This window comes from Nicotiana tomentosiformis, chromosome 12 (genome assembly GCF_000390325.3).
Source record: "Nicotiana tomentosiformis chromosome 12, ASM39032v3, whole genome shotgun sequence".
NCBI lineage: Eukaryota > Viridiplantae > Streptophyta > Magnoliopsida > Solanales > Solanaceae > Nicotiana > Nicotiana tomentosiformis.
In genome coordinates this window covers 124,280,517-124,352,605 of record NC_090823.1, presented here as the reverse complement: position 1 = coordinate 124,352,605, position 72,089 = coordinate 124,280,517, and the positions used below count along the sequence as shown (strand labels likewise).

General features: G+C 37.1%; 5 protein-coding genes across 11 annotated transcripts; 2 read left to right on the top strand and 3 right to left on the bottom strand.

The window, feature by feature from the left end:
• Positions 1–18,759: 18,759 nt before the first annotated feature.
• On the bottom strand, positions 18,760–23,417 carry LOC117279460 (uncharacterized). The gene is made up of 4 exons (XM_070191307.1): positions 23,073–23,417; positions 22,815–22,979; positions 22,031–22,320; positions 18,760–19,333 (listed from the first exon to the last, which is right to left on the bottom strand). Exons 1-4 carry the CDS (start codon positions 23,415–23,417, stop codon positions 18,760–18,762), a joined length of 1,374 nt encoding a protein of 457 aa, XP_070047408.1.
• Positions 23,418–27,194: 3,777 nt separating this feature from the next.
• LOC104107522 (protein BOBBER 2-like) lies at positions 27,195–28,122 on the top strand. Its single transcript, XM_009616350.4, has one exon. It carries the CDS (start codon positions 27,241–27,243, stop codon positions 27,931–27,933), a length of 693 nt encoding a protein of 230 aa, XP_009614645.1. The 5' UTR covers positions 27,195–27,240; the 3' UTR covers positions 27,934–28,122.
• A 1,145-nt stretch (positions 28,123–29,267) lies between these two features.
• LOC104107523 (tetraspanin-8-like) lies at positions 29,268–31,082 on the top strand. The gene is made up of 2 exons (XM_009616351.4): positions 29,268–29,507; positions 30,735–31,082. Exons 1-2 carry the CDS (start codon positions 29,268–29,270, stop codon positions 31,080–31,082), a joined length of 588 nt encoding a protein of 195 aa, XP_009614646.2.
• An 8,176-nt stretch (positions 31,083–39,258) lies between these two features.
• On the bottom strand, positions 39,259–42,694 carry LOC104107525 (uncharacterized). 6 transcript variants are annotated; one of them, XM_009616352.4, is made up of 8 exons: positions 42,542–42,694; positions 42,143–42,246; positions 41,599–41,712; positions 41,230–41,508; positions 40,824–40,937; positions 40,312–40,384; positions 40,129–40,195; positions 39,259–39,599 (listed from the first exon to the last, which is right to left on the bottom strand). In XM_009616352.4, the coding sequence occupies exons 2-7, from the start codon at positions 42,206–42,208 to the stop codon at positions 40,158–40,160; spliced, it is 684 nt and encodes a 227-aa protein (XP_009614647.1). In that variant the 5' UTR covers positions 42,209–42,246; positions 42,542–42,694; the 3' UTR covers positions 39,259–39,599; positions 40,129–40,157. The 6 variants fall into 6 exon arrangements, 4 of the variants coding, with proteins under 4 accessions (XP_009614647.1, XP_009614648.1, XP_033514904.1 ...); XM_009616353.4 differs by having other exon boundaries at positions 42,143–42,260; positions 42,542–42,599; XM_033659013.2 differs by lacking the exon at positions 42,542–42,694 and adding an exon at positions 42,494–42,512.
• A 15,056-nt stretch (positions 42,695–57,750) lies between these two features.
• Positions 57,751–66,240, bottom strand: LOC104104108 (probable acyl-activating enzyme 17, peroxisomal). Of its 2 annotated transcripts, XM_009612111.4 has the most exons (14): positions 65,978–66,240; positions 65,436–65,565; positions 65,069–65,316; positions 63,787–63,991; positions 62,696–62,736; positions 62,395–62,520; positions 61,652–61,725; positions 60,603–60,823; positions 59,956–60,050; positions 59,462–59,678; positions 58,671–58,796; positions 58,494–58,592; positions 58,131–58,343; positions 57,751–58,058 (listed from the first exon to the last, which is right to left on the bottom strand). In XM_009612111.4, exons 1-14 carry the CDS (start codon positions 66,238–66,240, stop codon positions 57,948–57,950), a joined length of 2,169 nt encoding a protein of 722 aa, XP_009610406.1. In that variant the 3' UTR covers positions 57,751–57,947. The 2 variants fall into 2 exon arrangements, with proteins under 2 accessions (XP_009610406.1, XP_018628923.1); XM_018773407.3 differs by lacking the exon at positions 58,494–58,592.
• Positions 66,241–72,089: the final 5,849 nt, after the last annotated feature.

Here is a 72,089-nt window from a genome sequence, read left to right as displayed (position 1 = left end):
CTATCCCACAGACACGCCACATCAATATAACTCCAGCCACCACTGCGAAATTTGTGTACCCAAATATCGGAGATGTCTCAAGGAAGAAAACCATATTGCAAGTTCAACAAGCACCACCACAACCACAATATTACAACCAACTCCTCAAATTTCGTAAAGAGGATAAACATAGGCGCATGTGCATAATTGTAGAGGAAGGAAATTAATAAATCAGATAAATTATTATAGAAATAGAATTCCCACACACGGCACGGACAACTCGCGTGCCAATAATATGAATCGCCTGACATGGTCATAGGACTCCAGTCCCAGCATATCATACATGAGCAATTAAACAAGTACACATGTATATGATAATGAAATAAGATTTTCAGGCTCCTCGACTGGTATAAATAACACGCCATAGCGTAAGTATGTGCAAAGTCTTCTATCACACTTCAAATCGGCAAGTTAATGCAGAAATAGTAACTACCCCGTTTATTCAGGGGAATTAGCCTCTTTGTAACCTCAAATGTAGCCCAGATAGTTCTCAACAAAGGTACGAACACGAGAAACATTATAACTTTACGCTTAACGGTCAACTCTAGGCATATAATAGCCTAGGCATTCTTTTGAGCATGAATACTTGCCCTGATGCCCGCACATTGGCTCAAACCTCACATATATGCACACTTATAGCGCGTATCTATCACAAATAATTAACGCAACTAGTGCCTCCACTGAGTTAAAATAAAATACTCACCTCAAACATGCCGCAACCCGAAACAATATACTTCCGAGAACTCCCAGTCTCCAAATTCATCAAATACATGAATCACCGTAACTGATCCCAACTCCAGCACTAGAATGACTAACACATCTTCTATTCACGATCTTCCCATAACGAATACTTTCATAATTCTTCCGTGACACATAACAATAATTTGAGTATCAGCAGTCTATCAACCAGGTGAGTACTGCAATACCAATGAGCATCCGTAAGTCAAAACATAAAGCATCTTCTGAAATGTGCACCCTTCTCAGGAATTACCGAACAGTTGTAACATTCATCTAATTATCTGAAATTGACCATTCTGTCCAAAATTCGTGATCTTCCTTTCAAGAATGAACTGCCACCTTGTACATGTAAATCTTAATACCGCTCCACACACCACATCTATCATGTCATCATGTGACAAGCACGAGAATCTCATTATCAACTTTGGGTAACCAGCAAATTACATACCCGGTCATTCAGTAACCTTTATCTTGCTTCCTTCCAGGAGGAATTCATAATACACAACACGTTCCCTACACCGGTAAAATATATCTAGTTCAACCCAGGGTAGAAACCATTAAGAACACTTTGAAATCTATTTGCACATAACCAAGCTATCATAACTGAATCCCTCTAACTCAGCCCAGCCACGCAGGTTACCAAACCCAAGAATATTGCCACCAAAATTGCTGTAAAGTCTCACAACATCATAATTACCCCATAAATACCACAACTGTAACACTCACTCTGAAAATACCTTATGTGAATTTAAAATTGTTCTTCTTTCCTTTCTTATACTGAAATATAGAATCCATAGTCATACAAAATTACCGCAAGTCCCGACACTTTCAAATGCAAATCTCATATTTTATCCATACACAAGTCCGGGAACATTCTCAATTGCTATACAAAATTCTCAAACCCACTAGAATTTTCTCGGGAGTCACCCACTTTGCTCAAATCTAAATTGCACCACCCAAACGGACCGAAAGGCACAAGCCCCATTAGCACAACAACACCCAAAGAAGTAACCATGCCTTAACACCACCAATCAAATCCATACTTCGTGCGCACTACGTTCTACAAAATAATAATTTAATCATTCCATGATTTCCGTATTTCTATAAAGTGCCATATAACCCGTATTCAGGAACTTCCTTACTCGAGTCATCCTCGATCTCCATCTCTGCAAGTCATAACTGATCCACAAGTATGTTTTCGACTAACTAAAATTTTAACACATAACCATGAAATCAAATTGTCAATAGTAGGCTCCCCCATTTAGCTTTAAGCTACAATTATATAAACTTAGAACCCGCAAGGATTTCTCCTTCTCAATTACCATGATCTCTCACCGTTAACCCGCCAAACTTCTCGAAGTCTTTTGTTAAGCTTTTCATGAATATTCTGAATCACCAGCTACAGTCACACACCTGACCTCTTACCGGGTAGCAAGTAATAATCCTCGCAGAAGATTCATCAACATCACACCACCGCTAACTGCTCACAGGAAATAACCCACCTGTGGAATTCCTTACCGACATCTTCCAAAGACGCTGCACTGGGTGCAACGTCCACGTAATCAGTAAATTCTCCCGAGTTCATGCTCGCCCACCATTTGTGTAAGTCTGCAGTTTCCCTTTTGACATCAATTGAAAGTTCAACAATACCTTCCGAACTCAAGTCATATTGCCCTGAAACGATAATCAAATCTTCACATCCCTCTTCATTTCAAACAAACTTCTTTCCGCCATATTCAATCTTTCTTTGTACAGTAACCATCACTCCAAATACAGTCCGTAGGCCAAATCACATTCTATCACGATTCCAAACCGTTCAACACTTTCTCAAGGCGCGTGACTAATATAGATACAAGTCAAAAGGAACCGGTCTATAATAGTTTAAGACCAAATACAGTAAACAAGGAGATAGGGAAGGAGAGACAAGGTCTGCGAAATATGGAAGCTACCTCTAAATCTCCGGATAATCAACTGTGCGAGAAAAATCAACACCCGCTATGTCCAAAAGCACCTGGATCTGCACACGAAGTGCATGGTATAGTATGAGTACAACCAACTCAGCAAGTAACAATAATAAATAAGGAATTGAAGATAGTAACAAGCTACACAGTTATAGTTCATTTTCAGTAATTCCAACAGAGAATAGACATGCTTTAAAATCCAGTAGTTTAAGTCAAATCAATTTATACAGTTCAAGTTCATGTAATCCGGATATAAAATCTTTCATAGAATTTCACAACAATGACAAATAGAAACTAAGTACAACAACAATTGAAAAGCAAGTACAGCCTCTTAGGGCAACAATCACTCCACTCATCACAACAACTCAACCACTCAGCTCTCAGCCCTCAGCACTTACACTCAATGGGTACCCGCGCTCACTGGGGGTGTACAAACTCCGGAGGGGCTCCTACAGCCCAAGCGCTATAATCTGTACGGACAAATCACGTGCTGCACACACAACTCACGTGCTATAGTATCAATATCTGGATCCACACGGACAACTCACGTGTTGCACGGACAACTCACGTGCTATAGTATAATATCTGGATCCGCACAGACAACTCACGTGTTGTACGAACAATTCACGTGCCATAATAATATCTCACAATCAGTCCATCGGCCTCACTCAGTTATAAATCTCTCCAGTCTCTCGGGCTCTCAGAAATCATGAAATCAGCCCAAACAACAATGATATGAGACATCAATAATGAACGATAGAGACTGAGAGAAAATAAACAAGTAAACTGTGACTGAGTACAAAACAACAATTAAGCAGATAGTTCAGCATGTACACGATCCCTGTGGGTTCCTATAGTGCCAACATATAATCTAAACATGGTTTCTAATATGACTTATAGTCAAATTTTCACAACACATAGAGAGCACACAGACCAAGTCACATTCCCCTCGGTGCACGCCCACACGCCTGTCACCTAGCATTTGTGTCACCTCCAAAATAATCACATGACACAAAATCTGGGGTTTCATACCCTCAGGACCAGATTTATAACTGTTACTTACCTCAAGCCGTGAAATTCTTTATTCTGCTAGTTCTTTGCCTCGTGAATTGGCCTCCAAACGCCTCGAATCTAGCCATAAATAATTCGATTCAGTCAATAAAATTTATTGGAATTAATTCCATAAGAAAATACTAATTTCCCATAAAAATCCGAAATTTAGCTCAAAATTCGTCCGTGGGGGCCACGTCTCGGAACCCAACAAAAGTTATAAAATTCAAAAGCCAATTCAACCACGAGTCTAACCATACCAATTTTACCAAAATCCGACCTCAACTCGACCTCCAAATCTTCAAATCTTATTTTGAAATCCCTAAGTTCAAACCCCCGATTTACACCTCAAAAACATATAATCTAGTCGGATTATTTGATGCTAATTCAATATTATGGAGTAAAAATGATCACAAGGGACTTACCTCAAGTTTTCCCATAAAAACGTTGCTCAAAAATCGCTTAACCCGAGCTTGAAATGCCCAAAAATGGCAAAAGCTTAGAACCCCTCTGTTTTTGTACTACCCAGGGGTTTTCGCACCCGCGGTGATTTATTCGCACCTGCGGTCTTCGCACTCGCGGCAAAACTCTCGCGCCTGCGATATCCGCACCCATGGTGATTTCTTCGCACCTGCGGTCTTCGCACCCGCGGAAAAACTCTGCACCCGCGGTGATTTCTTCGCGCATGCTGTCTTCGCACCCGCGGTGTCTAGCCAGCCCATGCATTTCCGCTTCTGCGACTAATCCCTCGCATCTGCGAGCTCTCACCTGCGGCCCTTTTTCGCGCATGTGCGATCACACCAGATGCCCAGCTGCTTCAGCCTCCTCCAAATCCAAATTCGATCCGTTAAGTATCTGAAACTCACCCGAGACCCCCCGAGACCTCAACCAAATATACCAACAAGTCCTAAAATATTATATGAACTTAATCGAGCCTTAAAATCACATCCAATAACATTAAAACCATGAATCATACCCCAATTCAAGCCTAATGAGCTTTGAAATTTTAAGTTTCTACAAACGACTCCGGAACCTATCAAATCACGTCCGATTGATCTCAAATTTTGCACACAAGTCACAATTGACATAACGGTGGTATTCTAATTTTCATAATCGGATTCCGACCCCGATATCAAAAGGGCAACCCCCGGTCAAACTTTCTGAAAATTCGACTTTCGCCATTTCAAGCCTAATTCCACTACGGACCTCCTAAACATTTTCCGTACACGCTCCCAAGTCCAAAATTACCATACAGAGCTATTAAAATTATCAAAATTCGAATCCGAGGTTGTTTACACATAAGTCCACATTCGGTCAACTTTTCCAACTTAAGTTTTCAATTATGAGACTAAGTGTCTCATTTCACTCCGAAATCCTTCCGGACCCGAACCAACTAACTCGATAAATCATAAATCAATTATAAGGTATAAATGGAGCAGTAAACTGGGAAACGGGGCTATAATACTCAAAACGACCGGCCGGGTCGTTACAATGAAATCGTTTTCTTAACCTAACCAGCCCATCTGCTGCACTTCTACACTAGAACCCTCACATATCTCTTATGATTTTATCCCTATACTTTCATTCATAGTATCCTCATTATCACTAATCTCTTCACTTAATACAATCATTGCTCCAGCTTCTTCAGTCAAACCAACAAGAGTGGGTGAAGGAGATCTAGCCACTCTTTCTTCTTCCTTTTCCCTCACATCTACTTCAACACCCTCACTCTCTTCAAAACCTATTTTCAAGATTCTCAGCAATTTTAGAAGCAACATCAGAAATTTCTAACCCAGAAGTTACCTGTTCAGTTTCACATGAAACTTATTTTTCCCCCTCAGTCACAGACGAGATCATCAGAATTTTGTGGTTCTTTTGCTTGACTTTCTTATAGCTTCTCATTCAATTTCTTGCTTGCTACTCTTTTTCGTGAAATTATTTTGATATGCCTTTTCTTGGGGGTTTGGGTGGTTGAAAGTGTGGGTGAAGGTTCTTTGGGAAGTGAGAAAGGGTTTTCAGAATTTTTGGGATTCTCATGGGTGTTGCCATTTGATCACTTCAGAAACTTGAGATAAATGGAGAGCGTTTTGACATTTTGGAGATTTTGATCTTTCAAAAATAAAATTGAGATGAGAGGGTAAGGTTAGATCAATTTAAAGATGAAAAGGTTGAGTGTGTAACAACAACTTTTTGGAGGTTAGAAGTCTTTTCATCTTGGGAGTTTCAGTTTGAAGAGGCGTCGGACTCTTCCCCATAAATTTTGGTAATTATGGCATGTAAGGCTCTTGGTGAAACTGGTTCGTTTGTAATTGATTGGTTCAAAAGTAGTTTGGGATAAAGTGGGATCTTTTCAGTTCATGATCCATAATGCAGTTATTTCAAATTATGCGGAGTATAGAATACATACCTTATAAGCTCGATGAACCAGGTTCTTCACTGAAAGTTCTCTCATGTAAGACTGATTTTTTTCAAGAAAATAAGGATAATATCATTAGACATCAGTGAGACATTTTAGCACATGGCACAAGAGTATACTCATAAAAGCATGAGACTGAGCAATATCTAATCTAATTATTCACAAAATTCACAAATTATCTAACCAATAATTGAGTTAGAATCGGTTATTTTTAGGTGATCTTAATCATCCCTAATTCTAACATGTTCCTTTCAAAGTGATCCATACTCAAAGCTTTTATGACGATGTCAGCAATTTCCTTATCAGTAGCACAAAATTCCACTGTGATCAATACCTCTCAAAAGTATCCCTTTGAAAACGATGCCCAACATCTATGTGCTTAGTTCTTTTGTGATGGATTGGGTTCTGGTCATACTAATTACACTGGTGTTATCATAAAATATGGGGATACAACCTTTGAATACCATAGACAGAGGTCAGTGGTGCCTTTTAGGTATCTCAAGATCCTTTGACAGCAGTCAAGTGCGACTCCTTTGGATTTGCGTGAAATCTAGCACAAAGTCCTACACTGAAAATACTGTCAGGTCTGCTAGCAGTAAGATATAACAAGGAGCCAACCATTCCCCTATACAACTTCTAATAAACAGATGAACCAGGTTCATCCACATCCAATTTTGTGGTTGTTGCTATAGGAGTGTCAATTTCTTTGGAATCTTCTATTTTAAACTTTTTAAAGAAACTCTTTCACATATTTCTGTTGATGGATCATAGTTACATTTGAATTTTATTTAATTTGTAAGCCAAAAAATAAATTAAGCTCACCCATCATACTCATTTCAAATTCACTCCCCATTAGTTTAGCAAATTCCTTACTTAACTTATCAGTAGTTGCTCCAAAGATTATATCATCATTATATATCTGAACTACCAAGAGATCTTTACCTTTTTCTTTTAAGAACAAAGTATTGTCAATTTTACCTCTCTTGTAGCCATGCTCAAGCAAGAATTTTAATAATGTTTCATACCATGCTCTTGGAGCCTTTTTGAGACCATAAAGTGCTTTGTCAAGTTTGTACACATGATCAAGACATTCTTTGCTTTCAAAGCCACGAGGTTGCTTGACCAACACTTCTTCCTTTAGATTGCCATCGAGGAAGGCACTCTTGACATTCATCTGATAGAGAGTGAATTCCATGTAAGCAGTAAAGGCTATAAGAAGTCTAATTGCTTCTAATCTTGTAATTGGGGCAAAAATCTCATCATAGTTTATGCCTTCCCCTTGGCTATATCTTTGAACCACCAATCTTGCCTTGTTCCTTATAATTGTTCGATCTTCGTCAAGTTTATTTCTGAACACTCATTTTGTGCCAATTATTGATCCGTCCTTGGGTCTTGGTACTAGATGCCAAACTTGGTTGAGTTCATCTTGCATTATATTCACCTAGCCTGCATCCTGCAAAGCCTCGGCAACATTTTTAGGTTTAATAAGAGATAAAAAAGCATCAAAGGCACAAAGATTCTTCAAAGAAGATCTGCTTTTGATTCCAGATGTTGGATCAGTAATTATATTCTCAATGGGATGAGAACTTTGATACTTGTAAGGTTTCACAACCAGCTGGCTTCCCCTAGATGTTCCTTCAATGTGTTTTTGTTGAGAAACATGTTCATGGACAGGTTCCCTAGAGGTTTGAGGATCAAATCCTCTTAGTTCAGTTCCTCCAGTCAAGTTTCCCTGGGTGGAAGGACTTATTCCTTCCTCTGGTGTAGCTTCAGTCTGGGTTGTGATTTCATTTGAGTTTCTTACCAACCCAATTGCTTCATTATCATGTTCCTGCCTCTCAGAAAGAATGTTAGTTTTATCAAAACCAAATGTACACTTTTTTCTATACACATAGTTCTTTTTTATATATATAAATATTATAAGCTTTACTATATGAAGAATGTCCCAAGAATACTCCCTCATCACTTCTGGGATCAAACTTACCTAGGGAGTCTTTACCATTATTGTGCACAAATCACTTGCATCCAAATGCCCTAAGATGGGATATATTTGGCTTTCTCCCTTTAAGTAACTCATAGAGAGACTTCTCAACAAGTGGTCTAGTCATGCACCTATTTATGATGTAACATGCAGTGTTCAAAGCTTCTGCCCAGAAACTATGGGGCAATTTACTAGAAAGAAGCATAGTCCTAGCCATTTCTTCCAATGTCCTATTCTTTCTTTCAACTACTCCATTTTGTTGTGGAGTCCTAGGAGCAGAAAAATTATGATTTATGCCATGCTCATCACAAAATTCAGCAAATTTAGCATTCTCAAATTTAGTACCATGATCAGACCTAATTGATGCAAGTTGATTACCTAGTTGTTTCTGAGTTTTTCTAACAAAAGAAGTAAACATGTCAAATGCTTCATCCGTAGATGTTAAAAATAATGTCCAAGTAAACCTAGAGTAATCATCAATAAGCACCATCACATATCTCTTATCATATCTGCTCAATGTTCTCATTGGTCCACAAAAATCCATATGGACCAGTTCCATCGTCCTGATGGTACTTACCACTTTTTTGCTTTTAAAAGAGGATCTTACATGCTTCCCCCTTGCACAAGCCTCACAAACTTTATCTTCCTTGAACTTAATGTTAGGCAGTCCTATCACCAAATCCTTGGAGACTAGTTTGTTTAGTTGACTTAGACTGCCATGTCCAAGTCTCTTGTGCCAAAGGAGGGGATCATTATCCAACACAGTTAAGCAAATGAGTTCATTTTCTAAAAGTGTGGACAGATCTACAACATATATGTTGTTCACTCTTTTTTCCTGCAAAATTATCTTGTCAGTGGTAAGATTAATCACAAAGCATTTGGTAGATGTGAATGATACCATGTTACCTGTATCATATAATTGTGATACACATATTAGACTGTACGTCAGTCCATCTATCAAGTCAGTCTTACCTACCTTTCCAACCCCAATGATCTCACCTTTTTTCCCATTTCCAAAGGAGATATTACCTCCTTTAAGGTCCTCAAGTAAAAGTAACTAGTTCTTGCTTCCTGTCATATGCTTTGAACAGCCACTATCCATGTACCATATTTGGCTGCTCCCCTTCACTTGGACCTGCAAAAAGAAATCAGGAGTTAGTCTTAGGAACTCAAACTAGTTTGGGTCCCTTTCTATAGGCAAAAGCATGAATCAAATTCCTTTTAGCCCAACTTGGCAGCCTAGTTTTCCCTAGAATAATTTTTTTGTTCTTTTGATCTGCCTTTTCTTTCGCAGTACAATCACTCTTGTAGTGACCAGTGTTTTCACAGTGTGTGCAAATTTTATTCTTAGGGAGTGTTAGGTACTTATTTTTAGGATTCCATTTAGGGGGCAGAGTTCCCAAAGCTAAGTCCCTTTCTGTTGCTACTATGGTGTTCTTGTAGCTATGAAAGTGCATTGGAGGACCTGTTCCATTTACATATTCTATCAAACTCATGTTTAACCTTTGTTAAGTCCTCTTTCAAAACTCTTACATTTTCTTCCTTTTTGTATAGCTCATCTTTAACCTTCCTTAAGTCATCCTCTAGGTTGAGTTGTGTATCACTTGCTATCTCTTTTCCTGTCCCTAACTTTAACTTTATATTATCAGATCTAAGTTCTAAGACAGCTGTATCAAGTGCATGAACCTGGTTCTTCAAAGCAGTATTTTCCTTTTCAGTTTTACAAACGTTCATTTCCAGATTTTTGCATTCTACTTTTAAAAAGTTACACTCTTTTGACAACTGTTTTTTTTCCGAACTTATATTCTTAGATTCATCAATTAAAGTTAGCAACAATTCTTATAGTCTATCTTTAAAAAGGAGTTTAATTTTATCCTTAAGGTCCAGAAAACTTATCTCAGTTTCTTCATCAGGTTCATCTTCAGATTCTCGAATTGCTATGAGAGCTTGTTCAACATTATCATCAGTGTCTTCGTCTAAACTATCTTTGCAAGTAGTAACCATTGCTTTGGATGACCTTTTGTTGTAGTTCTTCTTGTCATGAACCTATTCCTTCTTTATGTTCCTTCTTTCAGATTTCTCCTTTTTCCACTCGACTTCCTACATAGGACAGTTCTTGATCATGTGGTTCTTTTTACCATATTTGAAGCGCCCATCAGTCATCTGCAAGTGATCTCTTTTTCTCTCCTTCCACAAAGAATATCAGTGATCATTGAATAGTGGAGGCCTAGTGGTGGATTGCTCTTTACAGTTTTCAGGTAATGCACTCATCTTGATCTTTTCTTAAGGTGTTAGCCTCTTCAAGGATAACCCGCTCTAATACCAATTGATATTTTATATGTCAATGCCACACGAGGGGGTGATTTGTGTGGTGTCCAATTTTCGCGTGCATTGATTATAGTACGTGTTTCTTATACTAGAGTTGCGGAATAATAAATACAGAAAGTAAAGAACACAAGTATTTTTACGTGGAAAACACCCGGCTTAAAAGGTGAAAAAATCACGACCTATTACCCAGTAGGATTTTCTCCAAATACTTCACTACAACTCTGAGCCAACAATAAAGTTTACAAACTCTTGCAAACCTAAGGATTAACCCTAACATTTATAGCAACCAGCCACATGCTATTGCGGCTACTTCAAGTTAACTCTAACTTGAACAATACAACTCGAGTTTACAACCTCTTGCAAACCTAAGGATTAACTCTAAAACTTATAGCAACACGCCATAGGCTGTTGCGACTACTTCAAGTTAACTCTAACTTGAATGATACAACTCAGGTACCTAGTACAATTTGCTTCTAAGAAAGCTGAAAGGTACAACTCAAAACGCCTACTATACTTTAAATTAGAAATAAAGAAAGATACATAAAACTCTTTATAGAGCTGGTTGTTCAATCTGGTTTGTGCAGTTTCAGGATCACACTCTTAAATAAAGAAAGACACGTCTCTGGTTTGCTCTCAATTCGTGCTTAACTTCAGTATGTGTGCATCGCCTGTAAAAGAGAATACAACTTCTAACTCTTTCCTTATCTTGGATAGAGTTCTCTTCAAGTAAGGAGTCATGCTCCTTATCAAATATGCAACCTTTTCGTTTAGGGATTATCAGAAATAACCACTTATACTTATCCGTTTCACGTGCATGCCTTTTGCTTGATTCTGCCTGTCATCTGTGTACACTGTCCATGAACCTGGTTCATACATCTGTTACTTTGTCAATCATCAAAACCAAAACCGCTCAGGTCAACACCACTAAACAATATTGATTTTTGAAAATTACTCATTTTGAAACCATGGACAACTCGAACACACGTAACAAAAGATAAAAATTTGGTTTTAGTCGCTTGCCAATTCTTGGTTTTGGATTTGACTTTAGGTATCTACGTTTTTTATGTTTACCAAAGTCAAAGACGTGTTATATGTACCAACTTTTATTTTATTGTTGTTTATATAACTCTATAGTTTAATGGCCGTGTCTACTTGATTAAATATCTTATTTAATTGTAATTAGTCAATCACTTTTTTTTTTTAAAATGAAACTAAAAATGCCCAAACTAGCTTTGCACATTAACTTTGGTTGCACAGACTTTTTCAAATTTAAGGACGTGTGTGTATATATAGTTACTGTTGACATTAAATCAGTAAAGTTATTGTACGAGAATATCAGAAGAGCAAGTAAAAAGACGAGACATAGATATATCAAACGTAAAAGTAACCAAAACTTTTGTATAAATTGTTATAAATTTGTATTGCTGTAATAAACAATTAAATCATTAAATTTTTTAAAATATATAAACAAAACAGAAAGTTAGTAATATTTGTTACTGAATACACAGTGTGTCCTTAAGGAAATTATTCCCCTCAAGTACCCGAGGTACTGGAATATATCCTCCCAGGATAGAACGATTTAACTCACCGGAGTGTTGGTACCAAAAAACGCCGGTAAACAGCGAGCCACTTGAAAGCTGTAAAACACACTGGAATTTTTGTGCAAAAGAAGAAGAAGACGGGCCTGACCCCAAATTCGAATTCGAAGCCAAAGCCGAGGCCGAGCGAGCGACGACCACTACGGCGCGAGGCTTGCCTTTTTCTTAACTCTTTAAAAGCTAAAAGAAGAGCAATTATATATATACACACATCAAAAGTCTTTTCTTCCTCCAATATGGGATAATGTCCCTTTACCAAAGAGGAAAACTCAAATATTTTATTTTTTCTCCATTTCTCATTCACCCTCTATAAGCTACACAAGCTTAAAATCCCAACATAAATTTAGATACTATCACCACATCTCCACATAGTGTTTATCCTTTAAATGAGTAGATATCATCTTACCTGAAAAGTTGAACAACTAAACTTAATTAGATAGGTATGATGTGTAATGAACTAATTTTTGCGTTATTAGGAAATCTTCTGCGGTGAAACCTCTCTATAATAGCCGGATTTATTCCGATATTTTTTTAATGCTATAGTGAATGCTGTTATAGAGGATATACATATTAGAATATAACATAAAAGATCAGTTCTGAGAAAAACTTGACTTTTATAATGAATGACTGTTAAATAGGGATATTGTTATAGTGAAGTCTGAAACCAGAAATTTTGCAGCAATCCTTTTTTTTTTCCCTACAATCTTTACGACTTTCTTAATAAATTTCTAATAGCTATCCTTATAATAAAGTCTCAATTTTTAAAAAAAATAATAGTAATCCAAATGGAATTCATGTACAAATTCCGGAATTAAAAAAAGTAAAGATTATTTATTTAGCTTTTTGCACTCAGAATTCGTACGTGAATTCCACTCATCTTGTTTTACTAAATCAACAATGCAATACAGTAATAATTGTACTCGTTTAGGAATACATTATTATTTTCTATAGTTCCAAAATTGAAAGTGTCTAGTACGCATATATATGTTCAGAATATAACATAAACCACAAAAAGGAGACTTTTCAAAATTAATTAAATAAAATAGCAGAAGATTTCGAGTGCATAAGTAGATCCAATATAAAAATCAAAAAGCAACAAACAACTTTCCAAGAGTAAATTCAAAAATTAAAAAGCAACAACAAAAATATCAAGAGTAAATTTGCGAAAAAACATAAATACAGTGAAGAGTGAGTTGAGCTGATTTCAGTCACAACTCATCCTCCATTAATTGAAGCCCAAACGAGTAAGTTGAGTTTGAGAGAAGAAGATGAACATTAGAGAGAGAATAGTTAGTGAGTAACTTTCTAGTATATTAAAAATGTAATTACAAAATCTGATATACATAACATATTTACACGATCACCCTACTAACTTAATCCCCAATTAACCAATGCCAACTACTTTAACTAACTAGTGACAACTGGCTAACTGTTCACTGACATACTTGCCCACTAACTTGTCCAGCTGTCATACTCTCTCATATTCTCACCCCCAAGCTGGAGGGTGTAGAATGTTAAGCACTCCAAGCTTGCTCAACAAATATTCATGTTGTATTCTTCCAAGTTCTTTAGTCAATAGATTTGCCTGCTGCTCCTTTGTCCCTATGTGATGAGTCTTAATCTTGCCATCTTTGATCTTATCTCTCACAAAGTGACAATCAATCTCTATATGCTTGATCCTTTTGTAACGATCAGACCGGTCGTTTTGAGAATTTAAATTCCGTCTGGCGGCATAAGGCCCTGAGCAGCGTCATATTATGTGTATTGACTTGCATGCGTGGTTGAATTCGATTACCGGATGTTTCAGAGTGATTTGGGACACTTAGTCCCTAAAACGGAAGCTTAAGTCTTAGGATTTCGACCGTAGTCGGAACTATGTGAAGACGACTCCAGAATGGAGTTCCGTCGGTTTCATTAGCTCTGTTGGATGATTTTGAACTTAGGAGCGTGTCCGGACTGTAAATCCGAGGTCTGTAGCTGATTTAGATTTGAATTGGCGAAAGTCGAATTTTTGGAGATTTGGACCAGAAGTGGACTTTTTGATATCGAGGTCGGAATGCGATTTCGAGAGTTGGAACAGCTCTGTTATGTTATTTGGGACTTGCCTGCAAAATTTGACGTCATTCCGGGTTGATTTGATAGGTTTCGGCACGGGTTTTAGAAGTTGAAAGATTTAAAAATTTATAAATTCGATTCATGGTGCGATTCGTAGTTTCAACATTGTTTGATGTGATTTGAGACCTCGAGCGGGTCCGTGTTAGGTTATAGAACTTGTTGGTATGTTTGGACGGGGTCCCGAGGGCCTCGAGTATTTTTCGGACGAGTTGCGGATGATTTTCATGGTTTTGGGGAGGTCTGAGTTCTGGTGTAATCGCACTTGCGGACCTTGGGCGCAGGTGCAATGGTCGCAGGTGCGAAGATGAAGGCGCAAGTGTGAGAAGAGCTGGACTTGGCAGTCTTCGCAGGTACGGAGAATTTGTGCGCATCAGCGGACTCGCACGTGCTGAGATGGAAGCACAAATGCGAGAATTGAGAGTTGGCCTGGGGTAGCAGGTGCGAGGAAGTTCTGTATCTGCGATGCCCGCGGATGCGCAGAAGGCTTGCAGGTACGGAGGCTGTGGGATTTAGTGACTTCCGCAAGTGCGACTGGTTAGACCGCAGGTGTGGTAGGCGCAGGTGCGAGGATCGCTGGGCAGAAAGGGGTTGGAATCGAGGGTTAGTTCATTTTTCACTCCATTTTTTTATTTTTAGCTCGGGAGAAGGCGATTCTTTGAGGGATTTTCAGAGGAATCTTGTGGGTAACGATTTCTTACTCGAATTTGGTTTTATTGCATTAATCTATAGTTGTTTCTCCATTTAATTTCGGATTTTTGGGGTTGAAATGGGAAAAAATTGGAAGAACTTCTTCAATAAAGATTTTGGATTTTGAAGAGGGATTTGTGGTCGGATTTGAGTAATTCTTATATGGTTGGACTCGTGAGTGAATGGGTGTTCGTATTTTATGATTTTTATCCAATTCCGAGATGTGGGCCCGGATCGACTTTTTAGGGCGAATTTCAAAATTTTTGTTAAAATATTAATTTCATTGATTAGAGGAGTCTATTATTGTTGTATTCATGTTATGCAGTTGTGTTTGGCTATATTTGGGCCATTCAGAGCCGGATATTCGTGAAAAAGGCATTGTGGCCGATTGTTTGAGCTTGGTTTGAGGTAAGTATCTTGTCTAACCTTGTGTGGGGGACTTCCCCTTAGGATATGAGTCTTCTATGTTGATTGTAATCCGCGTACACGAGGTGACGAGTGCGTGCACAGACTTATTTGTGGGAAGTTGGCCTTTTAGGGTTCTTAGGTCCTTGTATTTATTGAATATGCAGTTGTTCTTGTTATGATTATATATCTTAATTACTAGATTCACATCTACCTGCTTAATTAGAATCAATTGCTTCATGATCCACTGTTATTGTTACTTGATTTATACGTGCCTTAACTGAAACTGTTAACTCTTCTATAGCCATGCTATCTTTTCATAACTGTTTATCTTTATTTGGAATTTATATTATTTTATCCTATAATTGTTCAGTCTTAATTGAGGTTATGATTATTTTTTCGCTGCTTATCCTTAATTGAATTGTTGAATATCTTTCGTAATTTCCTCAACCTTAAAAGAAGTTTAGATATCCTATATCTTAGTCGACTTGTTTTATTTGGCATTATTTGATTCGTGTTAGCTTCCCTGTTGTTGAAGTGTATATTGTGGGATCGTTGCTACACATTAGTTTTCCCTCTGTTGAGCTGTTCTCTTTTCGCCTAGCATTCTTTACTGTCGTTATTCCTTGTGAATTGATTCTACCGTTTCTTTGTGAATTAAAGTTCTTGAATTGATTTACTTGTCGTACTTTGTATTATTGTCATTGTTGCTGTTGTACTTGTTATTGTTGTGATGCACGGGGTTTCTGCCATGCGGTTGTTATTATGGGATTGCACGAGGTTTCTGCCGTGCTATTATTACCATTGATATTTGTACATGTGGCATGACAAGGCGGGATATATATATATATATATATATATATATTTATGTGTGTGTGTGTGTGTGTGTGTGTGTGTGTGTATGTATGTGTGGGGGGGGGAGGGGGTTACGCATGTGGCGAGACAAGGTGGGAATATTATTATGCACGTGTGACGAGACAAGGCGGGCATTTATGTTACTATTGCACACGTGGCGAGACAAGGTGGGTTGTGTGAGGGATTGATTTGTGATGATTTGTGGCCTGGGGGTATTCTTATTGTTGATATTTGTGATGTGGTATACATACCTGTGTGAGCTTTATCTTGTGAAAGCTGTGAGAAAATATTCTACGTGATGTCCGTTCTTTTTTTCTTATGCTTATTTGCTGATATGGACTATGGTAGGACACTTGCACAAGTATAAACGTAGTTAATCACTCTCATCGGATAAGAGGTGTTCTTGATATTGTTGAGCATAGATGCTCACCCTTGTTTACTTGCCTTCTATGTCAGAATGGCTCTATTGGCACGTGAGTCGTCAGTGCGGTTATGAGGTGTTATGAGGGCACAGGATGCCAAGTGTTGGGGTTCAGGTATTGAGACCCGTGAGTTGTAAATTGTCTGAGGTTCGGTACCTCGTGAAGTTGTTGGCTAAAACCTGATGTAAAAGCGGTTGTAGTTGCTGCGTTATTACTTGTCCTTGCTGTATTTGTGATTCTGGATTTAGGTCGAGTTCCATTCATTTTTCTATGTCATTTTCATGATATTTCGCTGACACTGGTTGTTTTCTTCCTTATTACCATTACTGTACTGTGAGCCATATTGCATAGTCTTTATGTAGACATCATATTTCTGCTGCTCATATACTTGTACCTGTTTAGTTTATTAGACCAGTGAGTGTCTTAACTGTTCCTCGTCACTACCCCACCGAGGTTAGTCTTGATACTTACTGGGCACCGCTGTGGTGTGCTCATGCTACTCTTCTGCACATTTTATTTTGTGCAGATCCAGGTAATTGTTCGTTAGCTAGCTGCGTGGACTGTTGCTGCGGAGACTTAAGGTAAACCTGCCGCTGCGTTCGCAGGCTTCGGAGTCACCTTCAACTTTTTGTTTTGCACTGTTTATTCTTATTTCTAGACAGTTATATTTAAAAGTTTTCTAGCAAACACTCTGTAGAACTTATGACTTGTACTACCGGTTTTGGAAATTTTAAGAGATTCTATTTAATAATGTTGTTTTAATTATTATTAGGCTTACCTAGTCCCTAAGACTAGGTGCCATCACGATACCCAAATGGAGGAAAAATTAGGTCGTGACACCTTTCATGAAATATAGGATTGGCTGCAATCTGTAGGGCTGCCTTACTGTTACAAAATACACTCACAAGTTGTTCAATTGAAATGCCAAGCTCTGTAAACAACCCAAGTAGCCAAACTACTTTAGCAGTAGCCGTTGCAAGACTTCTATATTCTGCTTCTGCTGAGCTTTTAGACACTATCTGATGCTTCTTAGATTTCCATGACACCAATGATTCCCCAAACTTCACAAGGAAATCAGTTACTGACCTTCTGGTATTAGGACATGCAGCCCAGTCTGCATCACAAAAGCAAGTCAGACTGTTTGCACTTTTACTGCTCAGTAGAATGCCCATTACTGGATTCAATTTGATATATCTTACAACTCTTATTGTTGCTTCCCTGTGAGATTGCTTGGGTGAATGCATAAATTGACTAAGTGTTTGCACATCAAATATTATATATGGCCTTGTGATAGTTAGATATATTAATCTTCCAATCAATCTTTGATAAATTGCAGCATCCTTTATCAATTCTTCTCCAGATACCCCAACATATGCATCAAATTCTGCTGAAGTGAACTTTTGATTCATATCTATTGGAGTGGCCACATGTTTAGTAGCTCCTAAGCCCATATCAAAAATCAATTGCAAGGCATACTTCCTTTGGTTTAGTAAGATCCCTTTGTTGGATCTCATAACTTCAATTCCCAAGAAATACTTCAGTTCTCCCAAATCCTTTACTTTGAATTTGTGATTTAAAACATCTTTAGTTTCCTGAATGAACTGCTCATTGTTTCCTGTGATGAGCAGATCATCCACATACACAAGAATAGCCACAAAATCTGCTCCTTTCTTCTTGGTAAACAGTGAATAGTCATATAGACTTTGCTTATACCCTGTTTCAAGAAGTGCCTTTCTAAGTTTGATGTTCCATTGTCTTGAAGCTTGCTTTAGTCCATATAAGTACTTCACTAGCTTGCATACCTTAGTCTCCCCCTGTCTTCTAAAACCTTGAGGCATTTCCATATATACTTCTTTGTATAAGTCTCCCTGCAAAAATGCATTATACACATCCATTTGATACATAGTCCACCCTTTTGATGTTGCTACTGCAATGACTGACCTCACAGTTACCATTTTGGCAACTGGTGAAAAGGTCTCATGGTAGTCTAACCGCTCTTTTTGGTTGTATACTTTTGCTACTAGCCTGGACTTGAATCTTTCAACATCTCCATTAGCTTTATACTTTATTTTATACACCCATTTTGATCCAATTGTGTTCTTTTCCTTGGGCAAGTCTACTATTTCCCATGTCCTGTTGTCCTCCAATGCCTTGATTTCCTTCTTCATTGCCTCAGCCCATCTCTTGTCTCTTGATGCTTCTGTGGTTCTGTGAATGCTGAGACATTTGCCACAAAGCTTTTGCAGGCCTGTGAAAGCTGATCATAACACAGATAGTCTGAAATAGGATATAGTGCCACATTATGTGCTTTGTTCTTGGTAACATAATCTTGTAACCATATAGGTTCTTTGGTGCTTCTGCCAGAACTTCTTCGTTCTTGACCTCTGATTTCTGAGGGTACATATTCAGGTACAACATCTATGCATTCAACATCTAGAGATTGGCCTGGTGCAGGATCATTTTCTGTATGCTCATCATGTGTAGCTTGTTGAGGTTCAGATGTTTGTTCAGATACTACAGCATCAACAACATTGCCTTCTTCAACATGAGAAATGGGGGCATTTTCACAAACTACATCAACCTCATCATCTTCATGAGCTTCATGGACTGCATCATAGTCATCAGCTGTATCAGCTTCACCTTCAGATGCATGATCTGCAGCAGGTGTCTGCAATGGTTCAAGTGTATGATCTGCAGCATGTCCCTGTAATGGTTCATGCTCAAATGATACACTCCCCCTAACATGAACATTAACAAGATGTAATGAGGAAGACTTAGCAAATGGGAACAGATGTTCTTTGAATACAACATCCCTGATGTCACGACCCGAAATTCCCACCTTCGGGACCGTGATGGCGCCTAACATTTCACTTGCTAGGCAAGCCAACGTTAGAATAATATTAGCCATTTTAAAATAATTTAAGTTAATTAATAACAAAAAAATAAATGCGGAAGTAAGGTCTGAAATGTAGTGAATAATCAATATTAATAGCAATGTCTAAATACCATCCCAGAACTGGAGTCACAAGTGCACGAGCTTCTAGAATAATACAAATAAAGGTCTGAATAAATTTCAAGCTGTTTGAAATATAATACACAGCTGAGACAATATAGAAAGGGACTTCAGAACTGCGAACGTTGTGCAGTTATACCTCAAGTCTCTGCTGGTAGCTGTAACCGGGCAAATCTACAGTACGCCGCTGGGACCAACTCCGAAATCTGCACAAGAAGTGCAAAGTGCAGTATCAGTACAACCGATCCCATATACCGGTAAGTATCGAGCCTAACCTCGACGAAGTAGTGACGAGGCTATGACAAGATACGTACATAAACAACATGTACAAATATATACAAATACGAAGTAATAATAATACAATAAATAATAATTTATAAATTGGGCGGAAACATGCGAAGGGGAAGGATATAATAATTTCAGCAGGAGAAGTGTCACTTAGCAGCCAATTAATGTATCAACAATAAAATGAGCAATTGATAATATAAAAATGGCATGGCACTACCCTTCGTGCTTTTACACTCACAATTGGCACGGCAACACCCTTCGTGCTTTTACACTCATAAATGGCACGGCAACACCCTTCGTGCTTTTACACTCTTCCTTACCATGAAAATATAATATAAATTCGGAAGAGTATTTAAGTGCGGGGATATACACTTATCAATCAATTCAATACCAAAATACCGACTTCACCTTCCAAAATATTCATCAATAATTAAATGAATAATAATTTCACGAATAATGATCAAATGAGCATGTGACAATTATTGCAGGAATTCAAGAATTAATATTTGATAAGGGATATGAGTGAAACAATTAATACAATAATTAATTTATGTTTTAAAATGATTTATGATTTTATAAGTAATTATGCAAATAATTAATTTGACGACGTATAGATACTCAAAACCTTGCCTATACGTCATACACATGCATTTCACATAACAAATAATTTAAGGGTTCTATTCCCTCAAGTCAAGGTTAACCACGACACTTACCTCGCTTGCAGCCAAATTCAAGAATCCAATAAACCTTTGCCTCGCGAATTCGTATTCGAAATCCTCAAATCTAGTCATAAACAATTCAATATACTCAATACAAATCGTAGGAATTAATTCCATATGAATTTGCTAATTTTCCGGATAAAAATCCGAAATTCATCTCAAAAATCAACAGCCGGGCCCACGTCTCGAATCTTAGAAATACTTATGAAATCCGAATACCCGTTCCGAGACGAGTCCAACCATACAAAAATTACCAAATTCTGACATCGGATTGGCTTTCAAATCTTCATTTTATATTTTTGGAAGATTTTATAAAAATCTGATTTTTCTTCCATAAATTCACGGATTCATGATGTAAATGAGTATGGAATCATGAAATATAATCAATATAGGATAAGGAACACTTACCCAAATTTTTTTCCCATGAAAATCGCCCAAACATTTGCCTTACCCGAGCTCAAAAAGACCAAAATGAGAAAAAATCTCGAAAGCCTTCGTTTTAACACTGCCCAGGCATTTTCGCACCTGCGGTGCCTGGGCTCGCACCTGCGAGCTCGCATCTGCGAAATGGCTTGCCCAGCGTGTGTCCGCATCTACGGAGCTTGAGCCATATTTGCGGCTGCACAGATGCGCATGAAGGAGCCGCAGAAGCGGTGCTTTCCGCATTTGCGATGGCTGAGCCACAGAAGCGACCTCGCACCTGCGTCCAAAATTGCGCAGGTGCGACACACCAGAACCAGACCTGCAATTTTTACAAAAATGGTCTGAAACTCATCTGAAACTCACCCGAGCCCCTCGGGACCTCGTCCATTTATACCAATCAGTCCCGTAACATAATACGGACTTACTCGGGGTCTCAAATAACATCGAAATTATAATTTACACCTCGATTCAAACTTTTGAGTTTCAAACTTTTCAATTTACAAAACTTGTGCCGAAATATGTTAAATGAATCCGAATGACTTCAAATTTGGCACACAAGTCATAAATGATATAATGGGGCTATTTCAATTTTCGGAATCGGATTCCGACCCTGATATCAAAAAGTCAAATTCGTGGTCAAACTTTTGGAAATCTTTAGCCTTTAAATTACTAGTTTCCGTTAAATAGTCATAACTTGAGCTAGGCACCTCCAAATTATATTTCGGGCATACGCCCAAGTCCCAAATTATGATCCGGACCTACTAAAACTGTCAAAATATTGATCTGGGTCCGTTTGCTCAAAATATTGACCAAAATCAACTCAGTTGAGTTTTAAGGCTCTATTTCATATTTTAATCCATTTTTTATATAAAATCTTTTCGAAAATTGTACGGACTGCGCACACAAGTCTGGAGTGATAAATAGTATTTTTTGAGGTCTTAGAATATAGAATTAATTATTAAATTTAAAGATGACATTTTGGGTCATCACACCTGCACACAAAAAAATGATTAAATGGAAGGTCCAAGAGCTTGTAGCCCTTTTGTGTGCCTGAATAGCCCAGGTGCATAGCAGGTTTGGCTCTTGCTGAGAACTTGTTGCCATGTATCATAGTGGTGGCATAGCACAAGCAACCAAAAACTCTTAAGTGCTCAAGAGAAGGCTTCTGATGATGTAGAAGTTCATATGGTGATTTGCCTTGCAGAATGATAGAACGCAGCCTGTTTATAATGTAAACAGCAGTAGTAATACATTCTCCCCAGTACTTAGTTGGTACATTTGCCTGCAATTTAGGGCCATTGTTGTATCTAATATATGTCTATGTTTTCTCTCAACTACCCCATTTTATTGGGGAGTATGCACAACTACTTTGATGTATAATACCATAGTGTTCAAGTAATTCAATGCACTGTTTACTAAAAAACTCTCCTACATTATCAGTTCTAACAGTCTTAATTGCTACACCAAATTGTGTTCTTAGCATAGAGAGAAACTTTTGTAACACAACAATTACATCACTTTTCAACTATAGTAAATGTACCCAAGTATACCTAGAATGATCATCCACAATTGTTAGAAAGTAATGTTTTCTATCATGTGTGGGAAACTTGTATGGTCCCCAAACATCCATGTGTAAAAGCATTAAAGGATTACTACTTCTTGTAACACTACTAGAAAAACTAGTCTACTTTGCTTATTTAAGGGACAGACAGAAAATTTTTTATTCACATCAAGATCTTTAAGTTGTAAGGAGTCTATATTTTTCATTGTACTAACAGAGGTGTGACCTAATCTTTTATGCCAAAGAATGCCATCTACTTCTAGTTTCTGGACTGCTGCAACTGATGCTTGCCTCAAACTTCTAGCAATGTGCTCATCCTTCACCACATACAGGCTTCCACTTTCCTTACCAATTCCCCTCACCCTGCCACGCCAAAGGTCCTAAAATACACAGAAGTCAGGATAGAGGTGAACATAGCAACTGGTTCTTTTGAACTTTGACACAAATAAAAAATTGAATTTGAAGTCAGGAACATATAAAATATTCTTAATCTCCATGTCCTTAAGAAATATTGCACTACCAATGTGAGATATATTTGTCTTCTCACCAGTAGGTAAATGAACTTGATCTCTACCAGTTTTCAACTCAGTCTTAGAGTGTAGTATATCTAGGGAAGCAGCTATGTGATGAGTCGCACCAGAATTAACTATCCATTCTTTAATAGGTTTATCAGTCATTAGTGCATTAGTAATACCTGCCATATTGACTTGTGGAACTGTGATATCTTTATTCAGCATATCCAGGATTTGTCTATATTGATTCTCAGTGAAGAAGTGCCCTCCTGTAGGACCATCATTATGTGCTCTTCCTCCAGCCATGTGTGCATGTTCCTCATGCCCAGCATTACCAGTTGCACAATTGGCCAAAACCTTCCTTTTAGCATTAAAATCTGCAGGGTAGCCTATCAACTTGTAGCAATTTTCTTTCAAGTGTCCATTCATCTTACAGTAGTCACATTTCATGAATGGCTTCTTCTCTTTGTAGCCTTGTCCTCGTCTAACTTGCATAGCAATAGGATCTTTTCTAGCTCCTAAGGCTGGATATGGACTTGATCTTTGGTTTCATCCTCAATTATCAACGCATAAGCTTGGTTCAAGGTTGGTTAAAAGGTTTTCATCAGAATCTGCCTCCTTGCCTGCTCATATGTCTCATTCAGGCCACTGAGAAATTGAAGCAGCCTTTGACGATGAAGGTGTTCAATGTAGTCCTTTGATTTAGCATAATCACAACCTGGCGTGGGAACTAAAGCATCATACTCCAACCGCATTTCCTTCAGTCTCATGAAATATGAATCAACATAATCAGTTCCTTGAGAAATCGTTGCGATTTCCCTATGCAATTGAAAAATTCGAACTCGATTGCCCTTATCAAATCTCTCCTTCAAGTCTTCCCAAACTAGGTGCACATCTGATGCATAAGCTATTCCACTGACGAGGTTTGTTGATACAGTGTTCAGGATCCATGAGAGCACAATCACATTGCATGTCTCTCATTCCTCATATAATTCCTTCTTAAAGGTCTCCTTCTTGCATGTACCAGTTACAAACCCTAGCTTTCGCTTAGCTTGAAGAGCAATTCGTATCGTCCTACGCCATAATCCATAGTTTTCAGACCCAGTGAGTTGAATTGGAATCAAAACTGAGCTTGGTGTATCAGAAGGGTGCAGAAACAGAGGATGAGTATGGTCAATTTTCTCATCTACCATTACTGAACTTGAGCGAGAATTTGTATCACACAAACACAAATTTACTCAGCTAAGAAACAACCAGTATCGATCGCTCTGATACCAAGTGAGTTGAGCTGATTTCAGTCACAGCTCATCCTCCATTAATGGAGGCCCAAACGAGTAAGTTGAGTTTGAGAGAAGAAGATGAACACCAAAGAGAGAATAGTTAGTGAGGAACTTTCTAGTATATTGAAAATGTAATTATAAAATCTGATATACATCACATATATATACATGATCACCCTACTAACTTAATCCCCAATTAACTAATGCCAACTACTTTAACTACTCTAACTAACTGGTGACAGCTAGCTAACTGCCCACTGTCATACTTGCCCACTAACTTGTCCAGCTGTCGTACTCCCTCATATTCTCACAGAAAGAAGCATCACAACTTTAATCAATCAGTAGTTAAACTTACCTGTTTTATTAAAATAACTTATTGGATCTATATCTACTCTTACAAGGAGTACAAAAGTAGGCAACGGTACCGGTCATCAAAACTATGACTCTGTCAAATTAGCGATGCATCAAGTATCTATCTATCTATACTATATTAAAAATACAAAGTCTATTAACGAAATACCCTTTTTTACCTTTTAAAAATAAGGTTCATATTGGACAAAATCGTAATTCAATTCTCCTAATATTTAGTAATTTAAACACAACTAAAATTTTGATTATAAAATCTTTCCTTATTTGTATAATTTAGGAAGTCCTAATATTTAGGACAAGGAGTAAACTAAGATCTTACCTTCGGAATGGAAATTACAATTAATTTTTAATAATTTTGTTATTATAGTAAAAGAAAAAAGAAAAAAATCGTTATTAATTTTTGATAATTTCGTTGTCCACATCTTATACGGAAACTTTGAGATTACATCAAAGTTTAGACGTGTGACATGCGTCCAAAGGTATGGCCATCGACTTGAAAGGGAACTTGTGCGTACTGCTTCTCTCAATGTATCATCATCTACATTCGAGCTCAATATTTTCGATCCGAAACATATATAAATATATACATATGTAAAAATCCATTAGAATTTGAATGATTATTAGGTCTATATTTATTTTTAAAAGTACAAATAAATTTAACGCTAAAGAATTTTAGAGGTCGAATTCATCAAATTTAAATCCTAGATACATCACTGAGTGTTACGACAGGTACACTTGAATTATTGTTCTACCTCCTTCCTTCTGCAGCTTTCTCAATCAAGAGGAAAGAGTATCAGTTACCTTGCCTCTGCTTATATTATTTATTCTGCTTTACCTGGAATAATTAATGCGAAACTAGTTGAAGGTAATTTAACATTAATTAAGGTTAATAAAATATACTAGCTGGAGAAAGGTGGTGAGTTTACCAGCACTACTAAGGACAGATGTGGAGCTAGGATTGTTCTGAGTTTTAGGATATGAATTTAATTATTGGTAATTGTGTTTTAAATTTAATATTTATACATATTTAATGATTTAGATTTTTTAATATAAATACATGGTTTGGCCTAAACTGCTATATTTTGCAAACATTCGAGAACTAAGCGACGCAAGTGCAATCTGAGTAAGCATAACAGGATGAATTTAGAAGTAGAGAAAGAAAGACATAGTGCACCAACGTACAAGTGAGTGGAATGTGAAATATTAAAAGACATAGTCCTTTCATCAAAAAGTAAAATAAATTTTCCATTAAATCAGTTAATTAGCTCTTAACTGGAAAAAAAAATAAGGATGATAAAATATCGAGATATTAGTAGGATTGTGCGTAAATATCGAATTACCATAATGAAACCTAAAATATTTGGTATTTGATATAATTCAGTATTTTAGTATTTGGTATGGATTTTGTTTAAGTTTTAAAAGATATTAGTATTAGGTATTTAAAAATAAAATATTAAAATATCGATATCGTACCAAAATATATACTAAATTAGACAATACACATAGTATTGATTATAATATAAATATAAAAATTCTAAAATTCTACTTTCCCTATTCTTAGGATTTTTTTAACCTTTCCCACCTTTTTTTAAAAATACTATACTTACATTTCCCCCCTTGTTTGGTTACCCACTTATCGACCTTTCCCCCTTTTAGGTTCAACAATTTTTTTTTTTCAATTTTTTTTCACTGTACTATAACATTTTTATTTTTTGAGTTTTTGAGTACCTTACTTAAGAATATTACAATCTATGATTCTATGCATTAGTTAGTACTAAAGCCAAACAAAGTGAAGTTAATTACCAGACTGACTAAAAAGAAATCGAAGGGAGAAAAATCGAGTCATAGCGAATTTAATTAGGTATGTTATTGATATGTTATTTTAAGAAATCAAATATCGAAAATACCGGACCGAAATATTTAAATAACCTACCGTACCAACCGACGAAGATCAACCTTTCCCCCTCTTAGGTTTAGCATTTTTTTGTTGCAATTTATTTTTTCACTGTATTATAACATTTTTTTTTTTTGAATTTGTGAGTACCTTACTTAAAAATATTACAGTCTATGACTTTATGCACTAGTTAGTACTAGAGCCAAACAAACTGAAATTAATTATGAGACCGACTAAAAAGAAACCGATAGGAGAAAAATCGAAACATACCGAATTTAATTAGGTATAGTATTGATATGTCATTTTAAGAAATCAAATACCAAACCGAATATGTAAATAACCTACCGTACCGACCCACGAACCCGTGGATACTAAAAACTAAAATAGCAAACTAACTTTAATAAACGAAAATTAAATTAGGAAAGCAATCATGAGTCGGTTTATGATTTTAGGGGGTTTCCCACTTCATTAAGGATTCTAATTCCCAATTAAGAGGCTTTTATCTCTCTATATATACGCCTAATTCTTCTCCTAAATTCTCACATCAAAACACATACTTCCTCCTCCTTCTCCTTCTCCTTCATCAATGGCAATTCTCTCAGATTACACAGAAGAAAATCAAGAACAGCCTATGAAGCCTATAGAGAAAAAACAAGAAAATTCTTCTCCTTCAACCCCAAAAGAAGAAGAAAATTCTTTTTCAACCCCAAAAGAAGAAGAAAACAAGAAGTTAAAGCCAAACAAGTCCAATGGCCTAGACATGGAGAATTATTCATGGGGTCAATCTCTTCAAGAAGTTACGATCAACGTCCCAATTCCTTTTGGCACAAAATCAAGATTCATAATTGTTGAAATCAAGAACACTACCCTCAAAGTTGGACTAAAAGGTCAACCATTAATAATAAATGGTGAATTTTTTAAAGCAGTGAAAGTTGATGAATGTTATTGGAGTTTAGAAGATCAGAAAGAAATTTCCATTCTTTTAACTAAGCAAAATAAATCTGATTGGTGGAAGTGTTTGTTAAAAGGTGGACTAGAAATTGACACACAAAAAGTTGAGCCAGAGCCAAGTAAATTGTCAGATTTGGACACTGAAACAAGGGCAGCAGTTGAAAAAATGATGTTTGATCAAAGACAAAAACAGATGGGACTTCCAACAAGTGAGGAGATTACAAATCAAGATATGCTTAAGAAATTTATGGAACAAAATCCTGATATGGCTAAGAACTTTGCTAATGCTAAGATGATGCCTAACTCTAAGATGATGGGAATGGGCTAATTGCATTGAAGTTTTATTTTGCTGATCTTTTTTTAATCTATAGTAGATTTAGTTTTTTTTTTTCATGCTAGAATGAGAGATTGGAATTATTGTTGGAATTTTTTTGATTTCGTGGGGCTTTATTGTTTGGTTAATGCATAATCAATTAATCTTAATTTTTTCTATTGGAAAAAAGTTTGTTTAGCGGAATATTTACGTCATTTTTGCCCTTTTAATGTAGAGTTTAACTTATATACACGGATAGTGTAAGGCCAAACAAAAAATATCAAGTAACTCACCATAAAAAGTAGAATCCATAATATTGAAAATGCGGTAAAATACCAACTACCACATGTAAAGGTAACCAGATGGTGTAAATTCTTTTTACACTGTCAGTGATATTAATTAAACTCTTAATGAATTCGTTCCTATACTATTCAGTTCTTGTTTATTTTATATCGTGTACAACTTCATAAAATAGAAAACCTTAGCTTTATACATAAATAGCACTTACATGTACAACTTAGGAGCAAGTCTTGATACAATATTGAAGTATAAAAGTAAAGTTCAAAAAACGATTTTTGTTATAAAAAAAAAAAATTAAGGATCAAACACGTACTTGAACACTATCTCGATCCTATTTTATGTGGTAGACAGGTAGCCCCAAAATTACTAACATGAACACTATCTCGAATTCTCGATCCTTCCAAAATGCATTAAATTAATCAAAATTTAGTATTAAAAATGAGTGAGAAAAAATAATAATTTTCTGTCCATACATATGTAGTACAACATGAGAGGTACGTAATTAAAATTTAAAGAGCATTATTATGCATGGAATTCAGTTAACAAATTTTCTTCTCTTACCTCCTCATAATTCCGTCCATTTCTCTCTTCCACCCCAAATCAACTACCCTTTCCCTAATCTCCCATATACTCCATATTCACCAAACAAACAGAAAAAAATAAAAAATAAAAAAAGAAGTTCTAATCAGATTTCTGGGGTTTTACTTCCATTTTAGCCTCTAGAGATCTGATCTATTATAACATATCATTCTCTTCTTCTTTTTTTATCATCAAAAAACCAAACAATAAAAATGGTTCGGTGCAGCAATTGTTTTATGACAATGCTTAATTTTTTCACGTTGGTAGCTTCATTAATTCTCATATTAATTGCCATATCAGTTAATATGAACTCAAATGCTACCGTTTGCCAAAAAACTCTTCAAAAACCTCTGTTGATATTAGGGTTATTCCTTTTGGTACTTTCTTTAATGGGAATTATAGGGGCATCTTGTCATGTCTCGTTTTTGTTGTGGATATATTTGTTTTTGTTGTTTTTGCTCCTCGTAGGGATGATTATTTACCAGCTTTTCTGCATCGTTATCGCGTTGAAACATTTAGATAGTAATCCAGAACCTAAAGGTGAATGGGAAGATCAATTTCAAGAATACTCCCATTGGTTTAAGAAGCAGTTGCCTGATGATCGAGACTGGGAAAAGATTAAGAGTTGTTTGATTGATGTCAAATACTGTAATTACCTTTCCAAGGACAGAACTGCTGAATTTTATAAAGAGAAGTTGTCCTCGACTCAGGTTCTTCACCTTTTCTCTTAATTTAACACTATTGTTTTAAGAAAGAAATCAAGACTTTTAAATTATATTTATATGTAGAAATATAACATTCTTTAATTTTTGGGACCGACTAAAAAGGAGAGTATGCCAAGTGATACGAGGTATCTCTGTAATATGTGTATATATTTGCATACCAAGTATAACATCACGGTTGGTTCTGAGAAGATAGTCAAAATAAAAAGGTCGAGATGAAGTCATGTAATCAATGTCTAATGATTTCATTCGCAATTTAAGTAAATTTTGCATTGAAATGTTATCCCGTTTGATTAAAACAGAAATGAGTCAAAATTAGCAATATTTGTCACCCTACTATTGTATTTTTATTTTCTTTTAGAAGGAAAAACTGTTAAATCTCAATATTACCATAAATGAGAGTGCATGCATGGGACACACCAATCAATATCACCGGAGGCGGAGCCGGGATTTGAAAGTTATGAATTCATGAGTGTAATTCTTTTAACTTATTGGGTTCTAAATAAATAATTCATACATGTTCAATGAACTTTTTAAAATAGATACATTGTTTGAATCAACGTTACTGAATCCGGCAGAACTCGTAATCAATACTCTGGCTCTGCCCCTGAATAACGCTATTGCAATGTGGTTTAATTTACTATCTTGCTTGTTGAATTAGAGACAAAGGTTTTAATCAGGAAATAGTTCAATCTTGTTAATCTCAATATTATCATAAAGAATTTATTACATACTAGGAAACTTCAATTTATGTTTCAATCTTGAGAGAAAATTGGGTTGGAATAAGCTGTTAAACCCTTTGTCTGCCAGTGGTTCGTGAAGAAGGAAGTCCTAGCTATTTGAGTTTTATATGAAGTTATATATATGCACTAGCACTACAAATATATATACAATTAGGTCACATGTAACGTAATTACATGCAAACTAATTTTGTGATAAGTCCGGTGCACTAAGTTCTCGCTATGCGTGGGATCTGGGGAAGGGTCGGACCACAAGAGTCTATTCTACGCAGTCTTACCCTGCATTTCTGCAAGAGGCTGTTTCCACGGCTTGAACTCGTGACCTCCTAGTCACATGGTATCAACTTTACCGGTTACGTCAAGGCCCCTTCAATTCTATGATAAGCATTAAATATAATCAGATAAATAATAATAGTACTAACTAACATACTTGAAACTTTATCATGAACATGGTAATTATTTCCTTTTGATACAGTCGGGTTGCTGCAAACCACCCACATACTGCAACTTTGAGTTCCAAAATGCAACAACATGGATCGTGCCTAAAACAGGTGCAAAAGTGCCAGACGACGCAGACTGTAAAGCTTGGAACAATGAACAGAAACAGATGTGTTACAACTGCAATTCATGCAAAAAAGCTGTTCTTGACAATATCAAGAAATATTACAAGCATTCCTCTCTCATAAGCTTTTGCATCTTCGTTATTATATCTATTGTTTACTCTATTGGTTGCTGTGCTCTTACTAATAACAGTTACAGACATAGGGCTCATGTCTACCATGGCTACAGACCCTACGGTCCTGGCCCTTATGGTTACCCGTGATAAGAACTAGCCACAATTCTTTTTGATTAATACCAGGCTTTTGTCTGTAGCAGAGTTTTAGCTGCATTATTGTCTAGTACTATATATCGACTCACCGTTTTGAATAACTTTCTTATTGTAATATATGTGTATGACTTTACTAGATTGAAACATATACACACTTTTTTGAGTCATGATCAGCTGCTGGGCTAGCTGCTTGATTCTCTTGCTATGTCAAGAATTTGATATTTTTGTATAGTTTGTAATATTAATGGGAGTATCATTCCAATAAACATCATATAAAATGGATAGGAAAAGGATGAATGAGCATCTAGAGAGTTATTTTTCCAATTTCATTTTCAATGTGGGACTCTAGAGATGAAGTCTCTCAAGAAAATTAAACGTCAAAAGTTACATTTACAATAATCACACTTCCAATGTGAGAGTACTACATTTGAAGTATCATTATTTCCATATACTTCCTCCATCCCAATTTATGTGAATCTATTTGAATGGGTATGAAGTTTAAGGAAAAAAAAAGACTTTTGAACTTGTGGCAAATTGCATAAAGGTAAATTATTTTCAAATATGGAAAATGATCATCTTTTTGGCATGGACTAAAAAGGAAATAGGTTCACGTAGATTTAAACGGGAAAGAATTGACTTTGACTTGGATTGGGACTTGCAAAATAAATAATAGGTTGATCATACACATTGTCATACCTAACAATTAAATCTCTCTGTAAACATGGTTCAGTACTAATCACATTTTTAATTTTTAATTTTTTTTGGTTTATCATGTCATCTAAAACTTGTCATTACCATGAAGTTTATATCTCATAAATTCCCGTTCATCAAATATGAAAAGGGGTACGTTAACCTTGGACCTTGGTTTAACGTTATAGTCAAAATCCTAAAATCTACTAATTGAATTTTTATTAAGTGCTTACAAAGTTAATTTCAAAAGCAATTTCTCTTATCTTTCGCATCATTGTATCCAGACTCCAATTTTCTCACCCAATGATCGAACATTACAATAACTTCGAGCTGTCCATGTTTGATGCAATGAAGAAACATGCGTAAAATAGGCAATTCTATTTTTATAACTCTTTTGTTTTTTCAATTCACTTAACACATTTTCCTTTGTGTCTGTCCCGATTAATAATTTCATTTTCCTACATAGAAAAAATATTGTTAGTATTTTGTATTCAAAACTAGAAAATCTGAAGATGTTAGTTTAAGAAAACAAAAAAATAGAAAATTTCGAGCCCACAAGTTTCTTGTGTGTCCTTAAGAAATTTAATCCCCTCACAGTTGCTCAAGGTTTCGGATTAATTCCTTCCAGGTAGAACGGAACAACTATTCTGTGATAGCGGCAGTTCAAATCACAAAACTTCGGCGAACTCAAATAGTGGAGTAAATCACACAAAATGCTTACGTTTTTCTTTGAAAATTAATGTAGAATGCAGAAGAGAACGAGGGGAGAAATTTTCAGATTCGGTGGTGAAAAATAAGGCTGAGACTCTCTATTTATAGCAAATAAAGTTGAGTCACAACAGATGCAAATGTGTTTGTTCGTCTGATAAGGTGTCTATTCAGCAAAAAATTTGAATTTTTGTTAACCGGAATATTTGGTCGCGAATTTGATCGTTGGAAAATAATGCCGCGAATTTTCAAGTTAATTTTTTTCCACTCAAAAATATTAGAAAAAAAATATTAAATGACAGAAAAGGAAAATAAATTTGGACCAAACAATTATCAATTAATTGACCAAATCCAAATCAAAATCAAAATCTGAAGCCAAAGCCGGTTTCCAAGTTAATTTTTCATCCTTCCCGAATGGAACATACAACTCTCTGTTGTACTGCGCTCTCCAAGTGTGCTTGCTCCCCCCTTCTTCCTTACCCTGGCAAGTCTTTGTGAAATAACTCTGATGAGAAGGAAAAAGAAGGCGTTAAGAGACCCTCCTAGCCCAACCCTAGACACTCTAAGATCATTTTTCAAACATGCTCCCATTTCGAGTCAAGAAAAAAATGGCTCGAATGGTACGATCCCTCTGTCACCCCAGAATAAAAGGGGTGATCTCGTAGTTCTTGGTCTGTGAAGATGCATTGTTAGGTGCTCCATTTTATTTTTCCATTGAGGTCGAACCTAAACCTGTGCTCGAGAGATAGTTGTCCATACACTGATAAGGGATGTATGGATTCTCGAGAAGAGAGGAGCCATTATTTTACCTTATTTTTCAGCAGGTCGCCTACTATGCACTCTCTATATCTTTGGATAAAGAACAATCCATCCCACCAAAGAGGGTAATTTTCGCGCAAAAATATTAGAAAAGAAAATATTAAATGACGGAAAAGGAAAATAAATTTGGTCCAAAATATTATCAATCAATTGATCGAATCCGCATACGAATCCAAAGCCGAAGCCGAGCCGAGCGACGACGACGACGATGGCGCGAGGTTGGCTTTCTTCTCGACTCTTTAAGGGCTAGAAGAAGTGCTTCATCCTCTTCCTATCCAACGAGGGACAAAGTTCTTTTGTAAAAGAGACTAATTCAAAATTTTATTTCCCTCCATTTCTTTTTCCACTATTTTCTATTCATATCTCTTTTGTTTTAATTAATAAAACCCAACAATCCACCACATGAATGGGGAATGGCTATCCGAAAAAATATGCATGAAAATATTGTGTAATTCGCAAGAAAGGATTAATCGCATCTAGATAAGTAGGCTTCCCTTTGAACTTTCTATAGTGAACATATGTCGAATATACTCGATCAATCGGTAGATTAGATATCTGTGAATCGTTGAACTTTGGTGTATACCTACTCAACCATAAGTCACACAATCAACCCTTAACCGTCTTTGGTTCTCATTGTTGTGTTCGTTTCATCCATGAATACCGCCTGGTTTCATAAGTACCTAGAGAACTGGCCTTGCAAAATTCTCCTTGAAGTGCCTATCACTTCACACTTACATAGGTGATTCCTAAACGTGTTATCCCGTAGATACACTCTTTGATATACCCCGTATCAAATTTAGAAACTATTAAAAAGCCTTAACGCTTTATCCTTGTTATTGAACATTGTCTTCATCGTGAGAATGGACCAAAATTTTATTTGACAATGTTGAACTGTCACTAATAACTTTGTTTGATCTCCTTGAACCTAGATCTTGGGATTTCTAGTCTTCTAGGTAGAGTTACCTCCACAGTGACTTGTCCTCGGCCATAGTCTCATTCCCTTTGATGACTTCTCAACCGCCTCTCTAGTTAGGCCTTTTGTGAGCGGATCCGATATATTATCTTTTGACTTTACATAATAAATAGTAACAATTCCACTATAGAGTAGTTGTCTAACGGTATTGTGTCTTCGTCGTATGTGACGAGATTTTCCGTTATACATAACGCTCCCAGCCCTTCCTATTGCCTCTTGATTGTCGCAATGTATGCATATAGGTGCCAAAGGTTTGGGCCAAAATGGAATATCTTCCAAAAAATTTTGGAGCCATTCAACTTCTTCATCGGCCTTGTCTAAAGCTATAAACTCAGACTTCATTGTAGAGCGGGAGATACATGTCTGTGTGAATGAATTCTAAGACGCTGCTCCTCCACCAATGGTAAAAACGTATCCACTTGTGGATTTTTATTCTATTGATCGGTGATCCAATTTGCATCACTATATCCCTCAATAATTGCGGGATAATTATTGTAATGCAATGCGTAGTCTTGGGTATATTTCAAATAACTCAAAACTCATTTCGTTGCTATCTAATGAGCTTAGTCGGGATTACTGGTATATCGACTAAGCTTACTTATAGCACAAGCTATATCAGGTCGTGTACTCGGGCATATTCCAATTGAGACTTGCCTTGACCTTTATTCTTTACAAAAGCATGGTTTAAATCAATTGGCGTTCTTGCAACTTTAAAGTCAAAATATTTGACCTTTTCAAGTACCATTTTAATATAATGAGATTGAGACGAGGCTACACCTTGAGGAGTCTTAAGGATCTTAATTCTCAAAAGTAAATCGGCAACTCTAAGTCCTTCATATCAAACTTACTAGTAAGCATGCGCTTAGTAGCATTTATGTTAGCAATGTCGTTACTCATTATCAACATATCATCCACATAATTGACAATTTGATTTGGAGTATTCTTAATGTAAACACATTTGTCACACTCATTGATCTTGAAACCATTTGACAACATTTTTTGGTCAAATTTCGCATGCCATTATTTTCGTACTTGTTTTAGTCCGTAAAGTAGCTTAACAAGTCGACACACCTTCTTTTCTTTTGCGGGAACTACAAACCCTTCAGGTTGTTCCATATAAATTTCTTCTTCCAAATCTTTATTTAAGAAGGTTGTCTTCATATCCATCTGATGGATTTAAAGGCCATACACGGCAGCTAACGTTATTAACACCTGGATAGATATAATCGTCGTTACCGGCGAGTATGTGTCAAAGTAGTCAAGGCTTTCTTGTTATCTAAACCCTTTAACAATTAATCTTGCCTTATATTTGTCAATAATACCATCAGCTTTCATTTTCCTTTTGAAAATTCACTTAGAACCCAAAGGTTTATTTCCTGGAGGAAGATCAACCAATTTCCAAGTATGATTACTTAATATGGATTTTATCTCACTATTGACTGCCTTTTTCTAATATTGTGCTTCCGAGGAAGACATTGCTTCTTTGAACGTTTGAGACTCATTTTCCAATAAGAATGTCGGAAAATCTGGTCCAAAGGAAGTAGTTGTCCTATGATGTTTACTACGTTTGGGATTTTCTTCAGTAAAGGTACTTTCATTTGCTTCTTCTCGAGGTCGCTTAAATTTTTCACTAGACGACTCACATTCCTTTTTATACGAATAAATATTTTCAAAGAATTCAGCATTATCTGATTCGATTACCGTATTAATATGAATGTCGGGATTTTTTGATTTATGAACCAGAAAGCGATATGCCTTGTTATTTGTTGCATATCCTATGAAAACGCAATCAATTATTTTTTGTCTAATCTTTACCCTTTTGGGTTTAGGGACTTGCACTTTAGCCAAACACCCCCATACTTCAAAATATTTTAAGTTGGGTTTCCTTCCTTTCCATTTTTCGTATGGAATGGATTGAGTTTTGCTATGGGGAACTCGATTGAGTATTCGGTTAGCTGTAAGAATAGCTTCCCCCCACAAGTTATGAAGTAAACCAGAACTTATTAATAAGGCATTCATCATCTCCTTTAACGTTCTATTCTTTCTTTCTGCAATTCAATTTGATTGCGGTGAGTAAGGGGCCGTCGTTTGGTGAATAATGTCATATTCCAAACATATTTCTTCAAAAGTAGATTCATATTCGCCACCCATATCACTTCTTATCATTTTGATCTTTTTGTTTAGTTGCGTTTCAACTTCACTTTTATATTGCTTGAATGCATCAATTGCTTCATCTTTACTATTAAGTAAGTAAATATAGCAATATCTAGTATTATCGTCAATAAAAGTTATAAAATACTTTTTCCCACCACGAGATGGTATTGACTTCATATCGCAAATATCTGTGTGAATTAAGACTAAAGTATTTGAATTCCTTTCAACTAAGGATGTTTAACATACTTTGACTCCGCACATATTTGATATTTCGAGTTATTGCATTCAAACTTAGGCAATACTTCCAAATTAATTATTTTTCGCAAAGTTTTGAAGTTGACGTGACCTAAACGTTCATACCATAAATTATTTGACTCAAGCAAGTAAAAAGAAGCTGAAATTTTATACATATCAATGGCAATTACATTGAGTTTGAAAAGGCCCTCAGTAAGGTAACCTTTTTTCTACATACATTTTATTCTTACTAACTACAACCTTGTCAGAAACAAAAACTCACTTAAAGTCGTTCTTGACTAGAAGTGATGTCAAGACTAAATTCTTCCGCATTTCAGGAACATGAAGGACATTGTTTGGAGTCACAATCTTGCGACAAGTTGTCTTCAAAGTTATCTTGCTTGTTCCTTCAATTTTTGCAGTAGCGAAATTTGCCATAAAAATTGTCTCGTCGGGTCAAGAGGGAGCATACGAAGTAAATAATTCCTTATTAGCACAAACATGACGAGTTGCCCCAGAATCAATCCACCATTCTCTAGGATTTCCGACTAGGTTGCATTCAGAAAGCATGGTACACAAATCGTCTATTTCATCATTCTTCCCAATCATGTTTGCTTGGCTTTTCTTTTTGTCCTTCTTTGGTGCACGGCAGTCAGCAACCGTGTGTCCAATCTTTCCACAATTGTGGCAATTACCTTTGAACTTCTTTTTACTTGGGTAATTCTTTGGTCCGGAAGGTTCTTTCTCTTTTTGCTCGTTAAATCTTCCTCTACAATATTTGCTCCCATTATTGTTGAGTTTTCATGAGACTTATTTTCTGCAGCCTTGTTTCCCTCTTCAACCCTTAGGCGAACAATAAGGTCTTCCAACGTCATCTCCTTGCGCTTATATTTCAAGTAGTTTTTAAAGTCCTTTCGCATTTGAGGCAACTTTTCAATAAATGTCGTAACTTGAAACGCTCATTTATGACCATATCTACAATCAGAAATTTAGAATCAATAATATAATCAATATCTTTAATAAAAATATTGATTCGATTTATACCTTCGGCAAGGAGGTAATGAACGATGACTTGCACTTCTTGAACTTGAGTTATGATAGACTTATTGTCAACCATTTTAAAATTCAAGAACTTTGCGGCAACAAACTTCTTAAGTCCATCATCTTCCGTCGTGTACTTCTTTTCAAGAGCGTTCCACAACTCTTTCAAAGTTTTCATGATACTGTAAACGTTGTACAAGTCATGCTCCAAACAACTCAAGATATAATTTTTGCACAAGAAGTCAGAATGCTTCCATGCCTCCGTGACCACAAACCGCTCACTATCCGGAGTTTCTTCTCCCAAAATTAGAACGTCCTTACTGATAAAGCGCTGCAAACTGAGTGTGGTCAGGTAGAAAAATATTTTCTACTGCCAGCGCTTGAAGCCCACGCCAAAAAAAATTTCGGGCTTTTCTGCCGGTGCCATCACCGGTGTAGGCGTCGTGCGACTTGAAGACGCGGTAGCCATAGCAGCAGTAGTAGTCCCAACAGAACCATTTGTTGTTCCGTACTTGTGTCATTTTTCTGTAAAAGAAATTGACACAACCAGAGTTAGTAAGTCGGTCAAGTTTTTATATCTTCAAACCGAATACAAACAACCGAGTAGAAAATCACAAGGATTTTAATCTCGGATTGAGTATAAAGACACAAAGACTTTAATCTCAAACTGGAGTAGAAAATCCGAAGATTTTAATCTCCAAAACGGGAGTAGAAAATCGCTAGGATTTTAATCTCCCAAACCAGAATGTAAGATGAACACAGAAATATATAATAAATTCCTTAAGCTTGTTAGTATTCTGTATTCAAAACCAGAAAATCAAAATACGTTAGTTTAAGAAAACAAAAAAAACATTAAATTTCGAGCCCACAAGTTTCTTGTTTGTCCTTAAGGAATTTAATCCCCTCACAATTGTCCAAGATTTCAGATTAATTCCTCCTTGGATAGAACGGAATAACAATTCTGTGATAGCGGCACTTCAAATCACAGAATTTCGGTGAACTCAAATGGCGAAGCAAATCACACAAAATGCTTACGTTTTGCTTTGAAAATCAATGCAGAATGCAGAAGAGAGGGAATAGATTTTCAGATTCGGTGGTGAAAAATAAGACTGAACCTCTCTATTTATAGGCAATAAAGTTGAGTCCCAACAGGTGCAAAGTTGCTTGTTCGTTTGATAAGGTTTCTATTCAGCAGAAAATTTGAATTTCTAATATTTGGTCGCGAATTGGACCGTTGGATGCCGCGAAGCCAAAGCCGAGTGAGCGACAACGACGGCGCGATGCTTGCTTTCTTCTCAACTCTTTAAAAGCTTGAAGAAGTGCTTCCATATACAAGCACAAGAAATTTCCTCATACGCAAGTTTTATAGTGTTAGCAAACTGTGTATAAGTTGGCAGAATAGATTGAATTTGACCAAAATCCAAGTAAAGCTAAATCAACTAATAGCAACTTGTTTGTGAGTACAATTTCTTGATATGTTATTATGTATATTCAAATTAAAAACGATATTGGAAATAAACAAGTCTTTATAGTGTTACTGTGGATAAGGAATTAGAAGAATTAATCCGTCAAAACTGCAAAATAAGTTGATATTACAAAATAGAAGACAATATAGCTCATTATCTGAAACAAGTTGCTAATAATAGTGAAATTTGCACCAGTTTAAACTGAATTTAATCACCGTTATAATTGACACACACACTTAAAAAGGGACCCCTCTTCACTGTATATAAAATATCAGAATAATAGTAATAACTAATGCATAACGGGATACATCCAAATATTTCATCACCAAAGCTGCATCACTGCTCAACCATAACATAAATGTCTTTCATATTCCTGTCAATATCCAGCAACATAATTGTTTTCCTGCCCAGCAATGCTCGGGGTAGCTGTAGAATCAATATAGAGGTGCTAAAGTACGCAACAGCCTAACCAACAAATTGCAATTGAACAACTATAGAACTATATCGAAGAGGTCATTGTAGATCTTTGAAAGGTAGAGCTGCTATTGAACAACAATTAGGAGGTAACTTCAAGTGGAAAAATTATTTGAAGTTTTAATGCTGCACCCAATCTTTAAGTATTTTAGTTAATCTATGAAACTTCAATAAGACTGGTTTATATAGAGCTTTTTAGCTCAAACATCAAGCAAAAGACATGGAAAGAGTATCAGAAAGATCATGTCGATTGATAATCTAAGCCAGGATATATATCATAAGCAGCTCTTGTTCACAACTTTACGTCTTAGAATACTTTTGTAAAACTTGTATATCAACCTCAGGTCCTCTCTGCCAAGAAGATTAAATGAAAGAAAGCTAATGCATAAATAATAGAGGTTTTAACTGAGAAATATATCACAAGTACACCAGTGTATGCTAAACACATTCCATTAACACTATCCACAACAATTCATCCTACCTATATATGGAGTAGATTGTTGAGACAGCTCATCCAACCATGGTACGCTTTCTACCTCTTTGTCGCACTAAAAGTTGTAATTTAAAAAGACAAGAAGTCAGTATAGCATAAATGTAAACATCAAACTATTGCCAACTCTAGAAGATCCAAGGGAACTTAACTACCAAATTGTAGAGTACACACCTTGGGCAAGCTTATTCAATGTTGAGCACCACTGTTTGGAGGATTTCCTGTATGCAGCAAGTATCTTATCCATCTACAAAATGCAGATCATTACAAGATTACATCCACCTGCATAAGACACTGATTATGGGTGGAAAACTATTTCGATATTTCTTGTGTGTGCATGTGGGGCGGGGCGGGTTCGGGAGTAGGGAGGGTCATGTTTATCAGCCATGAGAAAGAAAAAGGAAAGCAAAACAAACACTCTTTTTTTTGATGACCGAGAAATCCGTCTGGGGTCGATCCTTTGGACCAACCGCAGCCTTCGAAACTCGGTGGATAATAGGCCCGCCCCTCTACCCTTCTCCACTTAAATATCAGGCTTTGCTTTGCATGGTGTGAGGGCTTGAACCTGTGACCTAAGACACAAATCCACCACCCTTTGCCACTTGAGCTAGGCCCTGGGGGCAAAGCAAAACGAACACTTCATGCCTCGGTTCGGTGAAAAAGTAAGAACTACTGACTGTACTTACCACATTTCCGCATGAAGAGTGCATAGAAAGCAACGCTCGTTCAAGTACATATAAATCTACTGCTTTATCTTCTGGAAGGGTTGATGTAAAGCTCAGACCAAAATCAATCAATACCTGTTGAAACACAGTGCTACTGATTACCACTGGTTTAGCAATATACAGGTTAAGAACCAACCAATCAATGAATAATCAATATGTGAACTAAGTCTCAATTCCAAACTGTTTAGAGCACGCTATATGAATACTTCTTATCTATTCTACTCTGTATTCAGACACATGTGATTCCAAGAAATATAGGGGGAAAAAAAAAAATGAAAGGGAAACAAACTGTAACAGAGCTTCCCATGTAGTATACACTACCCAATAGACCCACAAAGACTCAGATTCGACCTTTAAAAACACCTACCAATCGATTGGTATCCCTGCGGATTAACATGTTTGATGTGGTCAAATCGCCATGAACAAGGCCACCATCATGGAGCTTGCCAATTGCACGACCAATCTGAATCGCAATGTCATTCATTCTTTCTTCAACTATACCATGTAATCCAAAATCGAGAAGTACGTCCTTGACCGAAGGGCCTTCCACATATTCAAATGTCAGTGAATGCGATATAGCATCAACAGCATAAAGAACTGGAGTTAAAACCCCTAGCTTCCTAGCTTTAGTCATGCATCGGGCCTCCTGCTCCAGCATTAACACATCTTAAAGTCATCCAACTATACTGGTCAAAATTCATGAAATAAGGAATTGACAATTTCTGGCTCAACTAACCGCATTTAATCGTTTGAGAGTGAGCTTTGTGTCCAAAATTGGATGCCTATATTTTTTTGAGAACCGTTCCTTAACTATACACCTCTTTCCCACAAAAGATGTCTCAAAGACTCTCTGAAGAAAAAGAGCGAAAAGCAGAAAAGATGCATAAGATATTTAGAAGATTCACATAGTAAACAACAAAAATAAACAGCTCAAATCGGTGCCTCCAGACTACTATATTCTATTATTGATGCGCCTCATGACAATCGCTAAGTGGTGAAAGCACAACCCATGATGTGTAGGTTAGGCACACTTCACTTCAACGGTTCGAACTCTTGTGGCAGACAAAAGCTTGGTATTTAAGTGGGGAAGGTAAAGGGGCAGGTATGGTATCCACTGAGTTCCGAACCGTGCGCCGCTATCTTAGGGGATTTCTCAGTCGTAAAAATAATTCTGCTCTTGATGCTACTCAAAATCCAATAACCAAAATAACTATTGTTTCAGCAATTAAATGATAAATTAGCTCGTAGGAAACCAAATAGAACAGCAACAGGTAACTTACAGCCTCGGCACCTTGCTTAATCAAAATTAAGGAGCTTTCTTTTACTTCTGAATTGATTTCCATCATAATTTCCTCTAACAAGATAAGCTTCCTAACAGAATTATCTGCATTACCAACACTAAAACCACTTTAGGAAATCTCAAGCAAGAAATTTAGACACTCAAATTGCTAAATTAATTGCAACTACAAAACTACACCCACACACTAATATCAGAACAATAATATGAGAAATTACATATCAGCACATAATAAGCTAAAAGTGGTGAACTTTTTTACAATTATCTAAAGAAAATTCAAAACTTGGAAATGAAATTATACAATTACGTAGAAGTTTTAGGGTTTCGTACTGACAACTTCAGAGAATACTGTGAGAGGGAAAGCAGAGGGACAGTTCTTTACCAGTTCAAAACTAACAACTGTAAGTCTGATTTGGGCGCTTCCGTTGCTAATTAGGGTTACACCTGTAGTTGTTGTAGGGAAACAATTTATATATATATACAGGAAAAGAAAAGAAAATATTTCTGTGTCCCAAAGTGGTATTTTAGATATTGATTCCTGAATTCATTGGTTGATTTTAAATATTTTAAAAACTATGTAGAAGAGTACTTATATCACAATTTTTATTATGAAAGAATACGTAAAAATGTTCGAAGATAACGTCACTAATCTTGATTTATGGATAGTACTAAATTAGTAATCTAGTCGCCCCGAGTTATACAACACTTTTACTTTTTGAGATTCAAACTTATTAATTTTGATTGTGTATTTGCATATAGAATATTTTAATTTTTTAAAATAAAACTTGCATATTTAAAAACCAGTATTATAATTAAGTCATAATTATTAATAATTCAAAATATTTAAAATACATATAAAAAAGTTACGATTTAAAAACAATTATTTGATTCTTGAAGTTTGAACACCATCGTGGGATGGAGGGTTAGTAAGTAATAGGAAAAATGACATTATATAGTCACTTTCAAGATAATAGCCGAAAAAATATATATTATAAGCTTAAACTATAGTGAAGCTGAAAACCTTTATAGGAAAAAGTCCCTTAAAAATATGTGTATATATTAGGAAATGAATTTATCAGTTGGAGTTGGTTGGGTTGTTTTCTTAACGATAATACTTTATAGGGAAAAGGGCCAAAAATGACCTTGTGATATTCGAAATGGATCAATTATAACATTCGTTTAAACTTGAGTCCAAAAATGACCTTGTCGTTATAGAATGGGTCTAATAATGCCCTTGTGTTATTCGAAATGGATCAATTATAACCCTCGTTTAAATTTGAGCCCACCAATGACCCTGTCATTAAAGAATGGGTCTAATACTGCTATTTCTCTCAGTTAGTAATGATTAGGGGGTGTAAAATGGATATTTAAAAACCAACAGAACCGTGTCGAACCAATTTTTAGGTTTCTTTTAATAAACCGTAGGTTTTTATATAAATCTATAACCGTACCGATAATTAGGGTAGGTTTTTTATTTTATAAAAATAAACCGAAAAAATATCGAAGCGTACCGAATAAATTTACATTTGAAACATATATTTATATATTAAGTTTAAAAATAATAATATATTAAAATGTGTACATTATTTATATTAATACATTATTATTTACAAATATAAATATTAGACTCATTCTTTAACGAAATGGTCATTAGTGAGCTCAAATTTTAAACTTATTCGACCCATTCTTTATAAATATTAGACCCATTATTATTTTTAAACTTAATATATAAATATCGAATCGTACCGAATAAATTTACATATAAAACATATATTTATACTTGGTCTAATAACAGGTCTGATATATTTACATGTGAAACATATATTCACATGTAAATTTATTCGGTACGGTTCGAATATATTTACATGTGAATCATATATTCACATGTAAATTTATTCGGTACGGTTCAATATTTTTTAATGGCAGTATTAGACCCATTCTTTAATGGCAAGGTCATTGGTGAGCTCAAATTTAAACGAGGGTTATAATTGATCCATTCCGAATAACACAAGGGCATTATTAGACCTATTCTATAACGACAAAGTCATTTTTGGACTCAAGTTTAAACGGAGGTTATAATTGATCCATTTTGAATACCAGAAAGGTTATTTTTGGGCCTTTTCCCTACTTTATATATACATGGAAGGGTGATAAATTATTGTAAGAATTTTAGGGCATGTCCTAAAATATTGTTTGAAGTCAGTTGGCATGTATAGAAAAGTGAGATTTGTTGGGTTTTGTTAATTAACCCAAAAGAGGTGTGAATGAAGAATGGTGAAAAAAGAAATGGAGGGAAATGAAATTTTAAATTAGTCTCTTTTACAAAGTAACTTTGTCCCTCATTGTAGTTTGGTGTAGGGATGCTTATCGGGCGGATTGGGCGGATAATTACGATTAACGGTTTGGCTTATCGATTATCGGATTATAAATATAGTAATCTGCTAGCCATCCAATAAGACAATGGGCGGATTTGTATCAGATTAACGATTATCGGTCGGTTTATCGGTTAAACCAAATAAATTTTTTTTAAACAATCAATATCAAACGGCCAAATGCATAGTTCAAAATGTCTCTGTTAATATTTGAACAATCAATACCATTAGCATTGTTATCCATAAAATAATTAGAAAACCCTCATTTACCGACAAACATCAAACTATAATTGTAAGTGAAGTAATGAGAAGCCACGACTTAAGTAAAATGGCCCGGAGAGGAATTCAATTCATGTCCACTCATAATTTATGAGAAGCCACAACTGTCATTAGCTACAAACAATTCTATCATTCTATGTACAACTACTTATGCAATAATGTAGTAACAAGTTTATATACATAAAGTAAAAGTGTAAATATAAAAATTCTTAACGGTTTACCCGATAAGAAAATTGAGTAATCAGCCCCCAAACCGTTAAGCCGTTAATTATAAAATCTCAATCCATTCACCATCCATTACCCCGATAATCCGATGCCAATAAGCCATCGGTTCGGTTCGGTTAACAGTTTCGGTTCAATTTGAATAGCCCTAGTTTGGTGCACTAAACTTGTTATATGCAGATATCTCAGTGCACTAAGCTCTCACTATATGCAGGATCTGGGAAAGGGTCAGATCATATTGGTTATATAGGCGCTCTTGCCTTATATTTATATGAGAGGTTATTCCCACTGGTTAAGTCCCGAAACGGCAATCTATGTATAGTACTGTTATAAAATAAAGACTACAAAGTAAATAAATCGAAGACAAGTATAGAGGAAGACTGATATTTTTGTTCAACTTCAAAATGATGTACATAATGAACTGAATTCTCCTCTATTTATAGAAGAAAGAAAGTTGTTGTGTAAGCTGCTACTCTAAGTTGTTGTGTAAGTTGCTTGTAAGTTGCTACTGTACCAGATATAGATAATCTTCTACCAGAGGTAATATTTATCCATAACGGAGTACCGAAAGGATAAGTTTCTTCAGGAGGCTTATTTCTAATAGAGTACTAAATAGATAAACATATTTACGGCGAAGTCCCATATGGATAAGTTTCTTCAGGAAGCTTACAACGGAGTACTAAATGAACATCCATAATATAATATATTTATAACACTCCCCCTTGGATGTTCATTAAAAAATATTGTGCCTCGTTAAAACCTTACTAGGAAAAATCTTAGTGAAGGAAAAAGAGTACACATATTTAGTAATACGCAATTTTAGCTGCCTCATTAAAAACTTTACAAGAAAAACCCCATGGGAAAAACCTTAGTAAGGAAAAAAGAGTACAACACGTATTTCACTCCCCCTGATGAAAACCTTGTTCCAAATATTTGAGTCTCCGCATTCCAATCTTGTATACCATATTCTCAAAAGTTGAAGTTGGCAAAATAAATCTGCTGGATTGTCACTTGAACGGATTTGTTGCACATCGATGTCACCATTTTTCTGAATATCATGTGTGTAGAATAATTTTGGTGAAATGTACTTCGTTCTGTCTCCTTTTATAAATCATCTCTTTAATTGGGCTATGCATGTAGCATTGTCTTCGTATAATATTGTGGTTTTTTTTAATCACATTCCATCTCATATTTTTCTTGAATAAAATGAATCACAGATCTCAACCATACGCATTCCCTACTTGCTTCATGAATAACTATTATCTCAGCATGATTTGAAGAAGTAGCGGGAATAGATTGTTTTGTGAAGCGTCATGATATGACAGTACCTCCACATGTAAACACATACCCTATTTGAGAACAAACTTTATGGGGATTAGATAAATAACCTGCATCTGCACAACCAATATGATCTGCACCACCTTTGTTAGCATTAGCAAGATACATAAGTGCACCAATTGTACTGAGATAGAGTATTTCAGGACCAAGGAGTTCCTCATCCTCTTCTAGAGGTCGGAACAGATCTTTATTGACTTCATGTGATCGATCACCCATTTGGTGTACTTAATGGGTGTGCTTTGTCCATGTAAAAGCGTTTTAAGACCTTTTATTTATAGACAGATTGATGGATTAAGATCCCGTCTGCTAAATATTCAATTTGCAGACTAAGACAAAGTTTTTCCCTTTGGAGCTCTTCTGGAGTTCCTATGAGATTTATGCCATTAACATAAACAACAAGTATAACAAACTATGATGTTGTTTTCTTTGTAAAAATGTATGGACGAATGCCATCATTTACATAACATTCATTCATCAATTCAGTGAGGCAATTATATCACATGCGCCCAGATTGATTTAAACCGTACAAAGATCTTTGTAATCTGATTGAATACATTTCACGATGCTTTGAACTATATGTTTCAGGAATTTTAAATCCTTCAGGGATCTTCATATAGACTTAATCAAATGAGTCAAATAGGTTATGACTTGCATTTAGATGGCATGACATCTTCAGGTGTTTAGACTACAGATCTGATCCTCACAATCTTTTATAATATTGTGAACTATATTGTATCAAATATATCGTCGACGATCATTTTGTATCGGTTCCTAAGCGACATAACTTGTTGAGATCTCATCGCTTTCCTTATTTTCAGGTACCTGAACTTCTTCTGGAGTTTCATGAAATGTTATGTCGTGGGCTCTTCTAGAGCTCATTTCCTCCTCATTATGATCATTTGCTCCTATCATATTTCAAGGATTATTACCTTTGGAACCGATCGGTTTACTATGCTTCATGCGTGCAGTAAACTTTATCCTTCAAGGATTTTAATTTTAATATAAGTATTTGCACAGCTGAAATATGATATTTAATTTTGGATCAGCAAATGCTTCTGAAATTTGACTTGAATTATCTTCTAAGTGAGGATCATATTAATGATAATTCGATTCATATAGCATATTTTCTAGCTGTTTATTTCATCCCCAAATGTTAGAAAAACTAACACATATCCCCAATTTTCTTTGGAAAACCTATCTTTTGTGCATTGTGGTAGAGAAATTAATCATACACCATACATCAAAAGTTATTAGATAGTAAAAATATTTGGTTTATGATCCTAAACCAATTGTGAGGGGAGAACTTATCATATTTTGTTGGTCTGATGCATACAAGTGCTGATGTATGCAATTTAGAAAACTCTTAGACCTACATATGAGGCTTTGTTCTCATAAGTAATAATTTAGCTATTAATAGGAGGTATTCAATGCTAAACTAGCTTGGATATAAACCAACATCATCAAGATGAACTATCTTAATTTCATAATCTGAAAATTATGCTCTTAATTGAGAAAAGCAATTTCAAATGGCAAACTGCAAGTTGACAATAAACACACATGTAACCATCTCATATATGCATCTATCAGTGGTTCACATGATAGGTGAATGGGCTCATATTCACCTTTTATATATTTCATAATTTAGGGGTCTTAGTCCCAACTTTAGTTGGTATAATCAATTTATTATGAGAACAAGCAACACAAGAGAATTCTTGAAGAATCTTCTAGTTCTTCAATATATGCTTATCTGAATTCTCAAATAGCTCATTTAAAAATGACAAATAAAAACTTCAAGTTTATCATGACATGTGCTATCTCTAAGTAAACTTCTGGTTTACTATGACATAAACTTTTGCATCAGTAAACTTCTGATTTACTATGGCTACTTTTGTATCAGTAAATTTCTGGTTTACTGTGACTACTTTTGCATTAGTAAGCTTCTGGTTTACTATGATACATGATATAGTACAAATTAAAGAATAAGACGGGTCACTTCTCACATACATATTATTTTACCCCCTATGATTGTGGAAACATGAAGATTTTCAATCTTCGAGTCATTTGTAGTCTCAATATGATAGCCATTTATTAGTAAACTTCAGGTTTACTACAACATATATTTTGACCATAATCATATAATATGAATGACATATTTGTATATAAGCTCTTAGAGCCTTTATTTATTATCCACAATCTAATACTTATCCGACACTACTCGTGTCATGTGTCTTCTAGACAAACAGTTAGATTTTCAGGAGCTTTTGATAAATTTTGTACTACCAAATATTATTCAGACACTTATGATAAATTTCGTACTACCAAATAAATGATGAAAATTAAGAATTTTAATATTTTTTTTACCACTACATAATATTTTCCTTATTTACTACTTCAGGAGAAATTTGAAATTTGAAATTTGAAATATTGAGAATATATTCTCTCAATCGTATTACCTCTTCTAGAGGTGAATCATAATATATTTACATCAAGAGCGCATTCATATTTAATATTGTCACATTCACTTCAGAAAATGGGTTAATATTATCAAAAGTTCTCTTCCTTCAGGAGATAGAACATAATTCTCTGAACGTGCATAATCACATCAAATTGTGATGCTTCAGACCTCTTTTAAGATATTTTCTACTTCATAAACAAATCGAGGTATGAATATAATATAGAGAATTTTCTCTAACTTATCTTCATTGTAACCATAGCAAGCCTAAATTATCATTTCTGACACTTTTGGTGGTTAACAAAATTTAGTTACAATGAGATATATGAAACATAGCCGCTTCTGGTGGACGTACTCTGCTGGAGTTCAAGTGAACCATGAAGTTAAGTCATAACGAGACTTAGGAAATATTACCATTGTTGGTAATTATATATTTCTCATAAACTCTTCTAGAGTTTAGATAGATGTGATGACCCAAAAGGTCATCTTATGTTTTAAAACTTGAATCTGCGCTTTTAAGCCTTAAAAATCTCATTTTTACCCTCATCGATTTGTATGTGCAGTTCGGGCTGGTTTCAGGAAAGTTTTTATGTTGAAAACTAATGAAAATAAGAATTTTTGCCTTAAAAATTGATTTTAGTTGACTTCGGTCAATATTTTTGGTAAACGGGCCCGGATCTATATTTTGACGGTCCCGATAGGTCCGTATCAAATTATGAGACCTGGACGTATGCCCGGAATCGAATTCGGAGGTCCCTAGCTCAAGTTATGAATTTTTGATAAAAATTAAAAGTCTAAAAATTAATTGTTTATAAGAATTGATTGATGTTTGGCATTGTTAGTACCGGGTTCGTATTTTGATTTTTGGATCTCGGTACAGGTTCATTATGACATTTAAGACTTGTATGTGAAATTTGGTGAGAAACGGAGTTGATTTGACGTGTTTCGGACGTCCAGTTGAGAAAATAGAAATTTTAAAGTGTTCTTGAGAATTTCATTTGATTTGGTACTAAATTCGTAGTTCTATGTGTTATTTTGGCGATTTGATCGCGCGATCAAGTTCGTATGATATTTTTAGACTTGCGTGCATATTTGGTTTGGAGCCCTGATGGCTCAGATGAGTTTTGGATAGGCTACATAGTGATTTGGACTTAGAAAAATATATGGTATGCTTCAGTTGTGTTGCAGACCTTAGACCTCGCAAATGCGAGGTCAGGGTTGGCATTTGCAATCACTGTTGAGGTCGCATTTGCGAACTTCTCATCCCAAATGCGAAGAGAAGTTGGGCCAACTTGTGTTAGCAATTGCGAACTTTTCTTCGCATTTGCGAGGTCAGTGATCGCAATTGCGATACTTTCCTCGCATTTGTGAAGGGCAGCATGATTGTGAAGGCTTCGCAATTGCGAGTTTCGCATTTGCGAAGCTCAGGTCGCAAATGTGATGCCTGCAGCTGGACAAAATGGCTTTTGGACGGGAATTTTCATTCATTTCCCAAATTTTCAAGACCTAAAACACAAGAAGCGATTTTTCAACGACCATCTCTTCCCCAAATCATAGGTAAGTGATTCTAAACTGATTTCTTTCAATCTTTCACTACATTTTACAAGATTTCAACCTAAAATCTAAGGTTTTCATGGTAGAATGAGGGGTTTTGGGTGGAAACTAGGGATTTCGGAAATTTGGGGATTTAAACCTCAATTTGAGGTCGGATTCCAAAATCAATTATATATTCGAGCTCGGGGGTGAATGGGTAAATGGATTTTAGTCCGAATCTCGAGTTTTGATCAAGTGGGCCCGATGTCGATTTTTGATTTTTGGAGGAAAATTTAGAAAATCTAAATTTATGCAATATAATTGATTCCTTTAGCAATATTTGATATTATTGAGTCATTTTTGAATAGATACGAGTGGTTTGGAGGTGAATTCCAAAGGAAAAACTGTGATTGAGAATTAAGTGGCCTTCGAAGCAAGGTAAGTGTTGTGTCTAACTTTGACTTGAAGGAATTAGGAACCTTAGATTACTTGCTAAGTGAAATTCATGTGAGCGGCGTATATGTGAGGTGACGAGTACTTATGCGCCGCCAATTTACCTATTTTTTTATGTTTCTCAGTGTTTCTTATATTGTCTCATTCCTATGCTTAATTGCGATGTGTTATACAAGTGTTGTTCAATTGATCGCCAGTATCATGTTTACGGATTTTCTGGTGATAATTGAGTTTTTATTTCAAAGTTGAGATTGATGTTATGGAACCAAATATTGAAGTAAGGTTTGTACTTGTTATTCTATCTCCCTGTTGATATTTATGCATTGTGTTATGGTAAGGGAGAGTGTTAATGCACGAAGGGTGATGTCGTGCCATATTGTGAGTGTTAATGCACGAAGCGTGATGTCGTGCCATATTGTGAGTGTTAATGCACGAAGGGTGATGCCGTGCCATATTGTGAGTGTTAATGCATGAAAGGTGATACTGTGTCATATTGTGAGTGTTAATGCATGAAGGGTGATGTCGTGCCATGATATGAGAATTAATGCACGAAGGGCGATGCCGTGCCGTTCCTGTGTATGTGTCCACACCAGTGGTTGATTTTGATGTCATACTGGGTATAGATTGGTTGTCACCTTATCATGCTATATTAGATTGTCACGCCATGACGGTGACCTTAGCCTTGCAGGGGTTGCCTCGATTAGAGTGGAGAGGTGGTTAGATGTTTCTGAGCCCAGCCATGTTCTAGCTTGTACAGTTGCTCGGTCTTCTTTGTTTGAGTGCATCAGAGATCGGCAGGATGACGATCCTCATTTACTCGTCCTTAGAGACATAGTGCGGCACGGTGGTGCCAAGCAGGTTACTGTTGGAGATGACGGAGTTTTGAGAATGTAGGGTCGTATTTGTGTGACTAATGTGGATGGACTTCGTGAGTTGATCCTTGAGGAGTCCCACAGTTCCCGGTATTCTATTCATTCGGGCGCCGCCAAGATGTATCAGGACTTGAGACAACATTATTGGTGGAGGCGAATGAAGAAGTACATAGTTGCCTATGTAGCTCGGTGCCTAAATTGCCAGCAGGTAAAGTGTGAGCATCATAGACATGGTGGTTTACTTCAGAGGTTAGAGATTCCTGAGTGGTAATGGGAGCGTATCACTATGGATTTTGCTGTTGGATTCCCACGGACTCAGAGGAAGTTCGATGCAGTTTGGGTCATTGTGGACAGGCTGACTAAGTCAACGCATTTCATTCCTGTGGCAGTTACCTATTCCTCGGAGCGATTGACAGAGATTTACATCCGTGAGATCGTTCATCTTCACGGTGTGCCCGTGTCTATCATTTCTGACCGAGGTACACAGTTTACCTCGCACTTCTGGAGGGCAGTAAAATGAGTTGGGTACACAGGTTGAGTTGAGCACAACATTTCATCCTCAGACGGATGGGCAGTCCGAGCGTACCATTCAGATCTTAGAAGATATGCTCCGCGCTTGTGTTATAGATTTTGGAGGATCGCAGTTTACCTCGCACTTCTAGAGAGCAGTACAACGTGAGTTGGGTATATGGGTTGAGTTGAGCACAACATTTCATCCTCAGACGGATGGGCAGTCCGAGCGTACCATTCATATCTTAGAAGATATGCTTTGCACTTGTGTTATAGATTTCGGAGGATCGTGGGATCAGTTCTTGCCCCTTGCAGAGTTCGCCTGCAACAACAGCTACCAGTCGAGCATTCAGATGGCTCCCTATGAGGCATTATAAGGTAGGCAGTGTCGGTCATCGGTTGGGTGGTTCGAGCCGGGAGAGGCTCGGTTGTTGGGCATAGACTTAGTACAAGATGCCATGGATAAGGTCAAGATTATTCAGGATCGACTTCGCACAGCTCAGTCCAAAAAGAAGAGTTATGCCGACCGTAGAGTTTGTGATGTTGCATTCATGGTCGGAGAGAGAGTGTTACTACGGGTATCACCCATGAAGGGTGTAATGAGGTTCGAAAAGAAGGGCAAGTTGAGCCCTAGGTATATCGGACCTTTTGAGATTCTGGAGAGAGTGGGAGAGGTGGCTTACAGGCTTGCGTTGCCACCTAGTTTTGCAGTTGTTCATCCGGTATTCCATGTGTCCATGCTTCGAAAGTATCACGGCGATCCGTCCTATGTGTTAGATTTCAGCTCTGTCCAGTTGGGCAAGGATTTGACTTACGAAGAGGAGCCGGTGACAATTCTAGCCCGGCAAGTTTGCCAGTTGAGATCAAAGAGTTACCCTTCAGTTCGAGCACAGTAGAGAGGTCATACCATTGAGACAGCTACTTGGGAATCCGAATCCGATATGCGGAGTAGATATCCCCACTTTTTCACCAGCCCAGGTACTTTTCTATGTCCGTTCGAGGACGAACAGTTATTTAGAGGTGGAGAATGTGATGACCCAAAAGGTCATCTTACGTTTTAGAACTCGAATATGCACTCTTAAGCCTTAAAAATCTCATTTTTACCCTCCTCAATTTGCATACACAGTCCGGGCAGATTTTCAGAAAGTTTTTATGTTAAAAACTAATGAAAATAAGAATTTTTACCTTAAAAGTTAATTTTAGTTGACTTCAGTCAACATTTTTGGTAAACAGGCCCGGATCCATATTTTTACGATCTCGGTAGGTCCGTATCGAATTATGGGTCCTGGCCGTATGCCCGGAATCAAATTCGGAGGTCCCTAACTCAAGTTATGAATTTTTGATGAAAATTAAAAGTTTGAAATTTAATTATTTTTAAGAATTGATTGATGTTTGGCATTGTTAGTACCGGATCCGTATTTTGGTTTCGGAGCCCGGTACAGGTTCATTATGATATTTAAGACTTGTCTGTGAAATTTGGTGAGAAATGGAGTTGATTTGACGTGTTTCGGACGTCCAGTTGAGAAAATAGAAATTTTAAAATGTTCTTGAGAATCTCATTTGATTTGGTACTAAATTCGTAGTTCTATGTGTTATTTTGGCGATTTGATCACGCGAGCAAGTTTGTATGATATTTTTAGACTTGCGTACATATTTGGTTTGGAGCCCCGAGGGCTCGAGTGAGTTTTGGATAGACTACAGAGTGATTTGAACTTAGAAAAATAGCTTGTGTGCTTCAGCTGTGTTGCAGGCCTCAGACCTCGCAAATGCGAGATCAGGGTTGGCATTTGCAATCACTGTTGAGGTCGCATTTGCGAACTTCTCATCGCAAATGCGAAGAGAAGCTGGGCCAGCCTGGGAGGGGTATAGATCGCAAATGTGATATTTTGTCCACATTTTCAAGGTCAGCGACCGCAATTGCGACACTTTCCTCGCATTTGCGAAGGACAGCAGGATTGTGAAGGCTTCGCAATTGCGAGCTTCGCATTTACGAAGCTCAGGTCGCAAATGCGATGCCTGCAGCTAAACAAAATGGCTTTTGGACGGGAATTTTCATTCATTTCCCAAATTTTCAAGACCTAAAACACAAGAGGCGATTTTCCAATGACCATCTCTTCCCCAAATCATAGGTAAGTGATTCTAAACTGATTCCTTTCAATCTTTCACTATATTTTACAAGATTTCAACCTAAAATCTAAGGTTTTCATAGTAGAATTAGAGGTTTTGGGTAGAAACTAGGGATTTAGAAAATTTGGGGATTTAGACCTCAATTTGAGGTCGGATTCCAAAACCAATTATATATTCAGGCTCGGGGGTGAATGGATAAATGGATTTTGGTCCGAACCTCGGGTTTTGACCAAGCGGGTCCGAGGTCGATTTTCGACTTTTTGGAGGAAAATTTAGAAAATCTAAATTTATGCAATGTAATTGATTCCTTTAGCAATATTTGATATTATTGAGTCATTTTTGAATATATACGAGTGGTTTGGAGATGAATTCCAAAGGAAAAGCTGTGATTGAGAATTAAGTGGCCTTCGGAGCAAGGTAAGTGTTGTGTCTAACCCTGACTTGAGGGAATTAGGAACCTTAGATTACTTGCTAAGTAAAATTCATGTGAGCGGCGTATATATGAGGTGACGAGTACTTATGCACCGCCAATTTACCTATTTTTCCATGTTTCTCAATTTTTCTTATATTGTCTCATTCCTATGCCTAATTGCGATGTGTTATATAAGTGTTGTTCAATTGATCGTCATTATCATGTTTACGGATTGTTTTGGTGATAATTGAGTTTTTATTTCAAAGTTGAGATTGATGTTATGGAACCAAATGTTGAAGTAAGGTTTGTACTTGTTATTCTATCTTCCTGTTGATATTTATGCATTACATTATGGTAAGGGAGAGTGTTAATGCACGAAGGGTGATGTCGTGCCATATTGTGAGTGTTAATGCACGAAGGGTGATGTCGTGCCATATTGTGAGTGTTAATGCACGAAGGGTGATGTCGTGCCATATTGTGAGTGTTAATGCACGAATGGTGATGTCGTGCCATATTGTGAGTGTTAATGCACGAAGGGTGATGCCGTACCATATTGTGAGTGTTAATGCACGAAGGGTGATGTCGTGCCATATTGTGAGTGTTAATGCACAAAGGGTGATGCCGTGCCATGATATGAGAATTAATGCACGAAGGGCGATGCCATGTCGTTTCTATTTATTGTTTTGGTGAGATTGAGAGTAAAAGCACGAAAGGTGATGTCGTGCATTTTCCTTATTGTATTCACTATTCCTGTTGATTCATGGTATATTAACTGCCCCGGTGATTATTTTGTTGTAGTTCTTTATCTTGTATTCCCCTCAGTATGTTTCCCTCCCGATATTTCCTGTTTAGTTCTTCATTTCTGTTATTTGTATATACACTGTTAAATTATACAGGTTGATTTGTAGGTGTATTGCCTTAGCCTCGTCATTACTTCGTCAAGGTTAGGCTCGACACTTACCAGTACATGGGGTCGGTTGTACTGATGCTGCACTCTGCACTTTCTATGCAGATTTTGATACCGGCTCAGGTTGATCGAGATTTTTGCTATTGGTCCGATGCCCGGAGACTCAAAGTAGATATGTCAGCGTTCACACACCTTGAAATCCCCGTCTATCTTTTCTATTCTACTTTTTCTTTCATTCAGATAATTGTATTTCTTCAGACTATTACTTGTAGTAAATTCTAGAATGCTTGTGGATTGTGACTCCAGATCCGGGTGGTAGTAATGAATACCATTTTTATGATATTCTGCACCTCTTACATTTCATCTTAGTTAATTATTGTTATTTACTGAATGAAAATAAGGAATTGGTTTAACGATTTTCTAACGTTGGCTTGCCTAGCAAGTGAAATGTTAGGCGCCATCACGATCCCGTCGGTGGGAAATTTCGGGTCGTGACAGTTGGTATTGACATTATTATTCACTTTGTAATCTTTTATGGAGATGACAACATGATGAAAACAAGTATATATTAAAAAAATAGTTGTTATATGCTAATACGTATACAGAGCACGTAACATAGCAAGTTGATTCAATATCCATTGTCTTCTTAGCCTTCGAATTTGTATTTCAAATCATAATATACCTGCAAGTACTGCATCACTAGTTGCTTAGAATTAGCACGTGATGGACAAATTAAAATTATAAATTAATAATCCTTATCTTTGAGAAATGACATCAGAAGGATTTCATCTCTTCATAGAGTTGGAAATTAACAAAACCAACGTGTTGTTCACCACTCCAAGGATGTAATTTTCCTCAAAATGTTCTGAATGAACTCGGTTTGACCACGCACAAGGGCAGTATGTTGCCTCATAGTCAGGCAGTGATGATGAAATTAGAGACTCGTGTTGATAACGTGTTATAAAATAAAGACTGTAAAGTAAATAAATCGAAGACAAGTATAGAGGAAAATTGATATTTTTATTCAACTTCAAACTGATGTACATAATAAACTGAATTCTCCTCTATTTATAGAAGAAAGGAAGCTGTTGTGTAAGGTGCTTGTAAGCTGCTACTATACCAGATATAGATAATCTTCTACCAGAGGTAATATTTATTTATAACGGAGTACCGAAAGGATAAGCTTCTTCAGGAGACTTATTTCCAATAGAGTATTAAATAGATAAATATATTTACGGCTGAGTCTCATATGGATAAGCTTTTCAGGAAGCTTATTTACAATGGAGTACTAAATGAACATTCATAATATAATATATTTATAGCAAATACCACATTTTAGTTGATATATAGAGAAATCTTAGGTCGTGTAACTTACAACAACAACAATAACAATAACAACCCAGTATAATCTCACTAGTGGAGTTTGAGGAAGGTAGTTTGTACGCAGACCTTACCCCTAGACTGGAGTAGAGAGGCTGTTTCCGATAGACCTTCGGCTCCCTCCCTCCAAGAACTCCCCACCTTGCTCTTGGGGTGACTCGAACTCACAACCTCTTGGTTGGAAGTGGAGGGTGCTCACCACTAGAGCAACCCACTCTTGTCTTAGGTCGTGTAACTTATCTTCTTAAAAGAATATTTTAGTGTTTACTACATTAGCTAGATACAAAATATATTGGAAATTCACTTGCTCCTATATGATGGAACTACTGATCTGATAATTTTTAATAATTGGCTATTTTCAGAATTACATGCCATAATCATTCACTTCAATTCAAGTAGCGCGTATAACAGTTCAACCCAATTTGAGAAACTGCAGAAACATATTTGATTAGATCTTCTCCTTTTAAATAAAACACAATAATTTTAAGATTCAAACACGTAATTGGGAACCTAAAATGACTATTTTCTGAAATTTTATTGCTCTTGAAACAATTAGTTCATAATTATTTGCTTCTTGACTTGTCCCTTTTCACATTGCATTTTTCGATGGGGCAAACATTTGATCCTTCAACCGAGTCTCAAAACTGACCTAGAGTATATTCCCATATCTAGTAATTCCTAAACGAAGTTCTAAGTTTTACGTGCTTTAATGGCGCTGGAATTCGATGGATCAATACCTGCAATCTCTACAATTTATTACTATACAATTCACATGTAAAATAAATATTACTATACAACAAATTTATGGATCAACTACTTGGATTGCTGCTTGTAAATTATGGTACTCCATTTGCTATGTGATTAAGAAAATTTGAACCATACTACTATGTTGTACTATAACATGAAGTGCCTTCATTGGGGATGGTATAGGTTACAGTTTGGAACCTTGATCTGCTTGAGAAAACTGCTGCCTCAATACCCTTCTCATAACTTTATTTGTTGCTGTTCTTGGAAGTGAAGGGAGAGGAACAATACTGGAAACCTGCACATTTTGTGTTTAGGTTAGATAATTTTACCAAACAAAATTTACATTCTTTCAAAGCTTATGCTGTACCTTGAACAGAGGATTCAACTTTCTCTGCAAAGCTGTATTGAAAGAAATCATCAAAGTGTCCAAATTGTGTTCCAAGTTATCCGAATCCTTGAATACGACAGCAATTACTAACTTCTCAGGACCACCTCCAGCAGGTGGTACTCCAACTGCTGCTGTTTCTAGTATATTTTCATCTGCTGCATTGCATATGCGCTCAATCTCAAGTGAACTCACCTGACAAAACAGAACAACAGAACTTTTAGGAAAGGAAACAATTCAGTCCAGAAAATTGCTCGGCAACTCAAATATCTATTCATAGGCACAGTTTACTGGATCTTAATACTAAAAGTACTTTCGGATTCAATTTCGAGGCTAAATACATACCTTTATACCCCCTAAGTTCATTGTATCATCTGCACGACCATGTGCATGGTAATATCCTTTAGAAGTACGTTCAAACACATCCCCATGCCTTCTTAGAACCTGTGATATAATAGTGTCAAACAAGATTTTGTTAGTAAAACTGAAATAACTAGTCTATTGGATAATAATTTGCATTACCTTTCCATTCAAAACAGGCATTCCTTTGAAGTAGATCTCATTGTGGTCCGCATTCAGTAATGTGCTTGAAGCTCCAAACATTAGAGGACCAAGGGCCAATTCACCAATCCCAGGAACATCTGATGGCTACACAAAGGTAAAAGTACTAGTGTTAAAGTGTCCCACAGTAGTAGAAGGAATGGACTATCGTCATCCTTATATGGTCTTGTGGAATACTCACCTCATGAGCTAACTTATGGGATTGAGTCAAGCTCAAACTCCATTTTCTTAACATGGTATCAAAATCAGGCCCATTCCTATTCTTGGTTTACCCCAAATTTTAGGCCCTATGTATTGTCTACGCATGAGATGTCTAGTCCGAGCATCGGGGGGGGGGGGGGGGGGGATGTTAAGGTTCCCACATTGGTTGAGGGAGGGGGCTGTTATATCCTTATATGGTCTTCGGCAATCCTCACATTATGAGCTAGCTTTTTGGGTTGAGTTAGGTCCAAGTTCCATCTTCTTAACATTTAGATTGAAATACCACAATAACAAGCAATAAGAGGTTGTGAATATTTTAAGATGTGGCCAAAAAGAAAGCAGGAATCTGAATGATTTCTTTATGAGGATCCCAAACAGAAGTAGCATGTCGCAGCTGCAGGCGAACTGATCACATTTGGTAAACACTCAACATTCACTAGCTTATAACGAACTTTCTATGCAAGCATAAAATGCACCGCATGATATTAATTCCAGTCCTGCTCTAGCAAATACTATTGAAGTTGCAGATATAAAGGTTGCGAAGTGCTTACTATAGGAAGACCATCGTCCCCAAGAATATGAAGACTACATCCCATGACTGCTGTGCTGAAAGCGGCTAAAGACTGAGGCTGCAACAATGACCCAGAAACAAAGGAGCCACCAATCTCTGTACCGCCGCAATACTCAATTATTGGTTTATATTCAGCTCTTCCCATCAGCCATAGATATTCATCCACGCTCGATGCCTCACCAGTGGAGCCAAAGCAACTACCATCATGTATGAACTACATTAAGCCCAAGAAAGGGAAAGGAAAAATAGACTTGAGCAGAATTCATTTAATGTACATATGTACAGGGAACAAACATATTTGTCTTCAAGTTATATCAGTATTCTGAAACTTGAAGTTATGAACCAACCATATGCAAGCTTGGCCACCAATTTCAGTCAATTAAGAGACAACGAAAGAGAAGTAAAACAAGGAAGAAGATGCAAATAAAGCTCCTGGCGAAGCAAAAACATATGAGAGGGTCACTTAGAAACTACCGGATGGTCGACCAATCAAAGCCATCAGGAGAATTCTTCGCTTTCCAAGTCCTCACTATACTTGGGATCACCCCGAGCATAGTTACTTTAGCGTCCTGATTAGGTTGGAAGAGGATTTTTCATGAGCATCGATAACAAAAGATATTCAAAATTTAAACAACATAGATTATGAATCAACTAAATGATTTAAAATACCGTATCTATCAGATATTGCAATGCCGATTAGTTTACTGATACTGGGGCGGTGAGAACCCGCAGGATTAGCAATAATTTTATTAAATTTTAAGACTGTACATGCAACTTAAGTGTTTCCTCTTTCCACTCATGATTTTTTCCCCTCAGCAATTAAAGCTAGGAGCAGCACAACTTAGCTCGTTTCTTTTCTTGATAGTCCACTCAAAATCAATCACAAGGCTAATGCACATTGGAAGAGCGAAATCTCAAAGAAATAGATACTTTTTTTTTTTTTTTAACCTTTCTTTACTTCAAGTAACAAAAATATATCAGGTTAAAAGAAAACAAAGTAACATGTTGTCAGCTAACACAAGAATTATCTTATTTGAATAGAATTGTGATACAAAGTGATTTTCATCGAGTCATTCAACAAGAAATAGGAGAAAAAATGTATAACAACGAAAGAAATTAACCTGTACAAACTTAGCAAAGCCAGAACCAAGGGGAGATCCATTATACAAGGCAATGGACGCCCCATTCAATAGTGAAGCATAAACAAGCCAAGGTCCCATCATCCACCCAAGATTAGTGGGCCAAGCAACCACATCACCTTTTTTGATATCCATATGGCACCATCCATCAGCAGCCGCCTTGAAAGGTGAGAGGAGACTCCATGGAATTGCCTTTGGCTCTCCTGGACCATTTAGAGTTTTAGTCGTGACCATTTATTCAATTGCTTTGCATTACCAATTCAATGAATTCTTTAGAATCAATTGATAAGCATAAAGGGGATTTTGTTCCCATTTCAGTTTGACGGTTGACTTGACTACCCAGTTATTTATTATTGTTTAGAAAGAGGTATCTATATGTGAATGTAACAAAACAATTTATGTGTGTTCTTCAACCCTTAATTTATTATGAAAAAGAATCTTCTACAACCACTCACCTCCCAACTAACCTTCCCAAAACGGAAAAGGGAAGGGCCAATACCAAAATTTAACAAAAAAAAGATTGACAAGCTTTCCAGTGGAAACCCAAGAATTACACTAAACTGGTATCCAACATCATGTAAAACTTTTGTGTCCATTCCAATGTACAATAATTCCTATTTACTGTGTTGTTCACGTGACAGGCCCGAACTTAATGATGCTACAGTGGTTACACGTGACCCTTGAGTGAAGCCACTGTGATTACACGTGAACTTCCTTGCTTTCCTTCTTCAAAAATAATATTATGATCTTAACAACTACTTCTCAATCTCAACACCTTCCTCATTACTGTACCACCTAAAACCACAGCAGGCAAGGGCAAGTAACTTTCCTAACACTATGAGTTTAGTCACTATTGCCTCCCACAATCTTCCAGCTTGCTCTGGATTTATCCTTACCCAAGAATCTCAATCCTGTTCTCACATAGTAATATCCCCAGCTTTATGATTTTGGAGAGTGTCACTCAGTTCAAAACAAAATTAAAATGCATATTGGCATGAAATAATTGGACACAAGTTTAACTTTTACTATACCTGTTGTGCCAGATGAGAACAGAATGTTTGTAAATGCAGTAATAGGTTGTTCTACTGCAACAAACTCGAGACCCCTGCAATGCGGGAAATTAAACCATTATTCCCAGCATCGGAACATTTCAAACAATTAGCACTCAATGGGAAATGGAGGTCAAATTTTGTAAATGAAGATATAGTCAGAGATAAGAACAGTAGACTTATTCTTTTTCATAATTTACCAAAGAAGGTGTGGTGTGTGTGTGTGGAGGGGTGGGGGGGAGGTAGGCTCTGAGCCCTACCCGTTTGTTGGAAGCAAGTAAAACCAAAGTTACAGAACAAGCAGGGAGACATTTTCCGATACCTCCATAATACAAGCTAAGGATGGATAAGCTCACCCAGTTATGTTTTGAGGTTATGTAAATTATGTAAACAAATTGTTAATTTCCTAAATAAGTCATGTGGGGGAAGATTCCCCTCCCTAACACAAGAAGACAAAATGCGGTTGCAACTCATCTTAGGCAGCCCATGTATAATGAACATCATACTTCTCATATAAGTGAGTATTCTTAGCCGGGACTCATCTACACTTCTTAATGTTTATGAGAAGAAGAAGTTGATACAACATACCAAGCTCTAAGCCAATTCATTAGTAACAATTAAGAATGACAGATATAAAAACACACATTTTACTGTCCGTTTCCTCGATTAAACATGTAAAAGAGAAAGAATTAAATGACAAGAATATCTGTGAAAGGAGTTCTTACCTGGAATCTTTCACTCTTTCTAAAAAGTCAGGCCAAGAGATGTCTCCATCACGTAATTGTATGCTTAAGCTGGAGGCTCTATTGGGAATGACAATTGCTGTCGGTGAACGAGCATCAACAACTCGACTGCAGTTTGAACAAGTGAGTCAAGAAAGAAATGAAATGAAAAAAGGGAAATGCAAAATTTACTAGTGGCACTAGCAATTAGGCTTGAACCTGGATGCCGCTCAGAAGGCCTATAAGGAACACAGAAGAAATGAAAAAATTAAAATGTACATCAGAAAGAGAAGAGAGAGATGACCTGTACAAGGGTATCTTTTTATCTCCACGGAAAATAAAATCCTGGATACATGGTTGATAGATAACAAAATTAAACAAGTGAAGTACTCGAAAAAAAAAAAAAACTGGAAGCTAATGAGCAAAATTGCATATGCAAAAAGGAGTAATAAGAATGAGATAATAATTATTTGAACCAAAATTCAACATTTATCGGAGTTTTGTCGAACGTTAGGAATAGAAAATCTAAAATAAGTTTAATTTCATCATAGAGGGGTCCATAAGAAGCAGTGATCCAATAAGAAAGCCAGAAAATAGTCTGTGTACTGGATACGTCTGTAGAATGTTAACCCAACTAGATTTGTGGAAGCCTATGTTTAAAATACTGGATCTCTCCGGAAATCTCCAAATGCCTTTAATAGAGACAAAAAGACAAAACGTTCATGAGTATGAAGAGTTTACTTCTCCATGTTCAAACTATTTTGTTTCATTTGAAGGATTCAAATGTGAAGCCATAACAAATCCGTTGGACGCTAATATTTGAAACATTCATCCTTTTTTTATATTTGAAATTGATATACCAGCTTTCCGTCTCAATGTGGTCCAGCCATTCCTCGGGCCCGCATATAGCGAGAGCTTAATGTATCGGGCTGCCCTTATTTTGAGTCTCAAATAGAAGTTCTTTCATCATATTAATACACTGACTTTGGATGCTTAACAGGCTCTTCACCAAATTTCTCCAAGTTTTTTTTAGAAATAATAAAATATCATGAATATGTCTTGATCTTTCATTAGGTGACTACTTCATAAATCTTCTAGATCTCTTGGACATAAATTGATTATATCCAGTACTGACATATCTAAATATTTTAAGAAGATATCAAGTCGTAATCCACAACCAGTCTCCTGTCCCGCTAATTTGGTCTCACATACAATCTTCATACATTGCCTGATTGATGTAAAATAGAAACTCATAATATTTTTTTGAATTCACATGTATCTACTTTTTAATGCATATATAGTGATACTTTATTAATCAACTTTTCCTCAATTCGTTGCTGAATTTGGGTTATTATTGGACAAATTGTTGAATGATGAACTAGATAAGTAGGGCACCTGCGTAAAAATTGCTTTTGCTTTTGATAACATGAGCCTTGTCGAAATTTCTCTTGGAGCAAAACTATCAGCAATTGACACAACTACATAACCAGCAAGAACAATAGCCAAGTAGATCACCACAGAATTAACATCCATCGGCATATCTATAGCTATGGCAGATCCTTTCTCCAAACCCAGGGTTTCAAGAGCATATGCAACTGCCCTGTATGAAAGGTTATAACTGTGAGAAATTGATGATTCTCAGATTTCAAAGTCAAGCAAACATGGAGAAAAGTAAACCACAAGATGCAACTTAGGCTGCAAAAGCTGTAAGCTGTATGAAAATTCACATTATAGAGACTGCAAAGTCGGGTAAAGTTGGAGTAACATGGCCATCACAACATCATGCAACTTGGTGAGCATTTCTAGTGTCAACCATAAGGTATCCCCAGAAGCAGACGACAGGTCGTTAACAAGCTATATGTTACACAGTTGAGTAACATAATCATCAAACCACAATTTTTGGGCACCCTAAGCATGTTTCAAATTAAATACCAAAGAATTTCTAGACAAATGCACTTGCAGGAAAAGGGGGGGGAGGGGGAAGGAAACCCGGTGCGCAAGGCATCCCGCGTTTACGCAGGGTCCTGGGAAGGGCCACACCCAAGGGGTGTAATGTAAACAGCCTAACCTAATGCAAGCAATAGTGGCTGCTTCCACGGCTTGAACTCGTGACCTATAAGCCACACAAAGAGACATCTTTGACAAATGCACTTGTAGGCAAAAGCAAAATATATGCGAACAACTCGGTTCACATGCTAATTTACAGTTTACTTCATAGAATAGTAGCAAATTGCTAGACTTAATGCTACATGCACGATACAATTGAGAGTTTCATCCCACATTCACATGAAGAGCACGATGCAGAAAGTACTCCTACATGAAACCACCGGGAATAGAACAATAAAGAGATAAGAAACAGGTTAGATGGATTCAATTAGTAAATTAGTGATTCACTGCTACTTCATCCCCCCACCCTTCTTTTTGACCTAGTTACTACTTAGAGAATTGAACAAACAGGACCTCCATGAACTTAAAGTTAAATCATACTGCTTTCAAAATTTAAAAATTGCTGGCTAGTGGTATTCTCATGTAGTTCACTAGTTTCTTGATCTATAACTTATATTTGAAAAAGATGTTATCATTTCACAATATCAGATAAAACCTGATCGAGATAACTCTCGTGTAAACCGAACATTAGTTTGTAAAGAGAATAATTAACAACACCAATGTATCTTACCAAACTGATTCACATAACTCCTTCAAGGTCATTTTTTCAACAAGTGCTTCGTCATTTCCTTCACTTCGCCACACTATGGCTACATCACTTAAAGTCCTCTTTCTAAAACTGAGACAATTCTTCGCTGGGTTCACTCGTGCTCCAGGAAGCCACTGACCACCTGGATGAGATGGACTCTCACGTAAAATACATTCAGGAGGAACTGAAAATGAAACATTCATTTCCTCCAATATGGTTTTCCAATATACCTAGCAAATGAAGTGATTGAGCAGGAAATGAGAGAGTCAACAAAGGCATGATTCCTTATTAGCATCAAAAGCACAACACAGAAGATCAGGAATTCATCCTCAAAGTACTTTCAACCTACCTCTGGCTCGGAGACTGAAAATCTTTGAAAATCAGAGAAGCTAGAAATTGGGTCTTCATAATTTGATCCCAAGAACTCCTTTCCACGCCTCTCCAGAAGCTGACCAATATTCGTCAAACCTGCGTTTTTTCTGTGCCAGCAAATATGAAATAAAGTTGACAATAAGAAGAAAAATCTAACAAAATTCTAACAAATTTAAGTTCCGTGAATTCTATAACACACGTCATGTATTGTTTTCTTCATACAGTGCATGCAATAATGCAAAAATCTACTCGTAGGTGCAGTGGAAAAAGGATAACAGAAATTGAAGCATATGACTCATATAGTCGACTCCCACTATTTCGGAATTGAAACTTATAAGCGTACTCTACAGAAATTTAACGACCAATGTGAAAAACAGTCTAATTATGACCATTCATTTAACAATTAGATCAAAACGGAGGGATAGTTGATTGAGTGACTTGATAAACTAATAGAATCCATTTTTCCCGCCTTTAACCCAAAAAATCTAATCAAATAAAAGAAAGAGAAGAGGGACTAACTGGTCGGGTAACCAAGCAGGCGGGTCAGGCCCAAAATCCTTGTAACATCCATAGTACATCATCTGGTGTAAAGAGAAAGGGAGTTTCGGGCTGAGCAGTTCTTTGGAAATATGGTGCCATGTTTGGGGAGTGGTAGAACCGTAATTACGAACAATTCGGGTGAGCTTTTTGTGAATTTCTCCGGCGAGTTCAGATGGTATTCCTAGAGCTTCAACGTCGGCGACGGTGACGGAATCTATGCCTTTGTAATTCTCATATGCCATAATCCTACACAGTCCACACCCACTGCTGTAAATTTTTTGCTACACGAATGATTGATTACACAAAATTTAGAGAGAAATTAGCATATGGGTGAGTAGGCAATGATTATCAAAGTAGATGAAGATAAACTGTCACTATCTACCTGTCAAACTTTGATTAATTTGAATGATTTGGCAACGTGTTGGTGGCTGCCAAATGTGCGGTTTTTTTTACTTTTATTTTGTCCACTCGCACACCCGTACGAAACACGAGTCCAGAACCCATTTGTGATTTATTTTAAACGGAAATGTGTGTTTAAATTATTATTTTTTATATACAGCTATGTTTTAACGGAGTTTTGGCCGTTAAAGTATAGCGATTTTTAAAAGAGCGTTATATATATATATATATATAACGTCACTGTAAACCGCGCTATATATGCCTCATAAAACAGTTGTGTATAGCGCGGTATATAATCGCACTACATATTTATAGCGCAGTTATATACCGCACTATACATAGATAAATAAACGGTCCCCCTCCTTCTTCCCCACACTCGAACCAGACGCCCCCTCCCCAAATTCAAAATTTTTAACCGACTCCCCTCCCCCCTCCCAAATTTCCCTTCTAAAAAAATTATATTGGACCCCACCCGTCACACAAAAATATAAGATTGTAGGTCCCACATCCTAGCCAAGCCTTCTATTGTTGTGGTTTCCTCGTTTCGGGCTCAAATTTTCAATTTATCGACTTTCCGAAAAACATAAATCGAGGTATTCGGATTTAGTTTATGTCGAAACTCGTATAATAATGCATATTAGTTGTTTTGAATGTGTTTCCATGTTGTTTTGTGTTTTTTTTTTTTGCGATTAAACTAGTATGTTATTTTTATCCGGACTAAGATATTAGTGTTTTGTGTTTGTTTTGTGATTAAAATGTATTTGTTGTTTTTATCTAGTTTAGATTATTTATTTGCTTAAAGACTAGTACCCTTTTAGCGTAGTAAAATATAGAGCCTTTTAGCGTAGAATCCCTGTAGTTTAAGTATCTTTTATACTGATAGATCAAACACAAACTCTGTCCAATTAAATATGATAAAAATTAATTATTTAATTTACAAAACAAACATACAAAATTATGAAATATTTAAATTGACACACATAAGAATTCAGGATAGTTTGGTGCTACTGGGCCTCAAATATCGAGCCTGGAACTCATAGGTATATACTCTGTCCAATTAAATATGATAAAAATTAATTATTTAATTTATAAAACAAACATACAAAATTATAAAAATATTAAAATTGACACACACAAGAATTCAGGATAGCTTGGTGCTACTGGGCCTCAAATATCGAGCCTGGAACCCATAGATATATACTCTGTCCAATTAAATATGATAAAAATTAATTATTTAATTTACAAAATAAACATACAAAATTATGAAAATATTAAAATTGACACACACAAGAATTTAGGATAGCTTGATGCTACTGGGCCTCAACTATCGAGCATGGAACCCATAGGTACAAACTCTGTCCAATTAAATATGATAAAAATTAATTATTTAATTTACAAAACAAACATACAAAATTACGAAAATATTAAAATTGACACATAAAAGAACTCAGGATAGCTTGGTCCTACTGGGCATCAAATATCGACCCTGGAACCCATAGATATATACTCTGTCCAATTAAATATTGTATAATTATAAAAAATAATTATTTAATTTACAGATCAAACATACAATTAAATGTTGTTTAATTTACGGTAGATGACATGGACGTGCCGCCTATGCATCCCGGACCTGTCTCCGATGAGCTATTAGTGTTACAGGGCGATCATAGGTCCACCTACATATGAGAGGGAGAGTTACTGGCCCAGACTCTCCGCGCCAGGAGAGTGGACGACATGTGGGATTTTATGAAGGACAGAGATCTCCATCCCCGTGTAGTCCAGCGCCTGCGGGATACGGGCCTCTACAGGATTTTGGAGATCGGGCGGTTGCAGCTTGATTGGTCTTTGATCACGGCCCTGATAGAGCGGTGGCGACCGGAGACGCACACTTTCCACCTGTCCATTGGCGAGGCCACCATCACGCTGCAGGACGTGGAGGTTTTATATGGGATGCTTGTTGATGGACTGCCTGTTGCACTGCCTCAGGCCATGAGAGAGATGACGCATGGGCAGTATTTGGACATATTGCAGCAGCTCACTGGTTTCAGGCCACAGGATGAGACTGCACACTCAGGGGCCAGTCGCATGAGTTTGACAGCTATTCGACAGCATTTGGAGATATTGCACCCCGACATCACCGGGGAGACAGATGATCTGCATATTCACTGGTATACGAGGTTGCTGCTGCTCCTTGCTCCTTCTGTTTGGGGGGGTCTTGTTCCCGAACACTTCGGGGAACCTAGTCAGCTTGCGATTTCTTCATCATCTTCAGCTGCTAGATGATTTACCCCAGTACAGCTAGGGTGTTGCTGTTCTCGCCTACTTGTATAGGCATCTATGCCGGGGAGCATGGGCACCCAGCACGACGTATGTGGATTTTTTCCGCTTCTACAGGTGACAACATATTCAAATACTCTATTCATTCCTTCCAATTCTATCTAGTCAAAAAATTTCTTAAACTATGTCCCTTCAACATTCCTATTCATCTTGCCTTGTCTTGGGCACCGCAGTCTTTACCTCAACTTTGTATGTTAGGTTTGGGACTGGGAGCGATTCATGCAGTTGCAGCCACCTCTACCACCATTATCTCTGTATGTACCACCTCCGTTTCTCCCTCTAGCTAGGAGGTGGGTTCTCCGGCGTGGATATGTACGAGATTACGAGGCTCGGCATAATCTCCCCCTTTGCAGGGATGTGTTGGATATACCAGAGGGCGCACAGGTAAATGTGTACCTAAACTTACTTGGTATAGCTTCATATGTGTTGCGCATACTCACGTTTTCTGTTGTTATTTGATAGTTCATCTGGACGCCATACAACGACGACTTGATAGGTGGCCTGCCCGATTATTGCTCGGCCGACCGACTAATTTGGAGCACTTCCGTCTTGCTCATGTGCCTCGATATTGTGGAGCATCATGCCACGGAGCGGGTACTTCGCCAGTTTGGCCGTCCGCAGTATATACCGAGGGGGCCTACATGGGAGGCCACACATTATCAGCGGGATGATCATTCCAGGGCGGACGACGCATATGTAGCATGGCTAGAGGCTCAGGTCCATACTTGGGATGACCGAGCTGACCTAATTCTACCCCCCTACAGATCCAGACGGAGACTATTCAGCTCTATGCCATGGTACCGCCGCGTTATCCGACTTTTTGGCCGGAATCCCATTCATCAAGCTGGCGGTCGGTACATTCCATAAGCCGGGCGGCACGAGGCCTCGGTATGTTTTCTGTTATTATTAATTATATAACTGTAACTTAGTGTCCTGTAGTTTATATTTTATACATTGTGCAGGATATTGTCCTACATATAGTCTACCAGATGGGACTACAGATGCAACAGCATACTGGCGAGGGAGCGGCCGCTTTGCACGATTATAGCCGGTAGGTTGCAGAGGTGGCTGCCGGGACACCGCAGCGAGCTCGAGAGGATCAGCGCTTAGGACATGACCCTGCTTATGTGGCGCCAGAGCAGTACCAGCAAGGTATGGGTGTCGCACAAGGGAGGGGTGCCCCACGAGGCAGGGGAGCCCCTCAAGGTAGGGGTTTCCCACGAGGCAGGGCTGCCCCTCGAGGTGGGGGTGCCCCACGAGGCAGGGCTGTCGCACGGGGTCGTGGTGGGCGGAGAGGAGATGGTCCCCAGCAAGGGGGCGTTGAGGCCCCTGTTGATGATGTTGATGGTCTGCATTCTTAGGAACTTGGGCTTGGAACGTGGGGGCTTCAGCGGTCCGCAAAAAATGGGTGCGGCCGCACTTATGATTATGCAGTCGCACAAAACTGTTGCGTTCCGCACTCCTTGCTTTTTTGGACTTGACCAGCTCTCTGATTCTTCAACCTTGCGGACCGCATAATAATGAATGCGACCGCACTTGGCCTCCTGCGGACGCACAATTTCGGTGAGGTCCGCATGCCTTTAGCTGACCCAAAAACTACTCTCTGAATCTCCCTTTTGCGGCCGCACTAGAATTGTTTGGTCCGCACTGCTTGTCTTTTTTCCCTATTTTGGTTCTTGTTCACTTTTGACTTCTTTATGAGTTGATTTTGACTTCTTTGGCTCGTGTCCCAATATTCCTGCAAGTAAGCACATTTTGTTAGTTTTCGGGAATGTCTTTAAGCATTTTTGAGCTAAATTGCAAGTAAAAGAGAGCAAATAATTGGTCAAAATCCCCACTTATCAACTCCCCCAAACTTAAGCTTTTGCTTGTCCTCAAGCAAATAAGGCAATTCCCACCTCCATTAGAAAAAGAGATATTTCAGCTGGCCTAAGGTGAATCAATAACACATCAATTGGGACCAACAATTACCCACAACACATATGAATTATCAACAATGCAATGATTTTCTAATGTGACACTAGAGCATCAAGAGTTGACTCAATTCATCAAGGAAGCTCGTTCTAGGAAAATAAGAATGAAAGAAAAAAAAATAGTATCAGAGTTATTACATCCCAAATGTCAAATGTCAAAGTCAAATAATCAAAATAGACCACCCCCAAAATGAAAATAAGCATTGTCCTCAATGTTTAACAAAAATAAGAACATGGAAAGGGTAGAGAGTTAAGAGAACTCCCTATGTGGTCTCAGTCTGCATAGGATCATCAACACCCTCTGTCTCCTCCAACTGTATGTCATCATCTCCTGGATGAGGCACAACAGGGTTGCTGAGCATCTGTATCATCTCCTCTGCAGTGTGTGCAATCGCAACCAGCTCCTCAGCCTGGCCGGCTGCTGTCTCTGGTGCCTCTGCTGGTGCTGCATGTGCTGTTGGGACTGTCTGCTCCATAAGGAAGTCCAATGGAAGATCTCTGGCAGATGCAATCCTTTCAACCTCTTTGCTCAGCTTCTCTACCGACTTCTTTGATGCCTGGGATCGACGCATCTTCTTGACTTGTTTGCCCAAATCCTTAATGACCTTCCCATGCATCGCCAGAGTATCAACAATGGTCTTCTGGTTCTTCAGAATCTTCTTCAAGGTTTCCTCCACTGACGGAGGTACTTGTGGCTCTGTTGGGGCTGTGGACTGTGCTGCAACAACACTGGATATATCAGTCAGCTTTGTTGTAGCTGCTTGCATCCAGTTGTTGAGACTCGCCAATGTTTGGGAGACTCGCAGTGCAGTCTGAGGATAAGTAGATGAGGCCGGCACTGGTAATGGCACTGTTAGTCTAGCAGAAACAGGTGGACCAGAAGATGAAAGTGACATGGTTGTTTTCCCGGTGAAGTACCGGCTGCGGTGGATGGCTCGACAGCTGAATCAGTAACCACTACCGCTGGCTCTTAAACTGGCCAGTGGAGGTAGTAGCTTTACCCTTAAATTTTGGGTTGTCATCTCCCTGAAGGTAGTACCAAGAGAAAGGTTTCTTGGCCTTCACCGCGGTGTCATAATGCCTTGGCTCCACCCCTTGATCCTTGAAATATTCTGTAAGGAAATTCGGGTATGGATAGGACCTTTCACCCTTCTGGATAGCTAAAGTGATGTTGGTGGACATTATGGTACCAACATTTATCGAAACCCCGCCATAATTGAAGCCACCAAGACTGCACGGGGAAGTGGAAGTATGCTTTCATTGAGGCATGGGTCAATGCGACTACACACGAATGTTTGCCACCCTTTTGCTTTAAAGTTTAGGGTACCCGGACAATTGGAACCCCTGCTGTAAGCCACAGAGGTGTTGACCCTGGGATTGCC

Coding starts and splice junctions, on each gene's coding strand:
- LOC117279460 (XM_070191307.1), bottom strand. CDS start 23,417: ATGGCTGGAGGAAGAGCACATAATGATGGTCCTACAGGAGGGCACTTC. Junction 22,980..23,072: donor AGATTAAGAATATTTTATAT/GTTCCTGACTTC, acceptor TGTGTATTTTAG/GACCTTTGGCGTGGCAGGGT. Junction 22,321..22,814: donor AAAGATTAGGTCACACCTCT/GTTAGTACAATG, acceptor CCTAAATTGCAG/GCAAATGTACCAACTAAGTA.
- LOC104107522 (XM_009616350.4), top strand. CDS start 27,241: ATGGCAATTCTCTCAGATTACACAGAAGAAAATCAAGAACAGCCTATG.
- LOC104107523 (XM_009616351.4), top strand. CDS start 29,268: ATGATTATTTACCAGCTTTTCTGCATCGTTATCGCGTTGAAACATTTA. Junction 29,508..30,734: donor AGAAGTTGTCCTCGACTCAG/GTTCTTCACCTT, acceptor CTTTTGATACAG/TCGGGTTGCTGCAAACCACC.
- LOC104107525 (XM_009616352.4), bottom strand. CDS start 42,208: ATGATGGAAATCAATTCAGAAGTAAAAGAAAGCTCCTTAATTTTGATT. Junction 41,713..42,142: donor TTAAGCAAGGTGCCGAGGCT/GTAAGTTACCTG, acceptor CTTTTTCTTCAG/AGAGTCTTTGAGACATCTTT. Junction 40,385..40,823: donor ACTCTTCATGCGGAAATGTG/GTAAGTACAGTC, acceptor TGCATTTTGTAG/ATGGATAAGATACTTGCTGC.
- LOC104104108 (XM_009612111.4), bottom strand. CDS start 66,240: ATGGCATATGAGAATTACAAAGGCATAGATTCCGTCACCGTCGCCGAC. Junction 62,521..62,695: donor AAAAAGATACCCTTGTACAG/GTCATCTCTCTC, acceptor TTCAAACTGCAG/TCGAGTTGTTGATGCTCGTT. Junction 58,344..58,493: donor TGAACTTAGGGGGTATAAAG/GTATGTATTTAG, acceptor CTGTTTTGTCAG/GTGAGTTCACTTGAGATTGA.